Genomic DNA, 72,089 nt, shown 5'->3' on the forward strand with positions numbered 1-72,089 from the left:
GAAAATGTGAGCTATTGGAAATGGTTAGGTAAAGAGCCTATAATAAATTACACCATTGAAATACACCCACCATTCACTACAGGAGTCCTTATCTGCTATAGAAGAAACCGACCAGTCATTTTATTCGTCGGCTAAATACTTCTCTATTGTCTACATTTGCACAATCATTAATTACTTTAAGTATGCTGGTCTTGCTGAACAAGTTGTCCAGTCCATGGACGTTTCAAGTTACCACACACTATTGAAGAACATCTATGATATTCGCGTATGCGCGCTCTTGGCTGCGCTCCCGTTGGCGCACGTCGATTGTGTGAGAGGAGAGAGAGAGAGAGCACCTCTCTGAGCCAAGAGTATAGGGTATAGGGTACGGAGTACAGAGTACAGCGCTGGAGACGAGGACGCTGTTCCCCATGTCTTTTTGCTGCGGTGGAGAAGAGCCACACACCAAGGACCATCTCAATTTCACACGGAGTGGAGTCAACTTAAATACATATTCATCGTATTATCCAAATTCAATTTTTAATAACTTCGACAATTCTCAATTTTCTGTGTGTGAGCTGCGCCTTCAGTGATCATTCCATTGTTTTACCATTCTAATTTAGCTGTGCCAAATGAATCAGAAGAATGGCAATGATGAAGAAAGTTTAAATTGAAAGACATCAACACACACCAAGATTATCTCTAACCATTTACTCAATCAGGTGTTAGTGGTTGAGTGTACATGTCATAGGTATTGCATGGACCAACATTATTTTTGTCACAAAAAAATTGTTAAAAAATGGATCCCTTGTTCACCACGACTGATTTGCCATTGCTAAGCAATTGGACCAACGCTTCAGGGCTCAATGGAACTGATCTAGACGGAAACCAGTTTGTGCAACCAGTTTGGAGAATTGTTCTATGGGCTTTCGCCTACAGTTGCATGGTTACTGTGTCTCTGGTGGGGAACGTCGTAGTAATATGGATCATTATGGCGCATAAACGAATGAGAACTGTGACCAACTATTTTCTGTTGAACCTGGCGTTTGCAGAGGCGTCTATGTCAGCCTTCAACACCGTTATCAACTTCGTCTATTCCGTCCACAATGAGTGGTACTTCGGGCTGATGTACTGTCGCTTTCACAACTTCTTCCCCGTCGCTGCTGTCTTCGCTAGTATCTACTCTATGACTGCGATAGCGGTGGACAGGTGAGTTCAGTTTTGGGTGGAAGTTTCAATGGATATAGGCTAGAATGTTTGTCTGTGGTCACAATAAGCAAACAGAACAATAATGCAATTGGATCCTGTCACAAATGTATTTGTAATAAATGAATGAAATTAAATTAAAATTCAATCACATTTATTTATAGTCATTTTACCATCAGCAGATGTCACAGAGTGCTTATACAGAAACCCAACCTAAACCCCCAGAGAGCAAGCAATGCAGATGTATGGCCACAGTGGCAAGGGAAAACTCACTAGAAAGGCAGGAACCTAGGAAGAAACCTAGAGAGGAACCAGACTTTGAGGGGTGGCCAGTCCTCTTCTGGCTGTGTCCGTGTAGATTTTAAGTGTACAGGTTCAAAGCGGCAATCAGCAAATGATAGATCCATTTTTTCCTTATATATACCCATTGATTCTTGAAGAATATCGCTTACTGTCGCTTACTGTCAAAATATATGTTTGTTTAACTTCGTTGTTTGTAAACAATGTAGTTGTAAACAAACATTGTATAGCCTCAAAACATTGTTAAAACTTTACCCTAATGTTGATATCGTCAATGGTCAGTCCTTGAATCCATAGGTCTGTCTATGAATTTAAGAGTGGTTACATTCCTCCAGCCCTATCCCTCAGCTGTTCACCAAAACACTGGCTGGGCGCCCAATTTGTTGTTCTTTGAACTGCAGATTGCCCATTTAAGATAAGAACATTTCTACCAAGGCTACATAGACATGTTATATAGCCAATGCATTCATTCAACTTAATTGGTTCTGGGGTGATGCTGCTGTTGCTGCTCCACCATCAAACCAATCAATCAATAACGTGTGTGTGTGTGTGTGTGTGTGTGTGTGTGTGTGTGTGTGTGTGTGTGTGTGTGTGTGTGTGTGTGTGTGTGTGTGTGTGTGTGTGTGTGTGTGTGTGTGTGTGTGTGTGTGTGTGTGTGTGTGTGTGTGTGTGTGTGTGTGTGTGTGTGTGTGTGTGTGTGTGTGCGTGCGTGCGTGCGTGCGTGTGTGTGACCTCACTCTTGTGTTTATATCCAGGCTGTTGTTTTAAGCAGACTCACCCCCACAATGCTATTCTTATTAACCTCTGTTTCTGTTAGTGAGATAAAGCCATTCTCATGTGAAAGCTGCTGTCTGATTTCTCCTCTTACCCCCTGACTTGGTATTCCAGAGGTAATATCCTGTAATGCATGCATAGCTCTGCTTTTCTCCCAGCAGAGTCTCCATGTACTTGACCTTTGCATTGTTTTGAAATGTAATTACCCTTGAGATGACCTGGAGTAGGGAGAGCAGGGAGAGCAGGGAGAGCAGGGAGAACAGGCATCATGTGAGGCGCTAAAAGACATACTTCAAACAACACATACTGATCTGATTCAACCCCATACTTATCAACGGGTTAAGCTTCTAGTCATCTCTCCATTCACCATTATCTAACCACTCTTATAAACCTGCCTAATGAATCCTGTCTCCTCATGATTGTGTACGCAAGATGTAATTGGTAAGGTCTATCATTTTTATTCTACATTTCCAGTAAACAGAGGGAGCAAAATAATCATGGCGCAGAGACTCTAATGTGTAACATATGGAGGAAAAACACCACAATCAACAGATAGATCAAATGATATATATAGATCAAATGATGCGTCTTTCCATGTATTCGCCTTGTATGGGAAATGTCTCTCTAATGCCCCATAGAAAAGCAGTAGAGTGTGCTACGTGCCAGGTGATTGTGGTGAGCGTCTCCACTTAATTCCCTCTCTCATAGTTCCAGCATCTGCTGCTTTGAGGCATCACCTCCATGTCACTCCCATGCTATGCTGTACACATATTCACAGCAAGGCAGATGCAAAACCAAGCCTGTAGTGACTCTGTCACCCCCCCCTCCTCGTGTCAATGTATTTGTGTGTGTTTGTGTGTGTGCGTGTGGGGTGACGCTATGTGTATGTGTGTGTGTGTATGTGTGGTATGTGTGTGTGTGTGTGTGTGTGTGTGAGAGAGACAGAGCGATAAAGAGAGAGAGCATGCATGTGTGTGACACTGTGTGTATGCATGTGTGTGTGTACTTGGCAGCGTTGTGCTGCTGCAGTGCAGAGCATCTTAATGCAGCCATGCCGTTCTCTCCCAGCTGTGGCAGCAAAACTACTGTGTCTGTTTTTGTTCATTCAATTTTCTCTAATTTCCTCCTGACTCTCAGGGGATGTCACAGTGATTCAGCCAATCTCTGTATATTTCTCTCCTATCTTCATCTGATTGATTTTTATAAAAAAGCAGAACAAAATTCTGTATTTAGTTGTGAAGGAATAAAAGAGAGAGTTAGAGGGCTGTGAAGAAAGAGATGTATGGAGTATGCGGGAAATGAACCCCCACTGTTGGGGGTCAAACGTATTTAGTCTGGGGTCAACACGGCAGCGCTATATCCAGACCAGACTCTAGCACACCGTCTATTCACTTTGGATTTATTTGCACTGTGTCATGTTAGGCCATCATACCCCGTCTCCCACCTTTCACCTATAAGAGAACTGCACACACACAGTCACACACGCCAATACAGAGTTGATAAATAAAGCCTATATTTACTGTAGGTCTACAGCTGATCTGTCCAGAGACACACTCACATAACACACGTGCGCACACACACACACACATACACTTGAAGTTGGAAGTTTACATACACCTTAGCCAAATACATTTAAACTGTTTTTCACAATTCCTGACATTTAATCCTAGTAAATGTTCCCTGTCTTAGGTCAGTTAGGATCACCACTATATTTAAAAAATGTGAAATGTCAGAATAATAGTAGAGAGAATTATTTATTTCAGCTTTTATTTCTTTCATCACATTCCCAGTGGGTCAGACGTTTACATACACTCAATTAGTATTTGGTAGCATTGCCTTTATATTGTTTAATTTGGGTCAAACGTTTCAGGTAGCCTTCCACAAGCTTCCCACAATAAGTTGGGTGAATTTTGGCCCATTCCTCCTGGCAGAGCTGGTGTAACTGAGTCAGGTTTGTAGGTCTCCTTGCTCGCACGCACTTTTTCAGTTCTACCCACAAATGTTCTATAAGAAAGCTAGCATCCCGGAGTCGCCTCTTCACTGTTGACATTGAGACGGGTGTTTTGCAGGTACTATTTAATAAAGCTGCCAGTTGGGGACTTGTAAGGCATCTGTTTCTCAAACTAGACACTCAAATGTAATTGTCCTCTTGCTCAGTTGTGCACCGGGGCCTCCCACTCCTCTTTCTATTCTGGTTAGAGCCAATTTGTGCTGTTCTGTGAAGGGAGTAGTACACAGCATTGTACGAGATCTTCAGTTTCTTGGCAATTTCTCGTATGGAATAGCCTTCATTTCTCAGAACAACAATAGACTGACGAGTTTCAGAAAGAAAAAAAAATCTAACTATTTTGAGCCTGTAATTGAACCAACAAATGCTGATGCTCCAGATACTCAACTAGTCTAGAGAAGGCCAGTATTATTTCTTCTTTAATCAGAACACCAATTTTCAGCTGGGCAAACATAATTGAAAAAGTGTTTTGTAATGATCAATTAGCCTTTTAAAATGATCAACTTGGATTAGCTAACACAATCTGCCATTGGACACAGGAGTGATGGTTGCTGATAATGGGCCTCTGTACGCCTATGTAAATATTCCATTAAAAAAACTGCAGTTTCCAGCTAAAATAGTCATTTACAACATTAACAATGTCTACACTGTATTTCTGATCAATTTTATGTTATTTTAATGGACAAAAAATGTGCCTTTCTTTCAAAACAAGGACATTTCTAAGTGACCCCAAACTTTTGAACGGTAGTGTATGTGTATTGGATTATAATAATTAAGGATATATTGCTTCAAATCTCTGTCTTCAGTGGTTTAGGTTGTGGGTTGTGGACTGTGGGATGTGGGCTGTGGGTAGCATTAGATTTAGGTTGTCTATGGCTGGTGTCCAGCGGGAAGTGCTGACTGCTGGAGCAATGAACGCAGGGTAGGGCACACAAACAAACGCACACACACACAATGCTTGGCAACGTTGGACTGCTGCATATACAGTGCCTTGCGAAGGTATTCGGCCCCCTTGAACTTTGCGACCTTTTGCCACATTTCAGGCTTCAAACATAAAGATATAAAACTGTATTTTTTTGTGAAGAATCAACAACAAGTGAGACACAATCATGAAGTGGAACGACATTTATTGGATATTTCAAACTTTTTTAACAAATCAAAAACTGAAAAATTGGGCGTGCAAAATTATTCAGCCCCTTTACTTTCAGTGCAGCAAACTCTCTCCAGAAGTTCAGTGAGGATCTCGGAATTATCCAATGTTGACCTAAATGACTAATGATGATAAATACAATCCACCTGTGTGTAATCAAGTCTCCGTATAAATGCACCTGCACTGTGATAGTCTCAGAGGTCCGTTAAATACGCGCAGAGAGCATCATGAAGAACAAGGAACACACCAGGCAGGTCCGAGATACTGTTGTGAAGAAGTTTAAAGCCGGATTTGGATACAAAAAGATTTCCCAAGCTTTAAACATCCCAAGGAGCACTGTGCAAGCGATAATATTGAAATGGAAGGAGTATCAGACCACTACAAATCTACCAAGACCTGGCCGTCCCTCTAAACTTTCAGCTCATACAAGGAGAAGACTGATCAGAGATGCAGCTAAGAGGCCCATGATCACTCTGGATGAACTGCAGAGATCTACAGCTGAGGTGGGAGACTCTGTCCATAGGACAACAATTAGGCGTATATTGCACAAATCTGGCCTTTATGGAAGAGTGGCAAGAAGAAAGCCATTTCTTAAAGATATCCATAAAAAGTGTCGTTTAAAGTTTGCCACAAGCCACCTGGGAGACACACCAAACATGTGGAAGAAAGTGCTCTGGTCAGATGAAACCAAAATTGAACTTTTTGGCAACAATGCAAAACGTTATGTTTGGCGTAAAATCAACACAGCTCATCACAGCATCATGGTTTGGGCCTGCTTTTCTTCAGCAGGGACAGAGAAGATGGTTAAAATTGATGGAAAGATGGATGGAGCCAAATACAGGACCATTCTGGAAGAAAACCTGATGGAGTCTGCAAAAGACCTGAGACTGGGACGGAGATTTGTCTTCCAACAAGACAATGATCCAAAACATAAAGCAAAATCTACAATGGAATGGTTAAAAAATAAACATATCCAGGTGTTAGAATGGCCAAGTCAAAGTCCAGACCTGAATCGAATCGAGAATCTGTGGAACTGAAAACTGCTGTTCACAAATGCTCTCCATCCAACCTCACTGAGCTCGAGCTGTTTTGCAAGGAGGAATGGGAAAAATTTTCAGTCTCTCGATGTGCAAAACTGATAGAGACATACCCCAAGCGACTTACAGCTGTAATCGCAGCAAAAGGTGGCGCTACAAAGTATTAACTTAAGGGGGCTGAATAATTTTGCACGCCCAATTTTTCAGTTTTTGATTTGTTAAAAAAGTTTGAAATATCCAATAAATGTCGTTCCACTTCATGATTGTGTCCCACTTGTTGTTGATTCTTCACAAAAAAATACAGTTTTATATATTTATGTTTGAAGCCTGAAATGTGGCAAAAGGTCGCAAAGTTCAAGGGGGCCGAATACTTTCGCAAGGCACTATATATATATATATATGTCTCTGGCAGGAATATAAATCTTCTCTATCAATCAGCATTACCTCTCTCACCCGTCAGACCTGGGTACAAATACTATTTGAAATAATTTCAATGACTTTATCTATGCTTAATTGACCATGCCGCTTAATTGACCACTGTATAGTCCCAATACTGTAAACCCCACCTATTTGGAACCCCAGACAGGCAACAACAAACACTCAACGTATTTCAAACACTCAAGATTTCAAATAGTATTTCAAGCCAGGTCTGCCACCGGGCTCATTTCCTCCCAACTGTTGATGGGGATTTTATGTAATCTTCAGCAAAACAACAGTACCCCCCTGAGAGTACAATGAGCTGGGAAATAGATTCCTGATCAAATTTCAGCCTTCAAACCAAAACAATTCAAAACAGAAAAAACACTGCACGAGAGCGTCTGCTAAATGACTTAAATGTAAATGTAAATGGAAGGTTAAATATTGTGTTGGCACCTTAAAGACTTATAGAGCGAGAGAGCAGCCGGACAGAGCATCTGCCTGTTGTCTTTATTGGATTATTCCTTATGTATTAAGTGGCTTTGGTGGTTTAGATGTCATTGCTGGATCATTAGACCTGTGCCTCTCTCATTCATTTATACCAGGGACAGGCAACTGTCATGGGGGTGTGGGCCACAAAATCTGAACTCATTATGAGGGGCCACTGTTGCAATTCTATACATTTTGCCACAGGGTGGAGAGACATGTTTGCAGTCTTTCATATTATATCTGAGTGAGAGTGACTAACAAAATCAATTGGGGGCCCCTGGGCGGTAATTCGAAAATTATTACTATGAGTTTAGATAGCTGGCTTGACTAATTTACCAACCTAAAAAATGTTAGCTGACATGGGCTAATTGAGTGACTATCAGCGACTGACATGACAAAAGAAAAACTGCTTATGCAAAACCAAATTTTGAAATTGCACCTTGTGTATTCAACTATTCTAACTCGCAACAGTAAAATGAGACTCCGACTGAGTTTTTTTTGGGGGGGGTTTAAGAGGGGCCGCGGGCCCCAGTTTGCCGTACCTGATTTATACCATCTTCCAGTGGGGTCTGCTATTGCCCAGAGACATTCGCAACAAAGCCAGGTTGAAAACCGAGAAAGTAAGTGAGGTGTAAAACAGGTTTGAAAGAAAGTGAGACAAAGAGGGATGCCGCCGACACTCCGGGCAAACAGTAGATCCAGAAAACAGACTGAATTTCTAGTTTTAAAAAATGACAAAAGGATTCCCAAAACCGTGATTCCATGCTGTTGTTGTAAGTTTATACAAAATAAAGAGAAATACAGGGGTTGTGTGTTTGCTGTGTGTTCATGTGAACATACAGTATGTAAATCTATGCATTTGTATGCAGGTGGTGAACAGAAAAGAAGCTGGCATCAGTCACCAGCAGCTAACCCACACTAGCCCTGTAAGCCAGGCCTCTATATGCTTTTCAAAGAGTGTTGTCAGAAACACAGCTAAACTAAACCCATACCATGGAAAAGCAGCATTGTGAGTATCACTTGAAACAAGATAGGAGATTGCAAGAGCTGTGTGCTCATGGAAAGAGCCAGGTATAGCAGATTGTCAAGATGTGAAAGATAGTTGTGTTAGACTACAGAGAACGTTTGAAATTAAAGATTATTGGGAGAATGTCCAAATAGAAGACTAAATGGGGCTATTAGGTGTATTAAGATGTTGATTAAATCTGAAAGTTAAAGACATTGAACTCTCAAGTGCTGCTTGACACGATCCTGTCACAGTGTTAGATATCGTTAGGTCAGTAGTCTATTGATGGAATGGGACTTGCTTGGGGTTGCATGCCAAATTGCAACCTATGCCATATAGTGCACTACTTTTGAACAGTCACTGGTCCTATATAGGGAATAGGATGTAATTTGGGACTAGGACTAAAGGGTTATTCCACTAAATATGTGCCTTTGATATTTGAAGTAGAAATAAAAAGGTTGCGACCGGTTCAGGGAACAGAATCGAAAACGGGAAAATAACGAAATTATTTGAGGAACAGAACCCGAATTGAAAACGAAAGTGATCCATAGTGTTCTGGAACAGAACGTTATTTTAAAAGCATGGGAACTGGTTAATAACATTATTTTACGCTCAAGGCATTTTTTTCCAGTCCCACAAAAATCACAACAAAGCACCCATACAAGCCCTCACTGTGTCACTTAGAAACTTATTCCAGCGTCTGCCTGTTTGTGTGTGTAGACTGCCTGCCCCTCCCTTCTGAAGCATAGGATACTGTAGACTACTGACTATGTTACAAGCATAATTCAGAAATTAGGGAGAGACCTTTTACTGCAATGGGCTAAATCAGGATCACACAGAGTGTTTCTTGGTAGTCTTAAACTAATCTACTTTGAAACAAAAGTATACACCTCACACAGATGCTTATGGGCTTAAAAAAAGACGAAACCTGTACCATGTCAAATATATAATTGAAATGTATTGCATTTTGAGTTTGCATCCCAATATTACACTTTATATACATTAAAGAAAGCTCAAATATAACAAATAATATAACGTTGATTAATTATGAAATTATGAAACATATGAATAACATCCCATCCATGAAGCCACTAGGTCATTTGACTGCAGGAAAGGGCTACATAGAGAAGAATGGATTTACTTTTTTAAATGCTAGTTAAGGATAGGATTTCACATTGGATTTATTAACTACAAAAATGTAAGACGTTTTTAATTCTAGTGTTGCTCTGCACACACAAGCTTGTCATTTGCTCTGGTCCAACATTAAACCGACTCAGAAGTTCAAAGACATTAAAAGTTCCTCCATAGAAGCCGCTCCTCCGTATGTATAATTCTATGGGCCTAATTCAGATAATGCATGTCACAACAAAATGCCCCAGCACTTCAAGGTAAACTTCCTCCATCCTCTCTCGTTCTCTCTCACCCTCAAAATGTCAGATACATCTCACGCCCTACACTGACTGGCAGCACAGTGTTTGTTTTGTCTTTCATTATGATTAAACCATGCAGTTATCGACTTTCTTATACAGATTCAATCGCTTACCCGCTCCACAGCAAGCTGCTCTATCCGCACTGATTTGTGAAGTAAGTTCATTTCGAGCTAAATGTAAAAAATATATATATTTCAGAGGTTTAAAAAGGTATTGTTTGAACCACTTCCGAATGTTATTGTTTTGGTCGGAACAGTGGAACGGAATGAAAAAAATAATGGTTCTGTTCAGAATGAAACATGGAAAATAATTCAGTTCCAACCCCTGGAAGAAATTGTGGACAAATATTGAATTTTAAAAGCCTGTTATATTAAATTAAGTGCCCTTTAACATAGACCACATGGACAATTCTATCATTCTGATTATTCATATGAATAAAGTTTACATACACTTAGTTGGAGTCATTAAAACCTGTTTTTCAACCACTCCACAAATGTCTTGTTAACAAGCTATAGTTTTGTCAAGTCGGTTAGGACATCAACTTTGTGCGTGACACGAGTCATTTTTACAACAATTGTTTACAGACAGATTATTTCACTTATAATTCACTGTATCACAATTCCAGTGGGTCAGAAGTTTACATACACTAAGTTCACTGTGCCTTTAAACAGCTTGGAAAATTCCAGATAATTATGTCATGGCTTTAGTAGCCTCTGATAGGCTAATTGACATAAGTTGAGTCAATTGGAGGTGTTCCCGTGGATGTATTTCAAGGCATACCTTCAAACTCAGTGCCTCTGCTTGACCTCAGAAAAAAATGTAGACCTCCATAACGCCTGAAGGCACCACATTCATCTTTACAAGCAATAGTACGCAAGTATAAACACCATTGGACCACGCACCCGTCATACCGCTCAGGAAGGAGATACGTTGTCTCCTAGAGCTGAATGTACTTTGGTGCGAAAAGTGCCAATCAATCCCAGAACAATGGCAATGGACCTTGTGAAGATGCTGGAGGAAACAGGTACAAAGTATCTATATCCACAGCAAAGCGAGTCCTATATTGACATAACCTTAAAGGCCGCACAGCAAGGAAGAAGCCACTGCTCCAAAACCGCCATTAAAAAAAGCCAGACTGTACTGTTTGCCACTGCACATGGGGACAAAGATCGTACCTTTTGGAGAAATGTCCTCTGGTCTGATGAAACAAAAATGGAACTGTTTGGCCATAATGACCATCGTTATGTTTGGAGGAAAAATGGAGAGGTTTGCAAGCCATCCCAACCGTGAAGCATGGAGGTGGCAGCATCATGTTGTGGGGCTGCTTTGCTGCAGGAGGGACTGGTGCACTTCACAAAATATATGGCATATTGAGGAAGGCAAATTATGTGGATATATTGAAGTAACATCTCAAGACATCAGTCAGGAAGTTAAAGCTTGATCGCAAATGGGTCTTCCAAATGGACAATGACCCCAAGCATACTTCCAAAGTTGTGGCAAAATGGCTTAAGGACAACAAAGTCAAGGTATTGGAGTGGCCGTCACAAAGCCCTAACCTAAATCCTATAGAAAATGTGTGGGCAGAACTGAAAAAGCATGTGCGAGCAAGGAGGCCTACAAACCTGACTCAGTTACACCAGCTCTGTCATGAGGAATGGGCCAAAATTCACCCAACTTTTGTGGGAAGCTTGTGGAAGTCTACCTGAAACGTTTGACCCAAGTTAAACAATTTAAAGGCAATGCTACCAAATAGCAATTGAGTGAATGTAAACCTCTGACCCACTGGGAATGTGATGCAAGAAATAAAAGCTGAAAATAAATAATTCTCTCTACTATTATTCTGACATTTCACATTCTTAAAATAAAATGGTGATCTTAACTGACCTAAGACAGGGAACATTTACTAGGATTAAATGTCAGGAATTGTGAAACTGAGTTTAAATGTATTTGGCTTAGGTGCATGTAAAGTTCTGACTTCAACTGTATTACAGTATATAATGTATTATTTGACATTAGTGTTACAATAGTACTCATAGGAATGGGTCATTGTTTACAAGTTGCAAGCTATCCCCTAAAGCCATCCCGAAGACCACATATTTTCCATCTTCTGAGTCTGGCAGCATAACACATTTCAATGGAAAAATACATTCAAAGTGCTCAAAAAACTCTTGCTACATTGAAGGTTCCTCAAATAACCCCTTAATTAACCAACGTTTCAAATATAAACCCATTGACTGCAATGGTTCCTTGTCGAACTCCAGTGTTTCTTGAGAATCTCCAGGGTTCCTCGAGTCACCCTTAATTCTAAGAAGATGAGGATAAGCTTTTACTCTTTCAAAGGCATACAGTCTATTACTCAAACTAAATCGAGACAGGGGAGGATTGCAACATGCACATTGATATAGACCCTGATGCTCAGAGGGGAAGAATAAAACATTTGTTTTAGTTTGATCAATTTGTGTGTGTGTGTGTGTGTGTGTGTGTGTGTGTGTGTGTGTGTGTGTGTGTGTGTGTGTGTGTGTAGAGGTGGAAAAAATACTAAATTGTCATAATTGAGTAATAGTAAAGATACCTTAATCTAAAATGACTCAAGTAAAAGTTCAAGTAACCCAGTAAAATAGTACTAGGGTAAAAGTCTAAAAGTACAGTGGTGGAAAAAGTATTCAATTGTCATACTTGAGTAAAAGTACAAATTAAAACTATACATCAAATTGCTGTCACAGGATTCTTCTGTTGAAGGAGAGGCGGACCAAAACGCAGCGTGGTTATTTAGATACATATTTAATAAAGATGAAAATAGAACAATATACAAAAACAAGAACCATGCAACACCAACCACAGCCCTATCTGGTGTAACAAACACAAAGACAGGAACAATCACCCACACACCCCAACACCAAACAGGCTACCTAAATATGGTTCCCAATCAGAGACAATGACTAACGCCTGCCTCTGATTGAGAACCATATCAGGCCAAACACAGAAACAGACAAACTAGACACACAACATAGAATGCCCACTCAGATCACACCCTGACCAAACAAAACATAGAAACATACAAAGCAAACTATGGTCAGGGTGTGACAATTGCTAATATTTAACAAGCCAGATGGCACAATTTCCTTTTTTATAACTTTTTTTGACAGCCAGGGGCAACTCCAGCACAGACATCATTTACAAAGGAAGCATTTATGTTTATTCAGTCCACCAGATCAGAGGCAGTAGGGATGACCAGGGGCGTTCTCTTGATAAGTGTGTGAAATGGACCTTTTTCCTGTACTGCTAAAGCATTAAAATTTTAACTTGTACTTTTGGGTGTCAGGGAAATTGTATGGAGTAAAAAGTACATAATTTTCTTTAGAAATCTAGTGAAGTGAAGGTAAAAGATTTCAAAAATATAAATAGTAATGTAAAGTACAGATACCACAAAGAAAATGCTTAAATAGTACTTTAAGGTATTTTTAAAGAAGTACTTTACACCACTGTGTGTGTATATGTGTGTAGATCTTCACCTTGTATCTTCCTGAACATGTGTTTGACCCTCCTTTCTCTCCTCTTTTCCTAGGTACATGGCCATCATCCACCCCTTGCAGCAGCGTATGTCGTCCACAGAGACCAAAGTGATCGTGGGAGTGATCTGGGTACTGGCTCTGCTCCTGGCCTTCCCTCAGTACCACTACTCAGTGACAGAAGAGCTGCCTGGACGAATCATCTGCTACATCGAGTGGCCCGAATACTCTGGCTTCGACTACAGAATTATGTGAGTTTCCTTTATAAATGTGTGTATGTGTGAGAGAGAGAAAAAGAGAGAGAGAGAGAGAGAGAGAGAGAGAGAGAGAGAGAGAGAGAGAGAGAGAGAGAGAGAGAGAGAGAGAGAGAGAGAGAGAGAGAGAGAGTGTTTGTGTGCGTGTGCGTGGGCATTTCCACTAATCACTAAACTAAACACTCCTGATTACTTTGAATGGAGAACAAATGCATGAGGGTCGTTGGTATACACTAGCCAGTAAATAAAAGCAGCATGGAACAAAAATGCTTTGTTTCTTTTCTGTTTCTCGATGAAAGAACAAAAAAACACCAAAAGCTTTTTATCAAGTACACCTGTGCAGGGAAAATATCACTTCAGATGTAAACAGTAGAAGACATGACTATACAGTTTACTCTTCTCTCACTATTTATTAAAGCCGATGTAACGTTTACCATTCCCGCACTGCTTATTAAAGCAGCAGTTTGACTCTGTTTTAAATACAGTGCTAATGATGACTGTTATCAAACGCAGCGGAGAGTTAAGGCCCCCCTGTGTCGACTTCTTCATGTCTTCAGCAGAGCATATAAAAGATAGGCCAAGACATTCTGCTGTTTACTATTCTGTTGCCTAACAGATCAAATATTTTATTTGCCTTCACTATCGATTCCAAATTCCTCAAATTGTGTCTCCACTCAAGAGCAGCTTGGGTTAAACATAAAAAGCCCAATTCCATTATCTTCTAGCTGTCCAAACACAGGGCAGATTTCATATTATCCTCTTAGCTCCATCCATCGAAAGCAATAAACAAACTGAAAGGACTGAGAGAACATCCCAAATGGCACCCTTTTCCCTTTATAGTCCACTACCTTTGACTAAGGCCCATATAGCTCTGGTCGAAAGTCGTGCACCATAAAGGGAATGAGGGTGCCATTTGAGATGCAGACTCGACTGAGAGTGCATGCAGACTACATACCCTGTGTCTAACCTTAACAAAACATTGTTGGAAGGGAACAGAATATTATTTGTTGGTGTGATTGCGAAGCCAGTAGACACATTCTGAGCTGCAGTATCAGGTGAATATGGGTAGCCAGATATTGAACAGATTATTATTTGTATTGTAGGGGGCTTTGGCAGTTTAGATGTTATTGCTGAATCATTGGATCTGAGCCTCTCGCATTCATTCTTCCATTTGCCCCGCTCTCAACTCTCATCGCTCTCAACTCTCATCTTTCACACTGTTTTGCTGTGCTTCACAGTTGAACATGAAGCAGGAAAGTGACACCATTCGACACGTGTCTGACTGAGTGATATTCTGCCCAACCTTTCCTCTACATTGCTTCCTTCCTTACGTTACCAAAATAGAACGAAAAGATTACGGTTGTCATACCCCGATTCAGAGGGTTGGGTTCAATGAGGAAGACACATTTCGGTTGAATGCGTTCAGTTGTACTCACTCGGTATCCCCTTTCCCTTTTTCAATGGACAATACAATTATAGGCATGAAGTGCTTTATATATATATAAGGAGTTCATGTTAGCACTTCACACCTATAATATTAGCACTTCACACCTATAATTGTATGCTGTATTTGATTTGCACTGTGGGGAATAGAATAGCAAGTCTGTCACCGGGACCGCTTCCCAACGCTCTCCTTGGTTCTCTTCACCCCATAATGTACGGCAAACTAAAAGCTGTGAAGCAGTGGAGTCTCCTCAGAATAGGAAGGGGAGGCCCATCCTACTCAGTGAATTTCATACAAATGAAAATAGTGAAATATTAAAAGTTATCCTTATTAGATAAAACTATGCTAAATATATTTACATCACCATATCATTGATTAAAACACACTGTTTTGCAATGAAGGTCTACAGCAGCCTCAACAGCACTCTATAGCGTAGCACCATGGTGTAGCCTGAGGACAGCTAGTTTCCGTCCTCCTCTGGGTACGTTGACTTCAATAGAAAAATTAGGAGACTTATGGTTCTCACCCCCTTCCATAGACTTACACAGAAATTATGTCAACTTTCCAAGTGCTTGCAGTATTTACTGACATTTTGTCAATCAAATCAGATGATCAGAGAATGAATCTAGTACTGAAAGCATAAGCTACAGCTAGCTAGCACGGCAGTGCATAACATGTGGTGAGTAAGTGACTCAGGGAGAGAGAGGCAATAGTTTTGAACAATTACATTTCTTTAAACATGAAGGAGAAGCAAGAGAGAGAGCGAGGGAAAGAGAGAGACAGAGATATTTCGTAGCATTTATTTTTTCACTTTCAGTTTCACTAAGCTAGCGTATGCAAATTGCTAGTTTAGCCTACTCAAACACCCGGCTCAAACAGAGAGGGTTGCTATGTCAGCGAGCTGGCTATGCCTATCCAACACTGGAACTCTTCCAAGTCAAGGTAAGCTTTTGGTTTTATTAATTTATTGCCACCGGGTCCCGCCGGGTATAACTGCTAAACTGCTTGCTGACTGTACTGCGTGATTGTAGCGGGTTTACTAATGCATTAGTTCTAGTAGTTATGTTGACAATGACGTTATATGGTAATATGCTAATATGGTGACAATTATATAGGCTGTGTGTAGCAGTTAGTGGTTATGAAATGAAGGTTTGGCTTGGAACGTTTTTTTTTGCCTGGTCACAGACAGATGATGTGTTGTGCACTGAAATCCACAAGCGAAGGGGAAAAGTTAGAGGAGGAGAGCGAGTAGATGCGAGAAGGAATTATACAATGAGCAAAATTATCATGCTGTTTGCATGTGGCTGCTATTAAAGTGAACTGTGTTTGCATGTGATAAGAGGTGTGTTAATTCCGCCGATTCTGTTTAAAAACATTTCTAAAACGTAAGCAAACGGAATAAAACGGGGATAAACATGCCTGAATTTGTCCAATGGAACGTCTTGTTTTCAACTGTTGGACTAATAATTAAAGCCTAGATCAGCTAGATGCAGGCAAGAGTGTGCAAGGCGGTATTGAATGTGTCACTGTCTGTCACCTTGATTACTAAAAACGTTATTTCGACCTGTGCATCTACGTTGTACACGTTCATTCATAGGCTAGGTTGTAGCAACTCAGGATGGGTATAGGGAACATTTGAGTATCATGTACTAGCCTAAACCCATCGATGTAACATTGAGCTGGGTGAATGGAATATGAATGACAGTGATCCAATATAATGTAATAGAAATAATGCCATGCTCATAACAAAAATGAATCTTCCTCCCTAATTGTAAACGTCACCGACCGCCACTGCTGTGAAAATGTATTACTGTGTGTGTGTGTGTGTGTGTGTGTGTGTGTGTGTGTGTGTGTGTGTGTGTGTGTGTGTGTGTGTGTGTGTGTGTGTGTGTGTGTGTGTGTGTGTGTGTGTGTGTGTGTGTGTGTGTGTGTGTGTGTGTGTGTGTGTGTGTGTGTGTGTGTGTGTGTGTAAAAGCCATGAAGGTGTATGGCAGCTTCAGCTGAAGGTTGAAATCCTCTGATGGCCACACTGTAGAGAGTGCGAGAGAGAGAGAGTGACAAAGAGAGAGACCTGAGACCTGGAGATTCAATGAATGATTCTAGCACGCGTAAGGCACATTTACTCTTAACAGTGGGAAAGTGCTCCCCACCCATGTGGCCCTTAATGTATTTGTTTGACTGCAGTCGTTACCTTCCGACATCCAGTGAGCTGATAAACGCACAGCCTCCAGCTCTGATCTGATCAACAGCAGCCCCTCTGCTCTCAGCACATCAACACCACAGCATTTTAGGGTTGCTCTCTTTGTCTCCAAATGCCATTGTCATTCAGTCTGGCTGTCCAGGCTCCCACCCTTCCACATTGTGACCATTTGTCATAAATAGCACGATGGCAATTAGAATGTTCATGTAGGAATCGCTGTGGCACTTATTACTTTTTACAATGAAACTGTAATCACTGACACACGAGGGCTAAGTGAGCGGAGCTTTGGTGAGGTTGTAATTCAGCCAGCCCGTCCGCTGCTGTAATTGACACATTTGATTATGGCTGACCCTCCAGTCCAAGCAATGTGTGGGATGGTGTGAGTGTGTGGTTGTGTGTGTGTGCTGCCCCTCTGCCACCGTCGCTATGGCCCCCTCTCAGTGAGCAGGAATTAGGGAGTAAGGCCACGGGGAGGGTATAAATAGCAATGTCACAAACTTACCGAAGATTCAGTTTCCAACAGTATGATCACACACTCAGACAAGTACGCTGGACCTTCACACACGCCTGTGTGCGGGTTTGAGCACAGCCGCATACACAGCTGTGCACAGACCTTTTCTATACACACACTAATATACAGAGCGATAGACACACAGCTACACCCCCTCCCACTCCCACACACACACACACACACACACACATACACAGATAGTTAGACACACAGTGATCCCCCCCCCACACACACAGGCACACATATTGAGAGAGAGAGAGAGAGAGAGAGAGAGAGAGAGAGAGAGAGAGAGAGAGAGAGAGAGAGAGAGAGAGAGAGAGAGAGAGAGAGAGAGAGAGAGAGAGAGAGAGAGAGAGAGAGAGAGAGAGAGGAAGAGATGGTGAGTAATAGAGAAAGAGAAAAAGACACACACAAAGTGACACAAACAGACCATCCTGAGCAAGCACACCCCGTTCTCTCTGTTCCCCCCCGTCCCCTAAATTGGGTACCTAAAGAGCTTGTCTTTGACCTATGCCAGTAAACCAGCAGCATTGTGCAGGGTGTCATGTTACCTCAGCCACTACATTCATCTCCCTCTGCAGACGCCCAGGCTTCATTCTCTTCTCCCAGCAATGTCCAAAGAACAGCAACAGCGGCCCACACATGGCGCAACAGAACACAGACAAACGTTGAGATCCAGTCTAGGGCTTGGCTGGACCGTCAGGCAGGAAGAGAAGACAGACAAATAATGAGCAGCAAGTACTGTACATGGTGAATATTTTCTGGATGGGCTATTGGACCTTGATGTGCCGTAACTGTAAACTGTAAAGTTGATGTATCATTCCTCCCAGTGTGACTTTATTTGGCAGGATGTTTATTGATTACTGTGCTGTGACAGTTAGGTGACAGACACTCACTTCTCTTGTCTGCTAGCCCAGCGAGCAGGAGGCAGGGGGCTTAAGGGAGAAGAGAGGATGGGGGAGAGAGAGGAGATGAGATGAGAGGAGGAGAGGAGAGGAGAAGATGGGAGAGGAGAGGCAAGATGCAGGCAGCCACCGGGCTCATTACGTATTCCGGGGAAGTTTGCTCAAGGCCGCACTGATTTTTGTAAATTGCCTTATACCCACAACAGGCTCTCCTGGAAGTACTGACAGTTCTTTAGACAGACAATAGTTTTTATAACCAAATTTGAATTTTTCTACAAACTTCCACCACCAAACTGTACGTGTGTGTGTGTGTGTGTGTGTGTGTGTGTGTGTGTGTGTGTGTGTGTGTGTGTGTGTGTGTGTGTGTGTGTGTGTGTGTGTGTGTGTGTGTGTGTGTGTGTGTGTGTGTGTGTGTGTGTGTGTGTGTGTGTGTGTATGCGCATGTGTGTTTAAGCATCTTCATTTGTAGGATATTAATTTGATCACCTTGTTGCAGGAGAACTTCTGAAGTTTCTAATTTCCACTTTGAAATCTCAGACTTAATTATCCCTTGTGAAATATGTATCAACCCCTACAATGATGTCCAATAATTACAATCCACATAATAATTCACATTTCCTGTGTCTGCAGGATTATTTGTCTTGCTGTAGCAAACTGGCTAAAAGATCTTACATCTGTACACTTCCAGGTAGAACCCAGGTAGAACCCTTTTGGGATCCATGTCGAAGGAGGCTGCTGAGGGGAGGACTGCTCATAATAAATGCTGGAATGGAGCAAATGGAATGGCTTCGAATACATGGAAACCATGTGTTTAAAACCATTCCATTTATTTCACTCCAACCATTACCACGAGTCCATCCTTCCCAATTAAGGTGCCATCAACCTCCTGTGTTCAACATTGAACCAAAAAGGCTTTTACCTGGAACCAAAATGGTTCTACTTGGAACCAAAAATGGTTCTTCAAAGTGTTGATCAATTGGGACAGCTGAAGAAACCTTTTAGGTTGTAAATAGCACCTTTTTTTCTAATAGTGTATGTGTGTAACTGTACGTGTTTGCCAGTTTGTGTGCATGCATTTGTGTGTCTTCCTCTGTGTATGTCTACGGCATGTCTGTGTGTCAATGCATGGGTCTGCCTGGCGAGTGTGTCTGCATGAGTGCGTCGACGACATATGATATCCTCAGCTGCTTGTGATGGGTGTTGCAAAATACTAAAATGCTGTCTGACTCACAGTCTCCAAGTGAAGTGACCCTGATAAGGACCTGCAAACAGTCAGATCCTCAGCCTGCCAAAACACAACACACTGACAAGCCCTGCTACTTTTTGAAACATTCCCCTGAAGAAAATAGTTATCCTAGTGACAACAACAACCCTGAAAACTGTCAGGGAAATTAAACACATGCTTTGCTGACAGAGTCACAGGGAGGTAAGAATGGAAAAGCTGGCCTGATATACACATTCTTTCTATGTGTCCGTATTTGGAAGTCCCTCAGATTGCGTCGCAAATGGCACCCTATTCCCTATGTAGTGCACCATATAGGGAATAGGGTGCGATTTGAGAATGGTTTCATGTTGAGAGAGAGGGATGAAAATATGGCACCGTTGTTATTGGTTTCTCTGTTACAAATACACTGAACAAAGATATAAACGCAACATGAAACAATTTCAAAGATTTTACTGAACTACAGTTCATATAATAAAATCAGTCAATTGGAATAAATTCATTAGGCCCTAATCTATGGATCAGTGCAACATGCATAGAGTCTCCTTCGCATAAGGTTGATCAGGCTGTTGACTGTGGCCTGTGGAATGTTGTTCCACTCCTCTTTAATGGCTGTGTGAAGTTGCTGGATATTGGTGGGAAATGGGTGACATGTCTGGTGAGTTTTCAGGCCATGGAAGAACTAGGACCTTTTCAACTTCCAGGAATTGTCTTCAGATCCTTGCGACATAGGGCCGTGCATTTTCATGCTGAAACATAAGGTGATGGTGGCGGATGAATGGCACGACAACGGGCCTCGGGATTGTGTCATGGTCTCTCTGTGCACTCAGATTGCCAAAGATAAAATGCAAATTGTTCATGCTCCGTAGCTTATGCCTGCCCATACCATAACCCCACCGCCACCATGGGGCACTCTGTTCACAATGTTGACATCAGCAAACTGCTCGCCCACATGAAGCCATACACGCTGTCTGCTCTGTACAGTGGAAATCGAAGTTGTTTACAACGCCGAACTGCAGTCAGGTGAAGACCCTGGTGAGGACGACAAGCACGTAGATGAGCTTCTCTGAGACGGTTTCTGCCAAAATGATTTGGTTGTGCAAACCCACAGTTTCATCACTAACAGGGAAGCAAACAGATGTGTTCACAGAATTTGAGCGAAACAAGCTTTTTGTGCATATGGACAATTTCAGGGATCTTTTATTTCAGCTCATGAAACAAGGGACCAACAATTTACATGTTGCTTTTATATTTCTCTTTACTATAAAACAAGACTTTATCTGAGGAAGTACTGCCTACCTGTTCTCCAAAGACAGTGCAGTATGAAGATAGGCAGAAAACAGCTTCTCCGGCTTCTCCAATAGAAATCCCCAATCACACTTGTAGGCGATGTCATGGCGTCATTGGCTTGCTAAGCTCATGTGCAGAAACACATCTTCGGGTCTAACGGTCGTCTCGCGACGAACTGCGTGTGGTCAGGCCATCAAACCAAAGGCACTTCTTCGATATAAAGTTGTTTTTGACTCAACTAACATCAGTTTATCTCTTTAACAAGGTTGTTTGCTAAGGCATTTGCTCGAACCAAGAAAATGAACAAGTAAGGAAGATTGTTTAACTTCTCTCATATACTTCTCAAACCCCAAACCCTGCCCTGGTCTGCTTGGTCTGTTTCACACGTGTTACCAGCAGTCTCGCGATGTTGCTCCTCTGTGTTCTCCTTTGCATTGAATTCATTTCCCTCCTCCTATCATATTATTTACAAAAAGCAAGTATTAGGGAGCTGTGACCGTTAATTTCACACATCTCAGACATAAAAAGTCAGTGGAAGTCTGTACAGGAGCCCACCCATTACCGATTTGCTGCCTGTACCATCACGCAGTTCCCAAACATTTCACTGTAATAATCACTGGTAACAAACAGACTGTGAATGCCATTAAAGGGATATTTCAGGATGTTGGCAGTGCCCTTTATCTACTTCCCCAGAGTCAGATAAATTCGTGGATGCCATTTTTATGTCTGAGGAAGTTGCTATGTTGCATTAGCGCAATTGCTAACTATTGTTGACTGGAACAGCTAGCATGCAAGCTGTTCCTGTAGACTTCCAGTCATTGAGATAATGCTAGTTAGCATTGATTCGCGAATCTACCTATCACTTCCTTCATACTGGACACAGAGACAAAGAAAATGGTGTCCACGAGTTTATCAGACTCTAGGGAAGGAGATAAACGGCTTCACCGACACAATTCGGAAGTATACCTTGAATATTTGGTTCCTCAGCAAACACAAACAGATGCTTTCCACAGTCGTCTTACCTTTTATATCCAAAAAACTAAAGCACTGCATGCATCCCAAGAGAACAAAAAGGTACAACAGAGCTTTTGGGGAGGAAAACCATTGATGCAAAAAAAAGATAAGCTTTCAAGTCAATTGGTTGAATTGCACCTGCTCTCTCTTGGGGCTCATTTCTTATGCCTTGTGTACTGTGTGTGCCAGGTTTGATCCTCTGGTGCACCTGCATTCTGCTCAGTAGGCCGGTATGAGGGCCTGAAGGCTGGTGTTGTGTCTCTGTCCTCTTGGGTGTTCTATCTGATTATAATAATTGTCCGAATTTTCCTTGTTTAAAAAAAACACAAAAACACACACAGACTTCCATGGAAGTCTCTGGGGAGGAGAGACCGGCTACTGTGTCTGATAACCAAGCCATTAACTCATATGAACTGAATCTGAGCTGTCTTAATTTGTTATTTATTATTGGAAAGTTAATTATGGGGGGGAGTTAGTTCCTTTGCCATGTAAATATAGAAAAATGTTCTCACAATAGTTGTATTAGACATGTTTGCTCGATAAGGAGGCCCTTATTCATACCCTATTACTGTTGCACCTGGCGTAAAGATACTGATAAGAACTGATAAGTATCCCATTCGAACACACAAACCTACCTGATCCCTTTTTTTTTTGACTCCATGTCATCGTTCACTGATGTCCTCCCTGTCTCCTCTTTTCTTCCAGCTCCCTGTTGTTTACAAGTAACATCCAAAATATAGGAAACATCAACACAAAGTGTATTAATATGGCATTTTTGACATCATGACCCAGAACAGCTTCAATGCACCTTGGCATAGATCAGTGTTTCCCAAAGATGTGCACGTTTTGGTTTTCACCCGAGCACCACACATCTGATTGAAATAATCAATGAGTGATGGTTTGTTGATTATTTGAATCAGCTTTGTATTGCTAGGGCCTAAACTAGAAACAAGAACGTGCACCACGTTTGGGAAACTCTATTGTAGGGAATCTTCCATGATAAGTTCTATAATTTAGTGTTTTGATGATAGTGGTGGAAAACGCTGTCTCAGGCACCACTTCATGAAGCGGACATTTTGTACAAGTATGACGGAAGAGCTTTGCCAAAAAATGTGCAACATGCTATAGCCTTTGTGACACATATATTCTACACGACGTACTGCGTCTTTTTAGATATTGGACCCGTTTGTTTAGGCCTTCACTAACACATTGACTAATTACATGGTTTCTTCATATTTACAAAATATTAAAAAGCAATTTATTCATCTACACATATGACTTGTTCAAATATCCTTATGTCCCATAAGTGTTAAATTGGGTTGAGATCTGGTGACTGAGACGGCCATGGCATATGGTTTACAACGCTATCATGCTCATCAAATCATCAAATTGCTGAATTAACTCGGGAACCACACCTCTGTGGAAGCACCTGCTTTCAATATATTTTCTATTCATCATTTAGTAAAGTGTTTCCATTATTTTGGCAGTTTTTATTTTTATTTTTATTTTTATTTAACCTTTATTTAACCAGGAAGGGCTCATTGAGATTTAAAATATATTTTTCAAGAGTGTGCTGGCCAAGATAGACAGCACCAAGTCATTACAAAAATTACAGACAAACAACATGAAAAACTACAAGTAATCTAGTAAAAACCATAGAATTCACAAGATTATTGTAACGGTTTTCTAGGTGTGAAGGAGAGTCGGACCAAAATGCAGCGTGTAGATTGCGATCCATGTTTTAATAAACAAACGTAACACGAATCTAAATACAAACACTACAAAAAACAATAAACGTAACGAAAACCGAAACAGCCTATACTTGTGTACACTAACACAGACAGGAACAAGGACACTAAGGACAATCCTGGTCCTTCTGTAGCTCAGTTGGTAGAGCATGGCGCTTGTAACGCCAGGGTAGTGGGTTTGATCCCCGGGACCACCCATATGTAGAATGTATGCACACATGACTGTAAGTCGCTTTGGATAAAAGCGTCTGCTAAATGGCATATATTATATTATTATTATATATCACCCACGACAAACTCAAAGAATATGGCTGCCTAAATATGGTTCCCAATCAGAGACAACGATAAACACCTGCCTCTGATTGAGAACCACTCCAGACAGCCATAGATTTTTGCTAGATCACCCCACTAGCTACAATCCCAATATATACACACCACATACAAAAACCCATGCCACACCCTGGCCTGACCCAATACATGAAGATAAACACAAAATACTTCGACCAGGGCGTGACAATTAAAATCAAATCAAAAACAGCTAATTAAAAACATTGCCAGGTCAGGGAATCAGTCTCAAGACCATTCATCAGTGATTTAAAAATACCAATAGGGACAAGTTCTTCCAGTTTAAAAGTATTTTGTGAGGCGTTCCAAGACGATGGTGCAGAGTACATAAAAGCCCTTTTACCAAATTCAGTTCGGACATTTGGAACAGTTAGCAGGATAATGTCCAGCAAACGAAGAGAGTACCCACCACATTTCTGAACAATAAAAATGCCCAAATAAAAAGGTAGTAAACTTAAAATGGCTTTGAAAATAAAAGTATACAAGTGCCTGAGTCTACAAGTGACAAGAGAAGGCCAGCCAACCCTGGTATACAAAGTGCAGTGGTGCGTAAGGGTTTTGCAGTTTAATATAAATCTCAAAGTGCCATGGTAAAGGGTGTCTACTGATCTCAAACACTGAGCGGAAGCATTCATACAGTGGGGCAAAAAAGTATTTAGTCAGCCACCAATTGTGCATGTTCTCCCACTTAAAAAGATGATAGAGGCCTGTAATTTTCATCATAGGTACACTTCAACTATGACAAACAAAATTAGCAAAACAATCCAGAAAATCACATTGTAGGATTTTTAATGAATTTATTTGCAAATTATGGTGGAAAATGGGTATTTGGTCAATAACAAAAGTTTATCTCAATACTTTGTTATATACCCTTTGTTGGCAATGACAGAGGTCAAAAGTTTTCTGTAAGTCTTCACAAGGTTTTCACTCACTGTTGTTGGTATTTTGGCCCATTCCTCCATGCAGATGTCCTCTAGAGCAGTGATGTTTTGGGGCTGTTGCTGGGCAACACTGACTTTCAACTCCCTCCAAAGATTTTCTATGGGGTTGAGATCTGGAGACTGGCTAGGCCACTCCAGGACCTTGAAATGCTTCGTACGAAGCCACTCCTTCGTTGCCCGGGCGGTGTGTTTGGGATCATTGGCATGCTGAAAGACCCAGCCACGTTTCATCTTCAATGTCATCTTCATCTTCAATCTTCAATGTTTTCACTCAAAATCTCACAATACATGGCCCCATTTATTCTTTCTTTTACACGGATCAGTCGTCCTGGTCCCTTTGCAGAAGAACAGCCCCAAAGCATGATATTTCCACCCCAATGCTTCACAGTAGGTATGGTGTTCTTTGGATGCAACTCAGCATTCATTGTCCTCCAAACACGACGAGTAGAGTTTTTACCAAAAGTGTAGAGCGTAGTGTGTTACTGATGGTAGGCTTTGTTATTTTGGTCCCAGCTCTCTGCAGGTCATTCACTCGGTCCCTTCGTGTGGTTCTGGGATTTTTGCTCACTTTGCTCACCATTCTAGTGATCATTTTGACCCCACGGGGTGAGATCTTGCGTGAAGCCCCAGATCAAGGGAAATGATCAGTGGTCTTGTATGTCTTCCATTTCCTAATAATTGCTCCCACAGTTGATTTCTTCAAACCAAGCTGCTTACCTATTGCAGATTCAGTCTTCCCAGCCTGGTGCAGGTCTACAATTTTGTTTCTGGTGTTCTTTGACAGCTCTTTGGTCTTGGCCATAGTGGAGTTTGAGTGTAACTGTTTGAGGTTGTGGACAGGTGTCTTTTATACTGATAACAAGTTCAAACAGGTGCCATTAATACAGGTAACGAGTGGAGGACAGAGGAGCCTCTTAAAGAAGAAGTTACAGGTCTGTGTGAGCCATAAATCTTGCTTGTTTGTAGGTGACCAAATACTTATTTTCCACCATAATATGCAAATAAATTCATAAAAAAATCTAATTTTGTCTGGCATAGTTGAAGTGTACCTATGATGACAATTACAGGCCTCTCTCATCTTTTTAAGTGGGAGAACTTTTGCACAATTGGTGGCTGACTAAATACTTGTTTGCCCCACTGTATATAAAATATCCCCATAGTCTAGTAAAGGCATATATGTAGCTGATACTAGCCTCCTTCTAGCTTCAAAAGAAAAACAGTCCTTATTCCTAAAATAAAATCCCAAATTCAGCTTCAATTGTTTTGTAAGTTGTTGAATATGCAATTTAAGAGAGGCCGTCATCAATTAAAATTCCAAGATATTTATATGAGGTTATCTGTATGTGTGTGTGACTGTATCTGTATGTGTGTTCTTCCCCTTTCCCCTTTCCTGTAGGTACAATTGTAGCAGTGCTGCATGCTGATCTTGTCTTCCCCTCCCTGTCGTGCCCTGTAGGTACTACATGTGCGTGACAGTGCTGATCTACTTCCTGCCTCTACTGGTGATGGGCTGTGCCTATCTGGTGGTGGGCTTCACTCTCTGGGCCAGTAACATACCTGGAGACTCCTCTGACCGCTACAAAGAGCAGCTCACTGCCAAACGCAAGGTACAGCACACTATAATAAAAGGTGCAGCAGACTATAATAAAAGGTGCAGCAGACTATAATAAAAGGTACAGCACACTAAAATAAAAGGTGCAGCACACTAAAATAAAAGGTGCAGCACACTAAAATAAAAGGTGCAGCAAACTATAATAAAAGGTGCAGCACACTATAATAAAAGGTACAGCACACTATAATAAATGGTACAGCACACTATAATAAAGGTACAGCACACCATAATAAAAGGTGCAGCACACTATAATAAATGGTACAGCACACTATAATAAAGGTACAGCACACTGTAATAAAAGGTGCAGCACACTATAATAAAAGGTGCAGCACATTATAATAAATGGTGCAGCACACTATAATAAAAGGTGCAGCACACTAAAATAAAAGGTGCAGAAAACTATAATAAAAGGTGCAGCACACTATAATAAAAGGTACAGCACACTATAATAAAAGGTGCAGCACACTATAATAAAAGGTGCAGCACACTATAATAAAAGGTACAGCTCACTATAATAAAAGGTACAGAACACTAAAATAAAAGGTACAGCACACTATAATAAAAGGTACAGAACACTATAATAAAAGGTGCAGCACACAATAATAAAAGGTGCAGCACACTATAATAAAAGGTGCAGCACACTATAATAAAAGGTACAGCACACTATAATAAAAGGTGCAGCACACCATAATAAAAGGTACAGCACACTATAATAAATGTTACAGCACACTATAATAAAGGTACAGCACACTATAATAAAAGGTGCAGCACACTATAATAAATGGTACAGCACACTATAATAAAGGTACAGCACACTGTAATAAAAGGTGCAGCACACTATAATAAAAGGTGCAGCACACTATAATAAATGGTGCAGCACACTATAATAAAAGGTGCAGCAGACTATAATAAAAGGTACAGCACACTATAATAAAAGGTGCAGCACACCATAATAAAAGGTACAGCAGCACACTATAATAAAAGGTGCAGCACACTATAATAAAAGGTGCAGCACACTATAATAAAAGGTGCAGCACACTATAATAAAAAGTGCAGCACACTATAATAAAAGGTGCAGCACACTATTATAAAAGGTGCAGTACACTATAATAAAAGGCGCAGCACACTATAATAAAAGGTGCAGCACACTATAATAAAAGGTGCAGCACACTATAATAAAAGGTGCAGCACACTATAATAAAAGGTGCAGCACACTATAATAAAAGGTGCAGCACACTATAATAAAAGGTACAGCACACTATAATAAAAGGTGCAGCACACTATAATAAAAGGTGCAGCACACACTATAATAAAAGGTGCAGCACACTATAATAAAAGGTGCAGCACACTATAAAAAAAGTGCAGCACACTATAATAAAAGGTGCAGCACACTATAATAAAAGGTGCAGCACACTATAATAAATGGTGCAGCACACTATAATAAAAGGTGCAGCACACTATAATAAAAGGTACAGCACACTATAATAAAAGGTGCAGCACACCATAATAAAAGGTACAGCACACTATAATAAAATGTGCAGCACACTATAATAAAAGGTGCAGCACACTATAATAAAAGGTGCAGCACACTATAATAAAAGGTGCAGCACACTATAATAAAAAGTGCAGCACACTATAATAAAAGGTGCAGCACACTATTATAAAAGGTGCAGTACACTATAATAAAAGGCGTAGCACACTATAATAAAAGGTGCAGCACACTATAATAAAAGGTGCAGCACACTATAATAAAAAGTGCAGCACACTATAATAAAAGGTGCAGCACACTATAATAAAAGGTACAGCACACTATAATAAAAGGTACAGCAGACTATAATTAAGGTACAGCACACTATAATAAAAGGTGCAGCACACTATAATAAAAGGTGCAGCACACTATAATAAAAGGTGCAGCACACTATAATAAAAGGTGCAGCACACTATAATAAAAGGTGCAGTACACTATAATAAAATGTGCAGCACACTATAATAAAAGGTGCAGCACACTATAATAAAAGGTGCAGCACACTATAATAAAAGGTGCAGCACACTATAATAAAAGGTGCAGCACACTATAATAAAAGGTGCAGCACACTATAATAAAAGGTGCAGTACACTATAATAAAATGTGCAGCACACTATAATAAAAGGTGCAGCACACTATAATAAAAGGTGCAGCACACTATAATAAAAGGTGCAGCACACTATAATAAAAGGTGCAGCACACCATAATAAAAGGTGCAGCATACTATAATAAAAAGTGCAGCACACTATAATAAAAGGTGCAGCACACCATAATAAAAGGTGCAGCACACTATAATTAAAGGTACAGCACACTATAATAAAAGGTGCAGCACACCATAATAAAAGGTGCAGCACACTATAATTAAAGGTACAGCACAGTAACCCTGGGTTACACCAGCCCAGCTCACCCTAACCCTAACACTAACCCTAACCTAACCCTAACCACAAGGTACCATACAGTAACACTAGGTTTAAAGAAATAGCGTTGACCATAGTATTTTATCATGGATGCAAGGTACAGTAGGATCTTCATTGATTTACATTTACATTACATTACATTTAAGTCATTTAGCAGACGCTCTTATCCAGAGCGACTTACAAATTGGTGCATTCACCTTATGACATCCAGTGAACAACCACTTTACAATAGTGCATCTAAATATTTTAAGGGGGGAGGGGGTGAGAAGGATTACTTTATCCTATCCTAGGTATTCCTTAAAGAGGTGGGGTTTCAGGTGTCTCCGGAAGGTGGTGATTGACTCCGCTGTTCTGGCGTCATGAGGGAGTTTGTTCCACCATTGGGGAGCCAGAGCAGCGAAAAGTTTTGACTGAGCTGAGCGGGAACTGCGAGCAGGCCAGAGGTAATAAAATTTGGGTGTAGGGCCTGATCAGAGCCTGGAGGTACTGAGGTGCCGTTCCCCTAAGGCAAGCACCATGGTCTTGTAGCGGATGCGAGCTTCAACTGGAAGCCAGTGGAGAGAGCGGAGGAGCGGGGTGACGTGAGAGAACTTGGGAAGGTTGAACACTAGACGGGCTGCGGCGTTCTGGATGAGTTGTAGGGGTTTAATGGCACAGGCAGGGAGCCCAGCCAACAGCGAGTTGCAGTAATCCAGACGGGAGATGACAAGTGCCTGGATTAGGACCTGCGCCGCTTCCTGTGTGAGGCAGGGTCGTAATGTTGTAGAGCATGAACCTACAGGAACGGGCCACCGCCTTGATGTTAGTTGAATAAAAGGATCACGCCAAGCTTAGCGCTCTGGGAGGAGGACACAATGGAGTAATAATGGAACGGGCAGTCCTTCCCCGGGAGGAAGAGCAGCAGCTTGAGGTGGTGATCCGTCATCCACACTGATAACATGCAGAGATGTGATTCACCTGGTCACAATTGTGTGTCTCTGCATAGCAATGAAAGACCATGTGAGGTTATGACAGAGCCAAGTGACTATAATAAAACAGAGCCCTGGGGGACACCAGTGGTGAGATAAGACAGATAACCTGGTAGGAGCGTGTCAGGTAGGGACAACTAGATGCCCAACTTGGAGAGGGTGGAGAGGAGGATCTGATGGTTCACAGTATCAAGGCAGCCGATAGGTCTAAAGGATGAGAGCAGAGGAGAGAGAGTTAGCAGCGGTGCGGAGCGCCTCCGTGATACAGAGAAGAGCAGTCTCAGTTGAATGACTAGTCTTGAAACCTGACTGATTTGGATCAAGAAGGTCATTCTGAGAGAGATAGCGGGAGAGCTGACCAAGGACGGCACGTTCAAGAGTTTTGGAGAGAAAAGAAAGAAGGGATACTGGTCTGTAGTTGTTGACATCGGAGGGATCGAGTGTAGGTTTTTTCAGAAGGGGTGCAACTCTCGCTCTCTTGAAGACGGAAGGGACGTAGCCAGCGGTCAGGGATAAGTTGATGAGCGAGGTGAGGTAAGGGAGAAGGTCTCCGGAAATGGTCTGGAGAAGAGAGGAGGGGATAGGGTCGAGCGGGCAGGTTGTTGGGCGGCCGGCCGTCACAAGACGCATCTGGAGAGAGAGGGGAGAAAGAGGTCAGAGCACAGGGTAGGGCAGTGTGAGCAGAACCAGCGGTGTTGTTTGACTTAGCAAACGAGGATCGGATGTCAGTCGATCTTCTTTTCAAAATGGTTGACGAAGTCATCTGCAGAGAGGGAGGAGGGGGGAGGAGAATGTGGCAAAGAGCTTCCTAGGGTTAGAGGCAGATGCTTGGAATTTAGAGTGGTAGAAAGTGGCTTTAGCAGCAGAGACAGAGGAGGAAAATGTAGAGAGGAGGGAGTGAAAGGATGCCAGGTCCGCAGGGAGGCGACCTCCATTTCCGCTAAGCTCGCATTGAGTCGTCAAGCCACGGAGCGGGAGGGGAGGACCGAGCCGGCCTGGAAGATAGGGGACATAGAGAGTCAAAGGATGCAGAAAGGGAGGAGAGGAGGGTTGAGGAGGCAGAATCAGGAGATAGGTTGGAGAAGGTTTGAGCAGAGGGAAGAGATGATAGGATGGAAGAGGAGAGAGTAGCGGGGGAGAGAGAGCGAAGGTTGGGACGGCGCGATACCATCCGAGTAGGGGCAGTGTGGGAAGTGTTGGATGAGAGCGAGAGGGAAAAGGATACAAGGTAGTGGTCGGAGACTTGGAGGGAGTTGCAATGAGGTTAGTGGAAGAACAGCATCTAGTAAAGATGAGGTCGAGCGTATTGCCTGCCTTGTGAGTAGGGGGGAAGGTGAGAGGGTGAGGTCAAAAGAGGAGAGGAGTGGAAAGAAGGAGGCAGAGAGGAATGAGTCAAAGGTAGACGTGGGGAGGTTAAAGTCGCCCAGAACTGTGAGAGGTGAGCCGTCCTCAGGAAAGGAGCTTATCAAGGCATCAAGCTCATTGATGAACTCTCCGAGGGGACCTGGAGGGCGATAAATGATAAGGATGTTAAGCTTGAAAGGGCTGGTAACTGTGACAGCATGAAATTCAAAGGAGGCGATAGACAGATGGGTAAGGGGAGAAAGAGAGAATGACCACATGGGAGAGATAAGGATCCCTATGCCACCACCCCGCTGACCAGAAGCTCTCGGGGTGTGCGAGAACATGTGGGCGGACGAAGAGAGAGCAGTAGGAGTAGCAGTGTTATCTGTGGTGATCCATGTTTCTGTCAGTGCCAAGAAGTCGAGGGACTGGAGGGAGGCATAGGCTGAGATGAACTCTGCCTTGTTGGCTGCAGATCGGCAGTTCCAGAGGCTACCGGAGACCTGGAACTCCACGTGGGTCGTGCGCGCTGGGACCACCAGATTAGGGTGGCAGCGGCCACGCGGTGTGGAGCGTTTGTATGGTCTGTGCAGAGAGGAGAGAACAGGGATAGACAGACACATAGTTGACAGGCTACAGAAGAGGCTACGCTAATGCAAGGAGATTGGGATGACAAGTGGACTACACGTCTCGAATGTTCAGAAAGTTAAGCTTACGTAGCAAGAATCTTATTGACTAAAATTATTAAAAATGATACAGTACTGCTGAAGTAGGCTAGCTGGCAGTGGCTGCGTTGTTGACTTTGTAGGCTAGCTGACAGTGGCTGCGTTGTTGACACTACACTAATCAAGTCGTAGTGTAGTAGTTTCTACAGTGCTGCTATTCGGGGCTAGCTGGCTAGCTAGCAGTGTTGATTACGTTACGTTGCGCCGACAATAGCTGGCTAGCTAACCTAGAAAATCGCTCTAGACTACACAATTATCTTTGATACACAGACGGCTATGTAGCTAGCTATGTAGCTAGCTACGATCAAACAAATCAAACCGTTGTGCTGTAATGAAATGAAATGAAAAATGTGATACTACCTGTGGAGCGAAGCGGAATGCGACCGGGTTGTTGAGTGCGGAAGTTCTATTCAGTAGACGTTGGCTAGCTCTGTTGGCTAGCTAGCAGTGTCTCCTACGTTAAGGACGACAAATAGCTGGCTAGCTAACCTCGGTAAATTAAGATAATCACTCTAAGACTATACGCTCTAAACTACACAATTATTTTGGATACGAAGACAGCAAAGACAACTATGTAGCTAGCTAACACTACACTAATCAAGTCGTTCAGTTGAGTGGAATAGTTTCTACAGTGCTGCTATTCGGTAGACACTGTTGCAGGACATTTTAAACTTGTAGTGTATTTGAGTTTTTAATTTTTATGTCCATTAATTATAATCCATATAATAATTCACATTTCCTGTTGCTGCAGGATTATTTTCCTGCTGCAGCAAACTGGCTCAAATTAAGATCACATATCTGTACACTAACAAATCAGGGTTATTGTAGGGTAAATATTTACTGTGGGGCTCTGGGAAAGATTAGACTATGTCAGAATTGAGTACAGTAAATATGCATGGGTTTACACCATGGTAACCTATTGTGTACATGCTCTGCTAGCTACTGTACATCAAAATGACCCAAGTGAATTATCAGTAAGAGTATGTGGAGTTTATGGGGCTAGCTGTATACCTCTATGACTGCATTTACAGAGGCATCCCAACTCTGATAGTTTGCCCAATGTTCAAAAAAAGCACAACTGTATGAGCCCTTGTCAAAGTCAGTGCACTTTATAGAGAACATGGTGTAATTTGGGAGAAAAACTTGAACAACTTGGCTTCATCACCTCCAGGTCCAGCCAAGGAGAACTTTCTTATGTCTCTCACGCATACCCTATTCAACTTTATTTCCTGTTGTCTTGAAATTTTGTTTTGATTCAACAATGGAGAAGTGCCATGTATACCATGGAAATGCCTCCTGAAATGACTGAATCGAACTCAGAATTACAGAACTAATTGAATAGGAATTATTAGAATTTGAATGAACCCCAATCCTGCGGTTGATCTGTGTCTCTGTCTGTGATAGGTGGTGAAGATGATGATCGTGGTGGTGTGCACGTTTGCTATCTGCTGGCTGCCCTACCACGTGTACTTCCTGCTCCATCTGTTCTTCCCCCTCCTGTTTGAGACGCTCTACATCCAACAAGTCTACCTGGCTGTCATGTGGCTGGCCATGAGCTCCACCATGTACAACCCAATCATCTACTGCTGTCTCAACGACAGGTAGGTACACTACAGAGGAACACACACAGGCACCTAGGCACGCATGCAGGCACACACACACACACACACACACACACACACACACACACACACACACACACACACACACACACACACACACACACACACACACACACACACACACACACACACACACACACACACACACACACACACACACACACACACACACACACACACACACAATGGGTAAATCAAAATGGTTTACAATTCTCTTACCTGTTTTTTATTAGGTAGATTATTTATTCACTGCATTATTTATATGTTGAGGAACATTCATCACATATTACTCATAACCTTTATTTGTGCGGTGAAGGCAAAATGAGAAAAAAAAATGAATTCCTGCATGAACAACAACAGCTTGCTATAATATGACTTGTTTCAGTTTTTTTATCCCTTTGGGGCAATTTTCACAATTGTATGGCACAAAACTCTAAACGCACGAAATCATAGTCATTTTTTCCACCAAACTTAATCAGTGTTTCATCTAGAAATATATGTTTTGACGTTGCAATACATTTTCACATAAAGTAATTGCCTTTCACAATGCAATGTTCACATTACTTTTGATATGACTCTCTTCTATTTTGAAAACATTTGACTATTACTTAATTTGACTGATGATCACGTAAACATTTGGTAAACCTATAGATGTAAACTGGTTTGTCTACTGCAGATTTTGAGAGCTAGATCATGAATATGTATGTCTGTAAAGTAGAAACATAAAAGTATGATATGCTTGAACGTAATACTATGATGATGACTATTATGATTTTTATTTTATCTGATATTGACAATCCCACATTAAAAAATAATATAGTGTGTACTGTGGGAGGAATACTATAATATTCACCGTAGTGTTTTTGCAGACTTTACAGTAGTATTCGCTGAGGCATACAAAGATTTCAATCCAGACCTATGTCAGGTTTGGATTCGGCATGCCAAAAGGTTTTTCCCTAAGTGCATGAACAATGAAGATATTTACTGCAATTTCAAGGAGAACCTATGGCCAAATGCTCAAGACAGGCTTGATGCAAACTAGTGGCATCTAAACATAGTTTATTTTGTGTCTTTCATTTGATTACATTGTGAAAGATGTCTTCAATGATCACAGCTTTGATCACACATGAGATTAAATCCTACTAGAACGGCTCTGACGCTCGTCGGATGTGGCAGGGCTTGAAAACTATTATGGACTACAAAGGGTAACCCAAACGTGAGCTGTCCAGTGACAAGAGCCTAACAGACGAGCTAAATGCCTTTTATGCTCGCTTCGAGGCAAACAACACTGAAGCATGCACGAGAGCACCAGTGTATTGCCAAATGTGAAAACAGTGTAATGTGCTGTATTTTACAGTACTGTAGCATACTTAATTCAAATGGCAATTTTGAAACCTGTATCTTACATTTCTTGCTATTGTAAATATGTTTAATTCACTGTGGTGGTACATTTTATGAAGAACCAACCTCCCATTGGTTTTGCTATCAACCACCTGCCGGCTGTCTAGTGTCTCTGAAAGATGCCTATTTCACACTAGGTTATGGCTGAGTGTCATTAAAGTACAAAACAAAAATGTGAGAGTTAGTTACACTGCTAGAGAACTGCCAGGGTCTAAGTCATGAAACATTCTGCAGCACCCCTCTCTCCACATCTGCCTCCACTCATTTTCCATCAAACTCTTTCCTCTTCTTCTTACTATATCCTCAGCTTTTTCACATTCCCTTTAAAATAAAATCTGTCCTCCTGGTCTCCTGTCTGTCCTGTGCTATCTGTCTCTCTGTCCTTCCCTAGGTTCCGAGCTGGCTTCAAGCAGGCGTTCCGATGCTGTCCCTGTGTTCCCGCTGGCTCTTACGAGGGTCTGGAGCTCAAGTCCACACGTTACCTACAGACCCAGACCAGCATGTATAAGACCAGTCGCATGGAGACCGCTGTGTCCGCCGTGCCGCACGTGGTCGATGACTTGGAGCCTCCCAGGTTCGGGGCCCTATCTGGGGACGGGTGTGAGGCCGGGGCGCGGGGGGTTGGCGTAGGGGGCGTGAGGTTGTGTGCGGCGGCACCCAGGCGCTCCTCTCTGGACCTGACTTCCAATGGCTCTTCGTCCCGCAGCATCTCCAAGACCGTTTCGGAGACCTCCAGCTTCTACAACAACCTGCCTGAGTAGCAAGGGGAGAGTAGAGTCAAGCACCGCTGAACACTCTCTCACAATATCTGCCAATGGGGACCGTGTGCATGTGTGTTTGTGTGTGTGTGGCCGTGAATGTGTTTGTGTGTGAGTGTACATTTGAGTTGGTGTGTGGGTTCCATCCATGTATGTGGATGATGTCCTTTCATTGAATGTTGGGCATCAAGTCTACCGCCTGTGACTAAGGCTTGGTTTGGTTCCCCTTCAGAGGGCTTTCCAGTGTGCCCTGATTCAAACTAAACAGGAGTCAGTAGACACTAAGGCCATAAGGCATACTTAGCCCACACTACCTGGTACCTGCTGTACACAAGTTAGCTGAGAACGTCACGAAAACGATGCGCACGCTTCAATGGGGCAGAAAGCCGTGTGTTGTTGGGATTCTGGATGGCCAGGTAGCTAGCAACAATGAAAAGTGGGGAATCGTGAGTGGCTCGTTTCACCTAGTTTTACCTTGTTTTTTGAGGTTTTTATGCTAAAATGGCTCAAATTCGCCTGCTAGCTAACCAAGAAATGTAAGGATGTATTTGAGAGACAACATGTACTCATTGTCCAACTTTATTTATGTTTTCAATAAACATTGGAGACAAAATGTAGTTTACATGTTGTCAGAAATTTAAACCGAACCTGTCTGTTTTGCCCCATAGTTGCACACGTGTCGGTTTTGTTGCTAAACAGCCAACCCGTTTATAGCCCGCAGAGCTAAAGGCTGGGTCACAAGACTTGATCAATACAGAAAACAAGCTTAATACAGGACCCAGCCCTAACTGAACCCTAGAACCTTTACACTGTCCACAAAGCTTCAATTAACAGAATCTACCTAAAACTTACCTAGCATATTATCAGTTGCTTCTAATGCTCATATTCTCACCAGTACTTCTGAATGATGCATTAGTGTGTGATTGCTGGGAGAACAGTCAGTTCTCATGAAAATGTTTATGATAAGCTTGGTATTCCGGTTGCATAGCCTAAGACCCTGAAACGAAGCCCGGGGTTAATAAGCCAGCACTCCATGGGAAACTAGACTACTGGGAAACTAAATTAGACTACTGGGTGTGTGTTTAGCTGGTGGCTTTTCAGCATGACTTCAGTGGAATAATGTGGAATAGACCTGAACAGAGTGCTCGTCAGCTGTGTACTTCACAGGACATCAGGCAGTGGAGAAGTGTAGTGTGATTACATAAACAAAGAGAAACTGCACTTTTGTTAGTTCTTGTCACTAGCAATGGGAACATGGGTTTGGATACTTAGCATAATGGTGCTGAGGGAGGGAGGAAGGTGGCGCTGAGGGAGGGAGGGAAGGTGGCGCTGAGGGAGGGAGGAAGGTGGCACTGAGGGAGGGAGGGAAGGTGGCGCTGAGGGAGGGAGGAAGGTGGCGCTAAGGGAGGGAGGGAAGGTGGCGCTGAGGGAGGGAGGAAGGGAGGCAGCTTTGAGGCAATTCTCTCTGTATAAAACCTCTGGGTCTCAGATGGAACCCTATTGCCTAGAAAGTGCATTTTGACCAGAGGGTGCCCCTTGCCATGCAACCATCTGAAACCTAGCGAGTACACTTATGTATGTATGATGTTCAGCACACACACAATCACACATTCTCACACAGACCCAAAGACACCCACAGCTGTTCACACACGTGTATTTAAATTCCCCAATTTTTACGTTTGTATTAACATTTGACATTTTAGATCAATATTTTTGCATTTGCCTTATTGAATAATTGAATTCATCAATTCAAATTGTATTTGATGATTTGAAACGGAATTGAATGAATATTGCATTAAGTTTTAAAATTAAATTTCAATTTAATTCCATATTCTATATTTATATTCAGTGTCAATATAGTAGATACAGTACTGCATTCATCCTTTACGTTAACTTCCTGAACATATGCCTATGTGGGCTAACACAGTCTTCTGTCATGCATGTTCCGGAGAGTATTAGCTTTCAGAAATGGGCTAAACTTATTGCCCAAACGATTAAAACCCTAGAGACAAATTTCTAGGAAGACAATAAATTACCACAATGGCTTCACCAACAGAATCTGCTCCTTTGATACTGCTAGCTTCTGTTCACCACAGAGAGAGTTTGATTTTATTGATCCTCCTCTACCTTTCCTGGTTGGCAAAGTACCAGGATGTTGTTTTGAATCTGAATCTGGGGAGTACTGAATTCAAAAACGTAAATCATTAGAGGTGTAGAATATCTACCTATCCCGTTGTAATTAGATACCTACTCTTTCTGCCTTGCCACTCCTATGTTACTGTGTCTGGTAGACTTCTAAGATTCATTCAGATTTAATTGTGTGTGTGTGTGTGTGTGTGTGTGTGTGTGTGTGTGTGTGTGTGTGTGTGTGTGTGTGTGTGTGTGTGTGTGTGTGTGTGTGTGTGTGTGTGTGTGTGTGTGTGTGTGTGTGTGTGTGTGTGTGTGTGTGTGTGTGTGTGTGTGTGTGTGTGTGTGTGTGAGACACGTCTCGGTGGATACAGTCTGTAAGGAGGACAGGATTCACTCAGACATTGCATTTCTCCTCAAGAAACACGTCTTGCAACTGATTCATTTAACATGGGGAACCAGATAGCCTATTTTTCTCTCCAAACAAACCCTCTCAGGCAGACACTAGTTTAGCCAAAAAGGCATCCCTCCTAAACCAAAAGGTCGGTTTCTCCCATACAGTTGAACTGAATACTGAAACCAAAAATAGACCAAACACTCAATGTCTAAATTCAATAGAATGTTTTTACATTTCAGATGGCAGGTTCAAGAGAAGATTATGCCAAAGAGAGGCAGCTGAATGTGTACTCAACCTCATTCAAAAAATATTTGTTAATTGACAATGTTGCAGGATGTATGGTTGCTTATTTCAGAAAGCAGTGTTGGTTTTGATCACTGCAGTGATGGAGACAATAGGCTGGCCTTGTTCCCGTGGGTTGGGAGAGAGCTGGCGCCATGCTGTCTACTCAACTGGGTGAATGTCCTCATCAACGCCATCTCTCTCCAATCACACTAATTACCCACAAGGGGAGAGAGACGGAATGGAATGAGACAGAACAGCTGTACACACACATACAGAAAGAAGCACACACACAAAGACACAAACGCACATAGGCACATACAGACACATCCATGCACACAAATGCACACAAACAGACACACATACACACATACAGGGTAAAAAGAGCAGATCTCTCCTTTGCCTTAATGATGTGATGTGTTTTTCACTTACCTGTATGTATGAGCCTACCATCTACATGATGGATTCTGGCTGGTGCAACGCACCATGAGATGTGCTTATCTCTGCTACAGTGATCTGAGTGGCTGCTGCTTTGATGCGTTTAGATCGAGAGAATCTGCAGGACTGAATGGGATAGGTGGGAGCCGAGCAGCATCAGTTCCAGTTTTTCGTCACTGGTCATTTGGACATATCAGGATTGGGCAAAGACAGAGAGCTTGCTTTTGCGAGGGTGGAGACTGTTTTTGCCGGAACTCTCCATTCAGAAGTTTATAAAGCAGCTGACCAAATCACTTGAGATTTTACTTCTGGGTTAGCAAAGATTACAGCAGTACTGCTGGACAGCAGCTCACACACTGCTTGTAGTTTACCACAGTCACAGTTGCGCCCCAAATGGCACCCTATTCCCTATATAGTGCATTTCTTTTGACCAGGGCTCATAGGGAATAGGGTGCCACACACAATGCTCTCTGATACAGTGCTGAAGGATCAGTTAATCTCTTGTGTGGACCTCCTTGTACATAGTACAGTTATGTTTGGTTTGTTCTCTGTATAACTTTGTTGTTTCATTGAAATGTCATTGTTAAGCATACCAGATGAACTCATACTGCAGGGGTCGGCAACAGGTGAGCCAAGGGCCAAAACCTGTTCACAAGTGATTTCCCCCCACAATTAAGGTATGAAATGAATGCTATTTCCAAATTCAACCTCTTTTGGGGCTTAGTTGTGGTCAATTTGCAGCATACAGATTATTATTATTAGGTTCCGGCCCTCCAACCATACGATTCGGCAAAAATTGTCCCACGGCTGAATCTAGTTGCCTACCCCTGCCATGCTGCAACGTTACAAACACTTGCCCATTTACTGCTACTGCACATGGCTTGGCTTGTGTGGTCTGTGTTGGTCTCTGTTGTACATTTTGTTTTGAATACATCTGTCACGCTAAGCAGCACATGAAAGCAATTGAACATATCCAACTATTGCAGCTGATGTGGTTTACAAGCTGCTGGAGGGAGAAATGCTGCAACTTGGTCTCAGAGCATTTCGTATTATTCTATACGAGACACTCCATTTAGCATAATATGTTATGTATGTATATTCATATGTATGTATTAATTTGTGGACTTCCATTATCCATTTTGTGTGATATGTTATCAATTACAATTTTTATAAGTTACCCATTGCAATTCATACAATTATATTAAGAATTTTCAATATGTTATGATATGTTATGATTTCCAATTTGTTGTGGCTATCATTAGCTAGGTGGCTAATTCAAACATTAGCTAGGTGGCTAATGTTTGCTAGGCTATGGGTGAGTGGTTAGGGTTAAGGTTAGGAGTTAGGTTATAGGGTTACGGTTTTCAGAGTTAGGGTTAAGGTTAGGGTTAGGAGAAGGCTTAGCTAACATGCTAAGTCGTTGAAAGTAGGATGTAGTTGCAAAGTTACTAATTAGCTCAAATGCTTATGTCCATGATGAGATTCGAATACGCAACTTTTGGTTTGCTAGACATTTGCATTATTTTTGCCTTAATTAACCTTTTGTCTTATGTAACCATACCAGTGGAGTCTTGTGGGAGGAGCTATAGGAGGACAGGCTGATTGTAATGACTGGAATTGAATTAATGGAACGGTATCAAACATATGGAAACAACATGTTAGACTCCGTTTCATTTATACCATTCCAGCCATTGCAATGAGCTCATCCTCCTATAGCTCACCCCACCAGCCTCCACTGAACCATACCAAACGTTACATATCATACTAATTTTAGGGTCCTGGATTTACATGCACTATGTTACATCTAGTCTATGAGACCAGGATGGGAGAAATGGTAAGATGAACCATTGAACAAAACAACTTTGTTGTTTGTATTGCACTGATCTATCAAATGGACTTCACTTGTTCTGCTGCTGACTTGTCTGAGGCACTGTTGAACATTTCTGAACACTCTGTCAGACAATTACCCTGAAGGACTGAACTATTAGCCCAGTATGCAGCATCCCTGGTGGAAGATCTCTGTTTTCAACAGAGCAGCATGTATTACTGTCCAGTTTCCACATTATATCCTCTACCTGACTTGAGTCCCCTGCATTGGCCATTATCAGCAACTATCCCAAACCACCTCTGTTACACCACTTACTCTCTCGGGTTATGCTTTCATAAGTGTTATTCTGTGTTATTTCAGACGTGTATGTCATATGTATTTGTTACTCTTGTTGAGAGATTTACGTCGACATTGTGAAGGCACTTATTGCAGTCGTGTCAAGATATTTATTTTAGCAGGATTCATCAGTAACAAAACAAAATGTAAAAAGAGCAAAGGTATTTACAGTGTTAGTATTGCTTTACATTAACTCACTATCTCTGATGTAGTCCTGTGTAGCTCAGTTGGTAGAGCATGGCGCTTGTAACATTAACTCAGAATGTATGCACACATGACTGTAAGTCTCTGATGTATATTATGTACATATTCAGGTGTTTTCTGGGGTTTCTTTAGCCTTTTAACGCATAGCTGTGTTGTTCATTGTTTTCATGCAAATCTCAATATTGTGTTAATGTTTTGAATACTTTTGCTCATATTATAGCTACTATTTTAATCTAACATCAGTTTGTCGAGAATATTGTAGCCTATATTTAGTATGATTTCAAACAAAGAATCTAAACCATGTTTAAGTGTAGAAAAAGTTTAAATACCCCCCCCCCAAAATATATAGAGTGAATGGAGGAGCACCCCTGCAGACCTCAGCAGAGAAATAGTGCTAAATAATGTTGGGGAATTACTAAAACAACACAGACAACAGTTCGCTCCGGGATTGGCATGGTCTCATTATAATTCCTGACCTCCAGTAGAGACCTCACCACACAGATAAAAGGAGAGAAGAGGGAGAGAAGAGGGAGAGGAGAGGGATCGCGAGCGGAGAGCCCTGTGTCAGAGTAAGTGTGTTTGTGTTTGGACTGGACCTTTGTTTTTTGGTCTGTAAAAGGAGAGCAGAGGGCAGTCTGTGCATATTAAGCACCAGTCCAACCGCATGGGTCTGGACAGAGTGCGTCTGTCCACGTTTCTGTAGACCTGCCAGAACAGCAGTGACTCACAGGCCATGTAATTTATCCGTAAATTGGGATACATTCCAAATCGCAGCCATATGTGCCCTGGTCAAACGCAGAGCTCTATAAAGGGAATAGAGTGCAAATCTCAGACATGGGCTTGGCTTTCGGGAAGCAGTCTATTTAAAAATCACCTGACCGTAACACTCTATCCTATTTCAAGGAAAATATAAAAAATATGACATACCTGAATGTTCCTGATGATACTTTTTACAGCATTGTATGGTGTTTTTGTGAGGAGCGTGTTGGTTGTAGAGCGAGCTAACCGCAGCCCGATCCTTGAAGTGCCTCAGTTGCGAATGCATTAGGAGACAGAAGTGAGGTTGACAGATGAACAGAATAGGCAACGAGGAGATACAAAATGATATTGACAGCATGAAGAGAGTGATAGAGAAGATGGAGACAGAGAGACTGACCGAGGAGAGAAGGCGACGGGGGAGCATAGAGGAACCCATGCAGAGACTGATTATCACGTCTGGATCACCCTCTCTGTTCGAAAGCCAGACTGATCTGCAGCTCATGTAAATAAATCCTGATTTCCTCATTCACTTATCTCACTTCTTCTCAGAAGCCTATCACCTCACTCAGAGAGGCTGGCAACAGACAGACTAGAAGCTAGATTCTTCCCCAGAGAACAGGTGTGTGTGGCTCTAGTGGCCTGAGCGTGCAGTGATTAGTGTCGGTGTGCCTAGTTTGCGGTTCAGGAAGTTGCAAGAAATACAAATCGCTGATGCATTCTTTCATAGTCTTTACATGTAGGCTTCGGATTGAACTAATATTCACTTGCTTTTTTCTCGAGGGCACAACAATTATTATCTGGGGTGATTTATTTTCGTGGTCACACTGGTGCTCCCAAACTAAATGTCAGGTCGAAAAGCAAAATATCTAGGAGCATATGTGACTAAAATGGTTGCACTTTAGAGCCCTGAGTGGCAGGTGGTGGAGAGCGGTAGGGGTTCCACTTTCCCTCGTTCCCTTATCAAGCACATCTTTCATTATCATACGTTATCGTGTGATCATGCAGTGTAAGTGGGTCTGTGTTCTTCCTTTCTTTCTCTGTCTCATCTTGATGTGCATAAGAAGGGACTTGATCTGAGGGCCCTTAGATGGTACCGTATGTCTCTCTTCAGATGTTCTGCTCTGATTGTCGTAAAGGTTTGTGCTGTTGTGGTTCCCTCAAACAATGTACAAACTGTATTTAAATGAAACAACCACCAATAAAGGCTCTTTTTGTTGAGAGAAACTGTGTCTGTTATTAAGTATGACTATTGATCTTATATACTGTATCTTATTGAGGATTTATTTATACTCTTTTTTTTCTGCTTTCTTTCTGCTTTCATTAGCATTTCTTCTTCCTCTTTCACTATTACTGAAATTACCATAGCATTCTGACAAGGTCTCTCCGAGATACATGTCCCCCTTCCTTAGTGGGCAGTGCAGTTTTAGATAGAGGAGAATAAAGAGAGGGTGAGTCACACCGGGCAGTTGTCTGAGAAGGTCCAACTCACATGTCCATCTGTCCTAGGGGCATGCATAGGAAGCAGATGCAAGGACTCTTGATCTCCCTCTCTCACATAAACATGCAGAGACATACAGTATATTCATTCACCGCTACCATAATAATACACTTTATATATATATGACATTCACTACTACCATTTGGGCTCCCAAGAGACCACTGCGTCTCAGTGCTAGAGGCGTCATTACAGACACCCTAGTTCGAATCCAGGCTGTATCACAACTGGCCGTGATTGGGAGTCCCATAGGACGCTACTCAATTGGCCCAGTGTCATCCGGGTTTGGTTGGTGTAGGCTGTCATTGTAAATAAGAATTTGTTCTGAACTGACTTGCCTAGTTAAATAAAGGTTACATTATTATTTGTAATACCATAATAATACACTATATGTATCAGTCACCTGCCTCTGAATGGGTAAAGGACTGGCACACCTAACATTCCCTACGCTGTCAGATTCTTCTCACGTAAAATTTAAAAATGACAATGTGCTTACATAGAGGTGTTAGGTCACATATACTATGCAGTGGAGACAATTAGCTACTACAGTGCAAAGAGAAAGAGGAGTGCTGAGTTGTTATCAGCAGAAGTAAGTTGGGAGGAAGTAACCCCATGAGTGGCAGAGAGAGAGTGACTGTTTTAGAATGTCTATTTGGGAAATGTCCTCCAAACTCTGCTCTAGGGAGAGTGGATGTCAGAAACAAAGATGGAGCCAAGTGTGAAGAGGCATGGAAAGCGAAGCCTCCCATTGCTCTTTTTTTAACTGAGCGTGCATCCCCCTGCTCCTTCACTCGCACACACAGACACACATACGCACGCACATGCACACATGCACACATACACCGACACACACACAGACACACACACGCACACACACACTCCTCAAACAGCAGCAGCTCTGCAGACCTGCTTAAATAATAAAAACAATGATGCATTCTTCTCTGCCAACAGCAAACATGCTCAACATGACAGATTAAATTGCCTCTTGTAGGCAAAGCCCGCAGAATAATAAAGTGTACTCTCTTCGCTCTCTGGTGCTTCTCTGTCTGTTTCTTTGTCTCTTCAACCATTATTTATTTCACTCCACTCCCTCTCTCTCCTTCCTTGGCTCTCTCTACAGATGTCAGCTCTTAACTTGACCACTCGTCATTTTATACAGCTTAATAATGCAAGATAGATATTGGTCTGCACTAGGCTAGGACATACAAGTTTCTAGTGTATCCTAAGGTTACGAACCTTAGTTCGTAGTCCAATCATGGCCTGGCGTGGTCTAGCAGGTAAGGCCGCTGCCTTCAGTGTGCACATATAGGCCTACTGTGTTGACATGGGTTTGATTCTAACCCATGGACTCCAGGCACAAATAACTCAATCCTCCAATGGACTTGATGTTACCCATTTCAAATATGCCCAGGGTTATTTTACCCCCGATCTTAATAAGAAATACACAAGGTTGATAGTTTTATGAATTAGTCACAATGCAAGCCAACTCATTACAAATGCAATATTAGCGTGAAACACCACTGCCCAGTGACCCAAGCCTACCAGATGAGCTAAATGCCTTTTATGCTCACTTCGAGGCAAGCAACACGGAAGCATGCAAGAGAGCAACAGCTGTTCTGGACAACTGTGTGATAACGCTCACGGTAGCCGATGTGAGCAAGACCTTTAAACAGGTCAACATTCACAAAACCGCGGGGCTAGACGGAGTACCGGGACGGGTACTCAAAGCATTACCGGGACGTGTACTCAACTTTTCCCTGACTGAGTCTGCAATACCTACATGTTTCAAGCAGACACCATAGTCCCAGTGCCCAAGGAAGCGAAGATAACCTGCCTAAATGATTACCGCCCCAGAGCACTCACATCGGTAGCAATGAAGTGTTTTGAAAGGCTGGTCATGGCTCACATCAACAGCATCCTCCCGGATACCCTAGATCCACTTCAATTCGCATACCTCCCCAACAGATCCACAGATGACGCAATCTCAATAGTACTCCACACTGTCCTTTCCCACCTGGACAAAAGGAACACCTATATGAGAATGCTGTTCATTGACTACAGCTCAGCGTTAAACACCATAGTACCCTCAAAGCTCATTACTAAGCTAAGAACTCTGGGACTAAACACCTCCCTCTGGAACTGGATCCTTGACTTCCTGACGGGCCGCCCCCAGGTGGTAAGGGTAGGCAACAACACATCTGCCACACTGATCCTCTACACTGGGGCCCCTCAGGGGTGTGTGCTTAGTCCCATCCTGTACTCCCTGTTCACCCGTGATTGCGTGGCCAAACACAACTCTAACACCATCATTAAGTTTGCTGATGACACAACAGTGATCATCGAAAATTATGAGACAGCCTATAGGGAGGAAGTCAGAGAGCTGGCAGTGTGATGCCCGGACAACAACCTCTCCCTTGATGTGAGCAAGACGAAGGAGCTGATCGTGGACTACAGGAAAAAGGCAGGCAGAACAGGCCCCCATTAACATCGACAGAGCTGTAGTGGAGTGGGTCGAGAGTTTCAAGTTCGTTGGGGTCCACATCACCAACGAACTATCATGGTCCAAACACACCAAGACAGTCGTGAAGAGGGCACGACAACATCTTTTCCCAATCAGGAGACTGAAAAGATTTGGCATGTGTCCCCAGATCCTCAAAAGGTTCTACAGCTGTGCCGTCGAGAACCTCCTGACCGGTTGTATCACTGCCTGGTATGGCAACTGCTCGGCATCTGACCGTAAGGCACTACAGAGGATAGTGCGTACGGCCCAGTACATCACTGGGGCCAAGCTTCCTGCCATCCAGGACCTATATATTAGGCGGTGTCAGAGGAAAGCCCAAAAAATTGTCAAAGAGACTCCAGTCATGTTGTATTCAGCGCATGTGACAAATAACATTTGATTTGATTTGATATTATTAATTCTTAAACAGTTAGTAAACTAGCTTATTTAGCTATCTGAATAAATCATAGACTGTGTGATATCATGCATGCAAGCTTACCTGTCATGTCCACAATGATGAAGCAGCGAACCAATCACTTTTCTGGTCGGTGTCAACTTCATTCATTAAAAGGTACTGAGGAGATCGATTCTGTTACTTGTTATGCATGTCAGATATTTCCATTTTGGAATAGTTACGTGGAATGTCAATGCATTATCACATGATGCTGCTTTCAAATCCCATCCTACTAAGGTAGGAGCCTTTGGAGGCAGGTAGGCAGCAGCCTTTGGATTGGTTAAATAATAACAGTATGCAACACCAACATTAGTTTCCATTCACACAAAACGATTGCCCAACACTGGGTGCGAACTCAGACAACTGCGCTACAGCAGTTCACAATGCTCTCACAAGCCGTGAGAATGCTTGATGATACTTGATGGCAGTGGCGATTTTAACATGTAAATCTTTGTGGGGCAAACAAAAAAATGTGGGATGCATGCCAGCAAAGCAACAACACAACACTAAACAATACATTAATTGAACTACAACGGTGACAAACGGAGCCCACAAACTGAGCCCAACAGCAGTCCCAACACCTTACCACTGCTACAGTTCATTCAGCCTCATGTACTGCCTTTTAAAAAAACATAGCTGATATGGCTGACTTGCTTAAACAAATGTGCTTTCCACTAACAATTGAGGTGTACAAACTATGGCATAAGGGGATGACAAGCGGATAAGGGGCAATCCGTTATTTTGATTAAGACATTAATGAGCGAGAGACGACGGACATAGTCAATATAACTATTTGTTCAGCACTTTTGTAATGTACAGCAACAGAATTCAGAACATGGGCCGTTCTTACATATAAACAGACAATGAAAGTTCTTACAATATTCGATGATCACATTTCTCTAAAACAGTTTATTGGCAAACAAGCACACGTCGGCCACGAATGATGCGCTTACAATACCACGTTGGTGAAAATAAATTATTAGGGTGAGGCACATGGGCAACTAACAGCTTACTACACAACATACACTTAGTATTACTTCAGCTACAGTATACATATCTCTCTGGCATCCTATATAATTTGTGAAGCAGCATAAGGCATTTTGGACTCAAGTTGTGATGTGTGTAACGTAACGGATGTGAAATGGCTAGCTAGTTAGCGGTGTTCACGCTAAATAGCGTTTCAATCGGTGACGTCACTTGCTTTGAGACCTTGAAGTTGTAGTTCCCCTTGCTCTGCAAGGGCCGCGACTTTTGTGGAGTGATGGGTAACGATGCTTCATGGGTGACTGTTGTTGATGTGTACAGAGGGTCCCTGGTTCGCGCCCGGGTATGGGCGAGGGGACGGTCTAAAGTTATACTGTTACATGTGCTTGAACAGAAAAGTGGCGTGGCGGTTCTTCGTGGGCAAATTTTGTCATCAAAGAGAAAGATGCCGGATTTACAATTCCAAGTTGAATGACCACTCAAAACGTATTTTCCCAGTCGTTCCCAGTTGTTTTGAACTCACGGTTAGCCACTGATTCCTTCCCAAACCACTCATTGTTGAATTTTGCGATTTCCAACTTGTTGTGTAATGTTTATGTCCAATGGCCGATGAGCACGGAGACGTTTTATCTCTAATTTCTCTTCATATGACAAGGATTGAAAAGGATTTGATTGTCGACATGATTCATGGTGACGACTGCTAGCTTGCTAGCTAAGATTTTGAAGTATGATGTAGACCAATGTCAGTCCAATCAAAACTACTGTACATATATACGTGATTTTATGTCATTCTATCTGTGGCCAATGACCTTGAGCCTTCTTGGATGGGCACTTCTAAAATAATTATATGGCAGAACCCAAGGGGCTAAACTTTTAGAGCTTTAACCTTAGAATTGGGGATGACATACTGTCCCATGAGTGACAGAAAACTCAGCCATTCATGACAGAAAACTTAGCCAATCAGGCGCAATGCTCCGTATTGTCTGTTGGCTGGCCCTACCACCACAGAAGGCACTGAGCTAGGCTGAAACACTGAAACATCTGCATGTTGGAGCTGCCTTACTCAAGAAAGCAAAAAAAGAGACCATATTTGTATGCGGCTTTATTTTTATTTTTTTACTTTGTTCGCAAACTGATATGAGTGACATGTATTAATGCCAAAATAACAAGCAAAACAGGCAAGCCCCCCCCCCATTTTTTTTATTCATAAATAAATGTATATACAGTATATAAATTAACCTAAAAGTGTGGGGCTCAAAACAGGTGCCCCATCGGCCCTGAATGACGGGCCGCCACTGCTTGATGGTATGAGGCCAGTTGGTTTGCAGAGCCTTCCCCAAACCATAGCCCCCTAGGTACAGTATTGCATTGTATAGCCTACAAACACCGCGTCCAGCTGACCCCTGGTGGCGATTAAATATTTATTAGAATCCTCCTGCTGCAGGATTATTTTCCCGATGACGACGAAATGGGTCACATTAATATCCGACATCTGTACACCCTGCTTGATCTACTCTTCTTAAATTTCTCATTTTGTCCTCTCTTTGTTCTGTCTTAGAGGGTTTCTGTCTGTCTGTGTCTGTTGATATTTTGTGACTCCATCTCTGTTTCCCCCATATTCAGATTCCAACAGAGTTGCAGTGTTTTAGACAGACATCTTGAAGCAGAATGAGTCTTAGGTCATGAGGGACGTTTGTCAGGAAAATAAGAGTTTGTGGTCGCGGATTATGTTGTGTATTCTCTCTGCCATCAATTTCTCTGACACCAAAGGAATGCAGTTTGATATACCATGCTGGTTTCCTTTTAAATACAATAAGATGCTCTAGAGCAGAGGTGTCAAACATACGGCCATGAAGAGGACCAAGGTGCAGCGTTGTGAGCGTACATATTCCTTTATTTGTATGATGTGGACAAAACAATAAACAATCCAAAAACCAACCGTGAAGCTATAGTGCCAACAAACAAAGACAACCTACCTGTAATGGCTCTCTTCTATCTCCTCCTCTGACGAAGAGGTAGAACAAGGATCGGACCAAAATGCAGCGTGATGGTGATTCATGACATTTTAATGAAGGAAAAACTATACATACAGAAACAAAAAATTTAACTAAATGAAATAAGGAGAACCGAAACAGCCCTATTGTAACGGCGTTCTTCATTTGTGGAAAGAGAGTCGGACCGAAATGCAGCGTGGTAGTTACTCATGACTTTAATGAATGAAGAGCGATACATGAAATAACTATACAAAATACAAAACAACAAACGGAACGTGCAACCTAATTACAGCCTATCTGGTGAAACTACACAGAGACAGGAACAATCACCCACGAAATACAAAGCGAAACCAGGCTACCTAAATACGGTTCCCAATCAGAGACAACGAGAATCACCTGACTCTGATTGAGAACCGCCTCAGGCAGCCAAGCCCATACAACACCCCTACTCAGCCGCAATCCCAATAATACAAAAACCCCAATACAAAATACAACAACATAAACCCATGTCACACCCTGGCCTGACCAAATAATTAAAGAAAACACAAAATACTAAGACCAAGGCGTGACAGAACCCCCCAACCCCCCTAAGGTGCGGACTCCCGGACGCACCTCAAAACCATAGGGAGGGTCCGGGTGGGCGTCTGTCCATGGTGGCGGTTCCGGCTCGGGACGTGGACCCCACTCCATTAATGTCCTAGTTCCTCCCCTTCGCGTCCTGGGATAATCCACCCTCGCCGCCGACCATGGCCTAATTGTCCTCACCCAGAACCCCACAGAACTGAGGAGCAGCTCGTGACTGAGGGGCATCTCGGGACTGAGGGACAGCTCGGGGCTGAGGGGAAGCTCGGGGCTGAGGGGAAGCTCGGGCTGAGGGGCAGCTCGGGACTGAGGGGCAGCTCGGGACTGAGGGGCAGCTCGGGACTGAGGGGCAGCCCGGAACTGAGGGGAAGCCCAGTACTGAGAGAAAGCCCAGTACTAAGAGGAAGCCCAGTACTGAGAGGAAGCCCAGTACTGAGATGAAGCTCAGGCAGGTAGTAGGCTCCGGTAGATACTGGCTGGCTGGCGGATCTGGAAGATTCTGGTTGACTAGCAGATCTGGAAGAGACTGGTTGACTGGCAGATCTGGAAGAGACTGGTTGACTGGCAGATCTGGAAGAGACTGGTTGACTGGTAGATCTGGAAGAGACTGGTTGACTGGCAGATCTGGAAGCGACTGGTTGACTGGTAGATCTGGAAGAGACTGGTTGACTGGCAGATCTGGAAGAGACTGGTTGACTGGCAGATCTGGAAGAGACTGGTTGACTGGCAGATCTGGAAGAGACTGGTTGACTGGCAGATCTGGAGGAGACTGGTTGACTGGCAGATCTGGAAGAGACTGGTTGACTGGCAGATCTGGAAGATTCAGGTTGACTAGCAGATCTGGAAGATTCTGGTTGACTGGCAGATCTAGAAGATCATGGCTGACTGGCTGATCTAGCTGCTCTATGCAGACTGACAGCTCTGGCTGCTTCATACAGACTGACAGCTCTGACTGCTCCATGCAGGCTGACAGCACCCTGCAGACTGGCAGCTCTGGCTGCTTTATGCAGACTGACAGCTCTGGCTGCTTCATACAGACTGACAGCTCTGACTGCTCCATGCAGGCTGACAGCACCCTGCAGACTGGCAGCTCCTTGCAGACTGACAGCTCCTTGCAGACTGGCAGCTCTTTGCAGACTGGCAGCTCTGGCTGCGTCATGCAGACTGACAGCTCTGACTGCTCCATGCAGGCTGACAGCACTGTGCAGACTGGCAGCTCTGGCTGCTCCGAACAGGCAGGAGGCTCCGGCAGCGCTGTAGAGGAGGAAGGCTCTGATAGTGCTGAACAGGCGAGAGACTCCGACAGCGCAGGAGTGAAGGAAGGCTCTGGCTGTGCTGAACAGGCGAGGCGCACAGAAGGCCTGATGCGTGGTGCTGGAACTGGTGCTACAGGATTGAGGACACGCACAGGAAGCCTGGTGCGGGGAGCTGCTACCGGAGGACTGGTGTGTGAAGGTGGCACAGGATGGACTGGACCATGAAGGTGTACTGGAGAGCCTGAGAGCAGGACTGGCACAGGACGTGCAAGGCTAGGGAGGTACACAGGAGGCCTGGTGCGTGAGGCTGGCACATTTTTCACCAGCCGACTAACACGCACCTCAGGACGAGTATGGAGCGCTGACCCAGGTGCCATTAAATCCCAGACACGCTCCGTCGGACGAATATCGTATCTATAGCACCATGCAAGCAACTCCCTCATTACTCTCTCCTCCACTTTCCCCATTAACTCCTTCACAGTCTCTGCTTCGCTCACCTCTAACACCGGCTCTGGTTCTGGTCTCCTCCTTGGCTCCTCACGATAAACAAGGAGAGTTGGTTCTGGATAGACCGGACCGTGCAGGCGCACTGGAGCTCTTGAGCACCGAGCCTGCCCAAGCTTACCTGGCTCGATGCCCACTCTAGCACGGCCAATTGGAAGGGCTGGTATGAACCGCACCGGGCTATGCACCCGCACTGGAAACACCGTGCGTTCCGTAGCATAACACGGTGTCTGCCCGGTCTCTCTAGCCCACCGGTGAGCACAGGGAGTTTGCACAGGTCTCCTATCTGGCATAGCCATACTCCCATTAAGGCCCCCCCCAATATTTTTGGGGGGCTGCTTTTCGGGCTTCCATCCGCGTCGCCGTGCTGCCTCCTCATACCGGCGCCTCTCCTCTTCCCGCCTCTATTTCCTCCTTGGGGCGGCGATATTCACCAGGCTGAGCCCAGGGTCCTTTTCCGTCCAGTTCCTCCTCCCATGTCCAATTCTCCAAGTGGTGCAGCCTCTCCCTCTGCAACTCCTCTTCACGATTAACAAGGAGAGTTGGCTCAGTTCTGACTCCTGACTCAGCCACTCTCTCTCAGAGCCCTCCCCCAATAAATATTTGGGGGTGACTTTCAGTTTTCGCTCTGCGCCGCCGTGTCTTTTTTTTCGACTCCATTCGCCTATAGCCCTCTTCGCACTGCACCAGCGAATCCCAGGCGGGCTCCGGCATTCTCTCTGGGTCGGCCGCCCACCTGTCTATTTCTTCCCACGTCGTATACTCCATGCCTTTGCTGTCCATAACGTCCTCCCTTCGCTGCTGCCTGTTTACACGCTGCTCGGTCCGTGTGTGGTGGGTGATTCTGTAATAGCGTTCGTCTGTTGAAAGAGAGTCGGACCAAAATGCGGCGTGGTGGTTACTCATGATCTTTAATGAAAAGATGAACGATACATGAAAATACTTAAATTACAAAACAACAAACGAAACGCGAAAACCTATTTACAGCCTATCTGGTGAAACTACACAGAGACAGCAACAATCACCCACGAAATACAAAGCGAAACCAGGCTACCTAAATACGGTTCCCAATCAGAGACAAAGAGAATCACCTGACTTTGATTGAGAACCGCCTCAGGCAGCCAAGCCCATACAACACCCCTACTCAGCCGCAATCCCAATAATACAAAAACCCCAATACGAAATACAACAACATAAACCCATGTCACACCCTGGCCTGACCAAATAATTAAAGAAAACACAAAATACTAAGACCAAGGCGTGACACCTATCTGGTGCAAACACAAAGACAGGAACAATCACCCACGAAACACTCACAGAATATGGCTGCCTAAATATGGTTCCCAATCAGAGACAACGATAATCACCTGACTCTGACTGAGAACCGCCTCAGGCAGCCATAGACTACGTAGACACCCCACAAAACCCCTAAGACAAAAACACACCACAATAACCCATGTCACACCCTGGCCTGACCAAATAAATAAAGAAAACACAAAATACTAAGACCAAGGCATGACAGAACCACCCCCCTAAGGTGCGGACTCCCAGATGCATCTCAAAACCATAGGGAGGGTCCGGGTGGGCGTCTGTCCATGGTGGTGGCTCCGGCTCGGGACGTGGATCCCACTCCATAAATGTCTTAGTTCCTCCCCTTCGCGTCCTGGGATAGTCCACCCTCGCCGCCGACCATGGCCTAGTAGTCCTCACCCAGAACCCCACTGGACTGAGGGGCAGCTCGTGACTGAGGGGCAGCTCGTGACTGAGGTGCAGCTCGGGACTGAGGGGTAGCTCGGGACTGAGGTAGCTCGGGACTGAGGGGTAGCTCGGGACTGAGGGGAAGCTCGGGACTGAGGGGCAGCTCGGGACTGAGGGGTAGCTCGGGACTGAGGGGAAGCCCAGCACTGAGGGGAAGCTCAGGCAGGTAGTTGGCTCCGGCAGATCCTGGCTGGCTGGCGGATCTGGAAGAGTCTGGTTGACTGGCAGATCTGGAAGAGTCTGGTTGACTGGCAAATCTGGAAGATTCTGGTTGACTGGCAGATCTGGAAGAGTCTGGTTGGCTGGCAGATCTGGAAGAGTCTGGTTGGCTGGCAGATCTGGAAGAGTCTGGCTGACTGGCAGATCTGGAAGAGTCTGGTTGACTGGCAGATCTGGAAGAGTCTGGTTGACTGGCAGATCTGGAAGAGTCTGGTTGACAGGCAGATCTGGAAGAGTCTGGTTGACTGGCAGATCTGGAAGAGTCTGGCTGACTGGCGGATCTAGCTGCTCTGGCTGCTCCATGCAGACTGGCAGCTCTGGCTGCTCCATGCAGACTGGCAGCTCTGGCTGCTCCATGCAGACTGACAGCTCTGGCTGCTCCATGCAGACTGGCAGCTCTATGCAACCTGGCAGCTCTGGCTGCTCCATGCAGACTGGCAGCTCCATGCAGACTGGCAGCTCTGGCTGCTCCATGCAGACTGACAGCTCTGGCTGCTCTATGCAGACTGGCAGCTCTATGCAACCTGGCAGCTCCATACAGACTGGCAGCTCTGGCTGCTCCATGCAGACTGGCAGCTCTGGCTGCTCCATGCAGACTGGCAGCTCTGGCTGCTCTATGCAGACTGACAGCTCTGGCTGCTCTATGCAGACTGGCAGCTCTGGCTGCTCCATGCAGACTGGCAGCTCAGGCTGCGCTGAACAAGCAGGAGATTCCAGCAGCGCTGTAGAGGAGGAAGGCTCTGATAGCGCTAGACAGGCGGGAGACTCAGACAGCGCAGGAGAGGAGAAAGGCTCCGACAGCGCTGAACAGGCGGGAGGCTCCGGTAGCGCAGGAGAGGAGAAAGCCTCCGGCAGCGCTAAACAGGCGGGATGCACTGAAGGCCTGGTGCGTGGTGCTGGCACTGGTGGTACTGGACCGAGGACACGCACAGGAGGCCTGGTGCGGGGAGCTGCCACCGGAGGACTGGTGTGTGAAGGTGGCACAGGATGGACTGGACCGTGAAGGCGTACTGGAGAGCCTGAGAGCAGGACTGGCACAGGACGTGCAAGGCTAGGGAGGTTCACAGGAGGCCTGGTGTGTGAGACTGGCACAATCTTCACCAGCCGACTAACACGCACCTCAGGACGAGTATGGAGCGCTGACCCAGGTGCCATCAAATCCCCGACACGCTCCGTCGGACGAATATCGTACCTAAAGCACCAAACTAGCAACTCCCTCATTACTCTCTCCTCCAATTTCCCCATTAACTCCTTCACAGTCTCTGCTTCGCTCACCTCTAACACCGGCTCTGATTCTGGTCTCCTCCTTGGCTCCTCACGATAAACAGGGAGAGTTGGCTCAGGTCTGACTCCTGACTCTGCCACACTCTCCCTGAGACCCCCCCCAATACATTTTTGGGGCTGACTCTTGGGCTTCCTTCTGCGCCGCAATGCTTGTCTCTCCAACTCCATTCTCCTATAACCCTCTTCGCACTGCTCCAGTGAAATCCCAGGCGGGCTCCGGCACTCTCTCTGGGTCGACCGCCCACCTGTCTATTTCCTCCCAAGTAGTGTAGTCCCGATATTGTTGCTCCTGCTGCCGCTGTTGCTTCTCCTCATACCAGCGCCTCTCAGCTCTCGCCGCCTCCAGTTCTTCTTTGGGGCGGCGATATTCTCCAGGCTGATCCCAGGGTCCTTCTCCGAACAATTCATCCTCCCATGTCCGTTCCTCCTTTCGCTGCTTCTGCTGTCGCTGCCTGTTGACACGCCGCTTGGTCCAGTTGTGGTGGGTGATTCTGTAACGGCTTTCTTCTTTCTCCTCCTCTAACGAAGAGGTAGAACAAGGATCGGACCAAAATGCAGCGTGATGGTGATTCATGATATTTTAATGAAGGAAAAACTATACATACAGAAACTACAAAAATAACGAAATGAAATAACGAGAACCGAAACAGCCCTATCTGGTGCAAACACAAAGACAGGAACAATCACCCACGAAACACTCACAGAATATGGCTGCCTAAATATGGTTCCCAATCAGAGACAACGATAATCACCTGACTCTGATTGAGAACCGCCTCAGGCAGCCATAGACTACGTAGACACCCCACAAAACCCCCAAGACAAAAACACACCACTGTTACGCACGCCTCTATGAAGAGGGAACGCAACACCCTGCTACAACTAAACTCTCCGTGAAGTGAAAAAGGTATGGACTGTTGGTGCGAGTAAGGTTGACAACAGACAGAATGTGGTACCGTTTACAAGGACTTTATTCCTTTACACGGTAATATGGGGAAAAGGGGCTGGACAGAACCAAAGCAAAGGAAGTAAATCTCAAAGCCCCCCCCTCTCCTATCTTACCTGCCTGCCCACTACTTACCTAATTTAGCACCACCTGGTGCCCTAACCAAAATACAGGGGGTGGTCTGCCCAGGTCTTACCTAGTGTGCCTAGACAGCGAATATGCTACGGGTATATGTATGCCCGCGGGCCTCTTGCCTAAGCACTCCCTAGGTGCCTTCCCCTTCTCCCCTGGGAACAAATGAAACAGAATATTAAACAATTTCACAAACAAACTCAGAAACAAAGGACATCAAATTAGCTCTATCTGAGCAACAAACTCACAAAACATACCAACTTCCCAGCAATGAACTCCCATCAAAATCAACCCCTAGCAAAAACTCTGCAATGACCTCCCAGAAAATCTCTCTAGCAAATCTCTGCAATGACCTCCCAGCAAAACTCTCTAGCAAAATCTCTGCAATGACCTCCCAGCAAATCTCCCTAGCAAAATCTCTGCAATAACCTCCCAGCAAATCTCCTCTTCCTGAACAGAACACTGGCTTTTATATAGCTTCTGAAGGAATGGGTAATTGGAGACAGCTGTATCTTGACGAGGGGGCGGGGTCAGCTCTCCAATTAGCCATGGAGTCAACCAATCAGCTGCTTGAGGGATTTCAGGAAGCAATTTCCTGAAATAAACACATGCAAATACACAAACTACAACACATAAACTGGGGAACGTAACAACCACAATAACCCATGTCACACCCTGGCCTGACCAAATAAAGAAAGAACACACAAAATACTAAGACCAAGGCGTGACACTACCACACAGAAAGGAGGGAAAAGGGCTACCTAAGTATGGTTCCCAATCGGAGAAAACGATAGACAGCTGTCCCTGATTGAGAACCATACCCGACCAAAACATAGAAATACAAAATCATAGAAAAACATAACATAGAATGCCCACCCCAACTCATGCCCTGACCAAACCAAATAGAGACATAAAAAGGCTCTCTAAGGTCAGGGCGTGACAATATATTCGTTTTGTTTTTTGTTGTTTCCGACGAAAAATAATCTCAATCGATTTTGAAATGACAAAAAAAACTAATAGAAACTGTAGATGTTATTATTGGCCATTTATAGTTTATAGACATTTATAGTCTCAATCCTCTGTCCAGCTTGCTAACAGTCATCAAAACTAAATCTAGAGCTCCCTCCTTGTGACAGTCACTTGAACTATGGAGAGAGAGAGAGAGGGCAAGAGAGAAAGCAAGCAAGAGAACAAAAGTCTGTCTTAAGCTATTGAGGTGAGTGACCTCACCGATGCGCAATCTGGCAACCAGGAGTAGAGGAGTCAGAGGGACCACAACTATACTGTGGAGTCAGCTAAATGTCAGATTACGATGGTGGTGGTTAGCTGGGATTGTCTCAGGAGGAGAGAGAGAAACAGATCAATACCAGCCATACCATGAGGGATCTCTCTCTCTCCGAGTCACAGGCAGGTGTTGATGATGGTGTCAGTTGTGCAAGGACATGCGATTGCGCTCTTGCCACAGAGGCAGGGAAGGAGTGAGGGTTAAACCATGGGCTTAACACATCACACCAGGCAGAGAGCAGAACATGGCTGGCTCTTCAGTTGGGGCCTGTGGCTTGGTAAATAAGACCAAGTATTTGAGTGTGGCGGCATGTCCCATTGGATAGAGAAATAGTTCAAATGTGGGCTACTGAGGCAGACACTGAGTCAAAGTAATTACAGAATTCATGAGTACGCCATGAACAGGCCAAGATAAAAAGCTTCCTCTTTCTCTCTTCCTGTCCTCTTCTCTCTCTGTACACCTCTCTCTCTCTCTCTCTCTCTCTCTCTCTCTCTCTCTTTTCTGTCCATCTCTCTCTCTCTCTCTCTCTCTCTCTCTCTCTCTCTCTCTCTCTCTCTCTCTCTCTCTCTCTCTCTCTCTCTCTCTCTCTCATCCTCCTCCACCCTCTCAGTTCTACTTCCTTTTCTAATGAAGTTAGATATCTATTCTCGTAGCTTGACCAGCAGAGAGTGGGAGTAAAATACGTGAGAAGGGCCCCAATTTTCACAACGACCATCACTGGTGAAATTAAGAATTGTATTTAGTGTTTTAGTGCTATAAAACATTTTGATACTTGCTACTCTGCATGGCTGTGGGACGATTGTATCCGTCTTAATGGTCTGCCTGATACATCTGACAGTGTAGACCTACTGCATCTCAAATTTGACAGATTACATACTTTAAAGATACATTTGCAGGAGAACTTGCCCACATTATGTTGGAAGAGAAAGTTTTTTCAAGCAACTCTATTTAAATGTAATTCACATTAGAGTTAACTAAACCTAATCATGTTAGTTAACGCTATTTCTTGCCTCTCTGGTACTTCTACAGTTTGAGTTACAAAGAAACCGAGACACCTGGCAGTATTAGTAGAACACAAACAAGGCTGTGAAGCTAGGAGCTGCCGTTGAAACAATCAAACCTTTTCTCTCTCTGGATTGGAATTGAGTGTAAGCGTCCTTCACCCTCTAGCTATTCTTTATTTTCTTCTACCAATTCAAAACAAAAGCATTCAATTGAGATGTGGAAAATCAACTATTCCTGCCCACCAGCTCCTTCAAGTTAAATGGGAGTGAGAGTTCAAACACTGCCAGCCAAGGTCATTTACTATATTTACTATACTGAACAAAAATATAATGTGTTGGTCCCATGTTTAATGAGCTGAAATAAAAAATCTCAGAAATGTTCTATATGCACAAAAAGCTTATTTCTCTCAAATGTTGTCCACAAATTTGTTTACATCCCTGTTAGTGAACATATCTCCTTTACCAAGATAATCCATCCACCTCATAGGTGTGGCATAACAAGAAGCTAATTAAACAGCATGATCATTACACAGGTGCTGGGGACAATAAAGGGCTACTCTAAAATGTGCAGTTTTGTCACACAGCACAATGCCACAGATGGCTCAAGTTTAGAGGGAGCATGCAATTGGCATGCAGACTGTAGGAATGTCCACCAGAGCTGTTGCCAGATAATTGTTTGTTCATTTCTCTACCATAAGCCACCTTCAACGTCATTTTAGAAAATTTGGCCTCACAACCACAGACCACGTGTAACCACGCCACTCGGACAGCCACTCGGACAGCCACCCGGACAGCCACCCGGACAGCTGATGAAATTGAGGAGTATTTCTGTCTGTAGTAAAGCCCTTTTGTGGGGGAAAACTAATTCTGATTGGCTGGGCCTGGCTTCCCAGTGGGTGGGCCTATGCCCTCCCAGGCCCACTCATGGCTGCGCCCCAACACAGTCATGTGAAATCCATAGATTAGGGCCTAATGAATTAATTTAAATTTACTGATTTCCTTACATGAACTGTAACTCAGTAAAATCGTTGAAATTGTTGCATGTTGCGTTTATAGTTTTTGTTCAGTATAGAAAAGCAGTTTAAATGTGTTTAAACAAACACATGCATGCACAATAAGTGCAGAAAGAGCAAAGTAGATATACCTTCATGTAAACTTGCACAAATTTTATGAACAAGCAAATACCAGCAGAAGCATCTATCCCATTAAAACTAACAGGGTCGCTTGCACACACACGTGCATGTACTCACTCACTCACACACACACACACACACACACACACACACACACACACACACACACACACACACACACACACACACACACACACACACACACACACACACACACACACACACACACACACACACACACACACACACACACACACACACACACACGTATCCTGTGTCTGTGTGTGTGTGTGTGTGTATCCTGTGTTCTTTTCTCTCCTTCTCCCCTCACAGGTGAAAATCATCACTCCCCAATCAGTCAACAATCAATCATCAATCAGAAGACACACCTCCTCCTGTTTCCTACCCAATCACAGTTCCTCTGTAAATGCTCAATCTCAATCTGTTATGCTGGTGAATGAGGACCCAAAAGCGACTTAACGGAAACAGAGTCTTTATTCCAGTTTAAAACAAAAGCGATAATCCTGGATATTATCTAGGTAAATGCAAAAACAGGAAAACTGAAATCCACTCGTCAGTAGAGAGGAAATGACTGGAGACGCGACCACAGACTGCAGGTCGCTTCGGGAAGGCACCGGCCGTAGCTGACATTGACACCTGCTCACACGCAGCATCTGAAGAAGGTAAAACACGACAGGGCGGAACAAGGACACAGAACAGCGAACATCAAGCAAGGATCCGACAAGGACAGAAGCGGAAAACAGAGGGAGAAATAGGGACTCTAATCAGAGGGCAAAATAGGGGACAGGTGTGAAAAGAGTAAATGAGGTAGTTAGGAGAATGAGGAACAGCTGGGAGCAGGAACGGAACGATAGAGAGAGAGAGCGAGAGAGGGAGAGAGGGAGGGGGAGAGAGAGGGATAGAAAGAGGGAAAGAACCTAATAAGACCAGCAGAGGGAAACTAATAGAAGGGAAGCACAGAGACAAGACATGATAATCAATGACAAAACATGACAGTACCCCCCCCACTCACCGAGCGCCTCCTGGCGCACTCGAGGAGGAACCCTGGCGGCAACGGAGGAAATCATCAATCAACGAACGGTCCAGCACGTCCCGAGACGGAACCCAACTCCTCTCCTCAGGACCGTAACCCTCCCAATCCACTAAGTACTGGTGACCACGTCCCCGAGAACGCATGTCCATGATCTTCCGTACCTTGTAAATAGGTGCGCCCTCGACAAGGACGGGGGGGGGGGGGGAGACGAACGGGGGCGCGAAGAAAAGGTTTAACACAGGAGACATGGAAGACAGGGTGGACGCGACGAAGATGTCACGGAAGAAGCAGTCGCACAGCGACAGGATTGACGACCTGAGAGACACGGAACGGACCAATGAACCGCGGAGTCAACTTGCGAGAAGCTGTCGTAAGGGGAAGGTTACGAGTGGAAAGCCACACTCTCTGACCGCGACAATACCTAGGACTCTTAATCCTACGTTTATTGGCGGCTCTCACAGTCTGCGCCCTGTAACGGCAAAGTGCAGACCTGACCCTCCTCCAGGTGCGCTCACAACGTTGGACAAAAGCCTGAGCGGAGGGAACGCTGGACTCGGCGAGCTGGGACGAGAACAGAGGAGGCTGGTACCCAAGACTACTCTGAAACGGAGATAGCCCGGTAGCAGACGAAGGAAGCGAGTTGTGAGCGTATTCTGCCCAGGGAAGCTGTTCCGCCCAAGACGCAGGGTTTCGAAAAGAAAGGCTGCGTAATATGCGACCAATCGTCTGATTGGCCCTTTCTGCTTGACCGTTAGACTGGGGATGAAAACCGGAAGAGAGACTGACGGAAGCATCAATCAAACGACAGAACTCCCTCCAAAACTGTGACGTGAATTGCGGGCCTCTGTCTGAAACGGCGTCTAACGGGAGGCCATGAATTCTGAACACATTCTCAATAATGATTTGTGCCGTCTCCTTAGCGGAAGGAAGCTTAGCGAGGGGAATGAAATGTGCCGCCTTAGAGAACCTATCGACAACCGTAAGAATCACAGTCTTCCCCGCAGACGAAGGCAGACCGGTAATAAAGTCTAAGGCGATGTGAGACCATGGTCGAGAAGGAATGGGAAGCGGTCTGAGACGACCGGCAGGAGGAGAGTTACCTGACTTAGTCTGTGCGCAGTCCGAACAAGCAGCCACGAAACGGCGCGTGTCACGCTCCTGAGTAGGCCACCAAAACCGCTGGCGAATAGAAGCAAGCGTACCCCGAACGCTGGGGTGGCCAGCTAACTTGGCAGAGTGAGCCCACTGAAGAACAGCCAGACGAGTAGAGACAGGAACGAAAAGAAGGTAACTAGGACAAGCGCGCGGCGACGCAGTGTGAGTGAGTGCTTGCTTTACCTGTCTCTCAATTCCCCAGACAGTCAACCCGACAACACGTCCTTCAGGGAGAATCCCCTCGGGGTCGGTAGAAGCCACAGAAGAACTAAAGAGACGGGATAAGGCATCAGGCTTGGTGTTCTTATTACCCGGGCGATAAGAAATCACGAACTCGAAACGAGCGAAAAACAACGCCCAACGAGCTTGACGTGCATTAAGTCGTTTGGCAGAACGGATGTACTCAAGGTTCTTATGGTCAGTCCAAACGACAAAAGGAACGGTCGCCTCCTCCGACCACTGTCGCCATTCGCCTAGGGCTAAGCGGATGGCGAGCAGTTCGCGGTTACCCACATCATAGTTGCGTTCCGATGGCGACAGGCGATGAGAAAAATAAGCGCAAGGATGGACCTTATCGTCAGAATGGAAGCGCTGGGATAGAATGGCTCCCACGCCCACCTCTGAAGCGTCAACCTCGACAATGAATTGTTTAGTGACGTCAGGAGTAACAAGGATAGGAGCGGATGTAAAACGCTTCTTGAGGAGATCAAAAGCTCCCTGGGCGGAACCGGACCACTTAAAGCACGTCTTGACAGAAGTAAGAGCTGTGAGAGGGGCAGCAACTTGACCGAAATTACGAATGAAACGCCGATAGAAATTAGCGAAACCTAGAAAGCGCTGCAACTCGACACGTGACTTAGGAATGGGCCAATCACTGACAGCCTGGACCTTAGCGGGATCCATCTGAATGCCTTCAGTGGAAATAACAGAACCGAGAAATGTGACAGAGGAGACATGAAAGGCGCACTTCTCAGCCTTCACGTAGAGACAATTCTCTAAAAGGCGCTGGAGTACACGTCGAACGTGCTGAACATGAATCTCGAGTGACGGTGAAAAAATCAGGATATCGTCAAGGTAGACGAAAACAAAGATGTTCAGCATGTCTCTCAGTACATCATTAACTAATGCCTGAAAGACAGCTGGAGCATTAGCGAGACCGAACGGCAGAACCCGGTATTCAAAATGCCCTAACGGAGTGTTAAACGCCGTTTTCCACTCGTCCCCCTCTCTGATGCGCACGAGATGGTAAGCGTTACGAAGGTCCAACTTAGTAAAGAACCTGGCTCCCTGCAGAATTTCGAAGGCTGACGACATAAGGGGAAGCGGATAACGATTCTTAACCGTTATGTCATTCAGCCCTCGATAATCCACGCAGGGGCGCAGAGTACCGTCCTTCTTCTTAACAAAAAAAAACCCCGCTCCGGCGGGAGAGGAAGAAGGCACAACGGTACCGGCGTCGAGAGAAACAGACAAATAATCCTCGAGAGCCTTACGTTCGGGAGCCGACAGAGAGTATAGTCTACCCCGAGGGGGAGTGGTCCCCGGAAGGAGATCAATACAACAATCATACGACCGGTGAGGAGAAAGGGAGTTGGCTCTGGACCGACTGAAGACCGTGCGCAGATCATGATATTCCTCCGGCACTCCTGTCAAATCACCAGGTTCCTCCTGAGAAGAGGGGACAGAAGACACAGGAGGGATAGCAGACATTAAACACTTCACATGACAAGAAACGTTCCAGGATAGGATAGAATTACTAGACCAATTAATAGAAGGATTATGACATACTAGCCAGGGATGACCCAAAACAACAGGTGTAAAAGGTGAACGAAAAATCAAAAAGGAAATGGTCTCACTGTGGTTACCAGATACTGTGAGGGTTAAAGGTAGTGTCTCACATCTGATACTGGGGAGAAGACTACCATCTAAGGCGAACATGGGCGTGGGCTTCCCTAACTGTCTGAGAGGAATGTCATGTTTCCGAGCCCATGCTTCGTCCATAAAACAACCCTCAGCCCCAGAGTCTATCAAGGCACTGCAGGAAGCAGCCGAACCGGTCCAGCGTAGATGGACCGACAAAGTAGTACAGGATCTTGATGGAGAGACCTGAGTAGTAGCGCTCACCAGTAGCCCTCCGCTTACTGATGAGCTCTGGCTTTTACTGGACATGAAATGACAAAATTTCCAGCAGAACCGCAATAGAGGCAAAGGCGGTTGGTGATCCTCCGTTCCCTCTCCTTAGTCGAGATGCGAATACCTCCCAGCTGCATGGGCTCAGTCTCTGAGCCGGAGGGAGGAGATGGTTGAGATGCGGAGAGGGGGAACACCGTTAACGCGAGCTCTCTTCCACGAGCTCGGTGACGAAGATCTACCCGTCGTTCTATGCGGATGGCGAGTGCAATCAAAGAGTCCACGCTGGAAGGAACCTCCCGGGAGAGAATCTCATCTTTAACCTCAGCGTGGAGTCCCTCCAGAAAACGAGCGAGCAACGCCGGCTCGTTCCAGTCACTGGAGGCAGCAAGAGTGCGAAACTCTATAGAGTAATCCGTTATGGATCGATCACCTTGACATAGAGAAGCCAGGGCCCTGGAAGCCTCCTTACCAAAAACTGAACGATCAAAAACCCGTATCATCTCCTCTTTAAAGTTCAGATAATTGTTAGAACACTCAGCCCTTGCCTCCCAGATAGCTGTGCCCCACTCCCGAGCCCGACCAGTAAGGAGTGAAATGACGTAAGCGATCCGAGCTCTCTCTCTTGAGTATGTGTTGGGTTGGAGAGAGAACACAATATCACACTGGGTGAGAAAGGAGCGGCACTCAGTGGGCTGCCCAGAGTAACATGGTGGGTCACTGTGGTTACCAGATACTGTGAGGGTTAAAGGTAGTGTCTCACATCTGATACTGGGGAGAAGACTACCATCTAAGGCGAACATGGGCGTGGGCTTCCCTAACTGTCTGAGAGGAATGTCATGTTTCCGAGCCCATGCTTCGTCCATAAAACAACCCTCAGCCCCAGAGTCTATCAAGGCACTGCAGGAAGCAGCCGAACCGGTCCAGCGTAGATGGACCGACAAAGTAGTACAGGATCTTGATGGAGAGACCTGAGTAGTAGCGCTCACCAGTAGCCCTCCGCTTACTGATGAGCTCTGGCTTTTACTGGACATGAAATGACAAAATGTCCAGCAGAACCGCAATAGAGGCAAAGGCGGTTGGTGATCCTCCGTTCCCTCTCCTTAGTCGAGATGCGAATACCTCCCAGCTGCATGGGCTCAGTCTCTGAGCCGGAGGGAGGAGATGGTTGAGATGCGGAGAGGGGGAACACCGTTAACGCGAGCTCTCTTCCACGAGCTCGGTGACGAAGATCTACCCGTCGTTCTATGCGGATGGCGAGTGCAATCAAAGAGTCCAAGCTGGAAGGAACCTCCCGGGAGAGAATCTCATCTTTAACCTCAGCGTGGAGTCCCTCCAGAAAACGAGCGAGCAACGCCGGCTCGTTCCAGTCACTGGAGGCAGCAAGAGTACGAAACTCTATAGAGTAATCCGTTGTGGATCGATCACCTTGACATAGAGAAGCCAGGGCCCTGGAAGCCTCCTTACCAAAAACTGAACGATCAAAAACCCGTATCATCTCCTCTTTAAAGTTCAGATAATTGTTATAACACTCAGCCCTTGCCTCCCAGATAGCTGTGCCCCACTCCCGAGCCCGACCAGTAAGGAGTGAAATGACGTAAGCGATCCGAGCTCTCTCTCTTGAGTATGTGTTGGGTTGGAGAGAGAACACAATATCACACTGGGTGAGAAAGGAGCGGCACTCAGTGGGCTGCCCAGAGTAACATGGTGGGTTATTAACCCTAGGTTCCGGAGACTCGGAAGACCAGGAAGTAGCTGGTGGCACGAGACGAAGACTCTGAAACTGTCCTGAGATGTCGGAAACCTGAGCGGCCAGGGTCTCAACGGCATGACGAGCAGCAGACAATTCCTGCTCGTGTCTGCCGAGCATTGCTCCCTGGATCTCGACGGCAGTGTTGCGAGAATCCGTAGTCGCTGGGTCCATTCTTGGTCGGATCCTTCTGTTATGCTGGTGAATGAGGACCCAAAAGCGACTTAACGGAAACAGAGTCTTTATTCCAGTTTAAAACAAAAGCGATAATCCTGGATATTATCTAGGTAAATGCAAAAACAGGAAAACTGAAATCCACTCGTCAGTAGAGAGGAAATGACTGGAGACGCGACCACAGACTGCAGGTCGCTTCGGGAAGGCACCGGCCGTAGCTGACATTGACACCTGCTCACACGCAGCATCTGAAGAAGGTAAAACACGACAGGGCGGAACAAGGACACAGAACAGCGAAACATCAAGCAAGGATCCGACAAGGACAGAAGCGGAAAACAGAGGGAGAAATAGGGACTCTAATCAGAGGGCAAAATAGGGGACAGGTGTGAAAAGAGTAAATGAGGTAGTTAGGAGAATGAGGAACAGCTGGGAGCAGGAATGGAACGATAGAGAGAGAGAGCGAGAGAGGGAGAGAGGGAGGGGGAGAGAGAGGGATAGAAAGAGGGAAAGAACCTAATAAGACCAGCAGAGGGAAACGAATAGAAGGGAAGCACAGAGACAAGACATGATAATCAATGACAAAACATGACACAATCTCTCTGTAAAGGCCATGTCTGTAGGTCTCTGTGTTTCAGTCTCTCTTTGTGTATTAACCTCTCTTTTGTTTGAGCACCTCCATAGCACTTTGTCATCACCTGTGAGTATTCGTTTGGTTATGGTGTTTGTTTGCTGGTGGGAAAAGGGGAAACCAAGACAAGTCGCCCATGGGCATACATCACCCGTAGGTAAACTTTGTTAAATACACTAGTTAGAACTGGGCGGACCACCCACTGTATTTTTGGTTAGTTAGTTCGCTGTTGTTAAAGTAGGCTAGTCTAGCTTAGGGGTGTTTTTAAATACTTATTGTTTCTTTCCTTGGGTCCAGATCAGCCCCTTTTCCTGCTCCCCCATTACTGTGTGTTTTACAATAAACCCTGAGTTTGACGGTAGATTTCAGTTGTCCTGGTTATTTCGTTCACACACTTACTTTGTCACAATTATAATTTGCATGAGTTATGTTACGGGTCTCACTTACCATCCCCCCTAGACTGTCGGGCCAAAAGGGATTCGTAACACACACACACACGTGCATGTACTCACACACACAAATTATACAGCAGTTAACTATTCAGAGTTAAACTTGGACTTCTCTCTCTGGGTGTGTGTTGGGCTTTGTAATCCTGTGTCAAGTGAAGTTCTTTCTTTCAGACTAAGTAAACACAATCAACATTTCATATTCCTAGAATAGCCATCAGCCAATGTTTTCCTCCATTCAGACAACGGTGACCAGAATCTCAATCAAACCATTCAAAAGAACTTCATCAAAGCTGTGAAGCAAACAAACAAAGAAACAAACATACCCTGGTGAGAGGATAATTCAATCAGCATAGTGAGTGCACATGCTGCCAATAATCCACCTTCCCTTAAAATATTTTGACACAAAGAGCCACAACATATTACACAAAGAGCCACAACTAATCATAGTTATGATTAAATTACTGGATTGCTGGAATCTAGTAGAGTTTTGCCAGAGCAAGTTGACGTCATTAAATATCCTAACGGTCTAGCATATTCCCAGTCATCATTCCAGAGACGGATCATTATCCAAACAGAAATAGAGTGCATCCCAAATGGCATCCTATTCCCTACAGACTTAGGGAGTAACTGATTCATCAGATTTAAAAAAAACTGTAATTAGTTACTTTACCAGCAAAAATATTGTAATTAGAGTACAGACACTTGAAAAACTAGATTACTTATTGTATTACTTTTAAATTCAGGAAGGATTTTGAGGGAAAAATAAATGAACACCTTTCTGTTTTCTCAATGACATAATATTCAGCATGGAAAAAAGGCACAATCTTAAATGAGTTCTGCCTGAGCAAGACTGAACAAGTCTGAACACTATGATGACACACCAAATGTGTTTGATTGATCCCTTGTGTCTTCTAATGCCCCCTTAATAAGGGGGAAGTAATCCAAAAGTAACAGAAAGTTAACTTGTGGGTAGTCCCAAAGTTTAGTAACGGATAATGTTTAGAAAGCAATCTACCCAACCTTGATTCTCTATATAGTGCACTACTTTTAACCAGGGCCCTCTATATAGAGAATAGGGTGCCATTTGGGATGCAACCAATCAGTGTCCATACAGAGATGGAGATCAGTATACAAATAACAGCATATCCCACATCAACCTGGAGACTGTCAGTATCTATAATCAGTATTCATACACCAGCCTCACTCAACTATTTTTACAACACGGTAATACCCTCTAATTAGGAATCATTGTATCTTATTATCCCCATCTACATGCATCACTGTCAGCAACTAGATTTTCAGGCCGGGGACTAGTTTTCCTTATTACTTATTACAACCATTTTATTCTCTGTTTAAAGTAATTACTCTAGTACCCCCTCATACTTGTCCCCAGATAAATTACCTCCGGGACCTAGAGTGATAACTACTAGATGACTTGGCCCATGCTACAGAGCAGAGTAGCCATGCTACAGAGCAGAGTAGCCATGCTCATGCTACAGAGCAGAGCAGCCATGCAACAGAGCAGCCATGCAACAGAGCAGCCATGCAACAGAGCAGCCATGCAACAGAGCAGCCATGCAGCAGAGCGGAGCAGCCATGCAGCAGAGCGGAGCCGCCATGCTACAGAGCGGAGCCGCCATGCTACGGAGCAGCCATGCTCAGCAGAACAGCCATGCCACAGAGCAGAGCAGCCATGCCACAGAGCAGCCATGCTATAGAGCAACCATGCTACAGAGCAGCCATGCTTAGCAGAACAGCCATGCTAAAGAGCAGAGCAGTCATGCTCAGCAGAACAGTCATGCTACAGAGCAGAGCAGCCATGCTCAGCAGAACAGCCATGCAACAGAGCAGAGTAGCCACGCTACAGAGCAGAGCAGTCATGCTACAGAGCAGCCATGCTACAGAGCAGAGCAGTCATGCTCAGCAGAACAGCCATGCTACAGAGCAGAGCAGCCATGCTACAGAGCAGAGCAGTCATGTTACAGAGCAGAGCAGCCATGCTACAGAGCAGAGCAGCCATGCTACAGAGCAGAGCAGTCATGTTACAGAGCAGAGCAGTCATGCTCAGCAGAACAGCCATGCTACAGAGCAGAGCAGTAATACTAAGCAGAACAGCCATGCTACAGATCAGAGCAGCCATTCTCAGCAGAACAGCCATGCTACAGAGCAGAGCAGCCATGCTACAGAGCAGAGCAGTCATGCTACAGAGCAGCCATGCTGCAGAGCAGTCATGTTACAGAGCAGAGCAGCCATACTCAGAGCAGCCATGCTACAGAGCAGAGCAGCCATGCTACAGAGCAGAGCAGTCATGTTACAGAGCAGAGCAGCCATGCTACAGAGAAGAGCAGTCATGTTACAGAGCAGAGCAGTCATGTTACAGAGCAGAGCAGCCATGCTACAGAGCAGCCATGCTACAGAGCAGAGCAGTCATGTTACAGAGTAGAGCAGCCAAGCTCAGCAGAGCAGCCATGCTACAGAGCAGAGCAGCCATGCTACAGAACAGCCATGCTACAGAACAGCCATGCTACAGAGCAGCCATGCTACAGAGCTGAGCAGCCATGCTGCAGAGTAGAGCTGTTCATTCTTTGCACTCCCTCCCAAGAAAGACCTATTGACTTATGAATCAGAATCACAAAGGATGCCTCACAAATGGCATTCTATTCCCTACACAGTGCCATATAGGCCCTGGATAAAAGTATTACATTAAATAGGGATTAGGATGCAATTTGCGATGCATCCATTATGTCACAAAAGCATGGTGGGCTACAATATGTCTGTCTGTCTGAGTGAGCAACCTGAAAGCGACCAGGGCCTGGTGCTGCTGTGCTGTGTGTTCATGGCTGCTGCAGGCTCTATCCAAGAAGTTTATTTCTGCCCTGCAAGGCACTGGCACAGCATTGGCAGGGCAGCACTAAGTCAATGTCATGTTTTGTATGTGTTTTCTCCCGGTGCTGACTCATCGAAATCTAATGGATAGTGACATAGGAGGGTCATTCCATGTCATTTCAGCAAGCCATTACAACCACCATCTCAGATTAATATGGAAAAGTTCCTGTAGTTAGAAACAGATAAGATAAGCATTCCCGGAAACATTCTGAGAAATGACTGCCCCTAAATTGGCCATTTTAATTCACAGGATTCATATAATATGCAATAATTATAGTACCTAACATTTGATTTGGACCAAACTTTTTTCTAACAATGAGTAAGACATAAGGAATCCAAGGAAGGGGTCAAAATCCATCCACAAACCTCCCACACCCCACAACAATCCAACCCCAAAAACAAGTATATAGTATCAGTTCTCTATGTTTCAGAAATTGTATGGAGTGTTGTTTCCTTATCCTATGTATTGTCTTGTCATTTTTCCCCCTGTCAAAGAAATTAGTGATTGAAGTTGTTAGGTTTATGTTCCATCCTGCATCCTGATATTACCAGGTTCTGACCAGTAGATGGTGCTGTTCCTGCTATTAGGTGATTATTTTTAAAGAATTCCCAAATCAGATGTTAGGTGCTATATTTATTGAATATTATATGAATCCTACACATTAAAATGGCCAATTTGGGTGCAATCAATTAGCTGAATTAAGCAGAGATCAAATTATAGTTGAACAAAATAATGTTGCAGGAATCCTATCTTATCTATTTTGAAAAACATAAATGATTTCAAAACAATCTATGCAATCCTATTACTAAGAAACTTCCATCCCCACTAACAAACTTCCATCCCCATATCTCCAATGCCAAGAACATACTGTGTAAACTCATATACACACACATATTTAATTTTACCTTTATTTAACCAGGCAAGTCAGTTAAGAACATATTCTTATTTTCAATGACAGCCTGGGAACAGTGGGTTAACTGCCTGTTCAGAGGCAGAACGACAGATTTGTACCTTGTCAGCTCGGGGGTTTGAACTTGCAACCTTCTGGTTACTAGTGCAACGCTCTAACCACTAGGCTACGCTGCCGCCCCACAGTGTTGTATAAATAGAGGAACTGTAAGTTTGTTTGCAATGTAAACTCACGCACAAACGTATGCACACACACACATATATACACAGTGTTATATAAATAGAGGAACTGTCTGTTTGCAAAGCAATTTTTCATCTCTATCTCAACATGATATACGGGTTCCGGGACGGCAGCTAAATAGACTAAAGCTATGCCCCATGCAGTGACAATAACTATATAGAATTAATATCATCATTTTGTTGGTGGATTATTTGCTGTTGTGTCGAGCAGTAATCAGTCATTTTCTCAGTTAGAGATTTGTGGTTATTGTAAGGCAGTAGAGAAATAAGTGTAGCAAATCCTACGCCACCCCAGGTTTAAACAAGAGCATGAGGACCTCTGCCTAACATACATACAGTCTCTTGAAGTTTAGGTTGAAGTTTAGTGGAAAAATAAAGAAGTCAACAACAGGTTTCAAGTTTACAAGTTTTATTTTCTCCTTCTCCACCATTAGCCAAAACCTCAGACTTATCTCTTTTAAGCCTGGTCAAAAGACAAGGAGCACACAGGAGAACACAATGAAATATACGAACACAGCCCAGTATGTTCTGTGCCAGCTCCTCGCACTTGCTGTGCGAAGTGTGTTAATGATCCGGGACTATTGATGCCGGCTATACGCACCAGGTCTCCAGTACGTCTCCACAGCCCGGTACGTCCTGTGCCTGCTCCTTGCACTCTCCCTCAAGTGCGCTTTCCCAGTCAGGTACGTCCTGTCCCTGCCCCTCGCACTCTCCTTGGAGTGCGTGTTCCCAGTCAGGTACGTCCTGTCCCTGCACCTCGCACT

At 44.2% G+C, this 72,089-nt stretch overlaps 1 protein-coding gene across 3 annotated transcripts; it reads left to right on the plus strand.

The window, feature by feature from the left end:
• The first annotated feature begins 442 nt into the window (after positions 1-442).
• On the plus strand, positions 443-37,268 carry LOC124034150 (substance-P receptor-like). Of its 3 annotated transcripts, XM_046346927.1 has the most exons (5): positions 443-1,188; positions 13,362-13,556; positions 26,636-26,786; positions 33,675-33,871; positions 35,685-37,268. In XM_046346927.1, exons 1-5 carry the CDS (start codon positions 779-781, stop codon positions 36,052-36,054), a joined length of 1,323 nt encoding a protein of 440 aa, XP_046202883.1. In that variant the 5' UTR covers positions 443-778; the 3' UTR covers positions 36,055-37,268. The 3 variants fall into 3 exon arrangements, with proteins under 3 accessions (XP_046202883.1, XP_046202884.1, XP_046202886.1); XM_046346928.1 differs by lacking the exon at positions 35,685-37,268 and having other exon boundaries at positions 33,675-33,875; XM_046346930.1 differs by lacking the exons at positions 443-1,188; positions 13,362-13,556 and adding an exon at positions 15,787-15,945.
• Positions 37,269-72,089: the final 34,821 nt, after the last annotated feature.

The sequence above is a fragment of the Oncorhynchus gorbuscha genome, linkage group LG04 (genome assembly GCF_021184085.1).
Source record: "Oncorhynchus gorbuscha isolate QuinsamMale2020 ecotype Even-year linkage group LG04, OgorEven_v1.0, whole genome shotgun sequence".
Lineage (NCBI taxonomy): Eukaryota > Metazoa > Chordata > Actinopteri > Salmoniformes > Salmonidae > Oncorhynchus > Oncorhynchus gorbuscha.

Bases quoted from the DNA above. Each gene is read 5' to 3' on its own strand.
- LOC124034150 (XM_046346927.1), top strand. From the start codon at position 779: ATGGATCCCTTGTTCACCACGACTGATTTGCCATTGCTAAGCAATTGG. The intron at 13,557-26,635 runs GTGAGTTTCCTT...CGTGCCCTGTAG, and splicing joins GGCTTCGACTACAGAATTAT to GTACTACATGTGCGTGACAG. The intron at 26,787-33,674 runs GTACAGCACACT...TGTCTGTGATAG, and splicing joins AGCTCACTGCCAAACGCAAG to GTGGTGAAGATGATGATCGT.